Source organism: Trichomycterus rosablanca, chromosome 7 (assembly GCF_030014385.1).
Source record: "Trichomycterus rosablanca isolate fTriRos1 chromosome 7, fTriRos1.hap1, whole genome shotgun sequence".
NCBI classification, from domain to species: Eukaryota; Metazoa; Chordata; class Actinopteri; order Siluriformes; family Trichomycteridae; genus Trichomycterus; species Trichomycterus rosablanca.
This window is the reverse complement of record NC_085994.1, coordinates 1613581-1676643: the sequence shown is the minus strand read 5'-3', so window position 1 is coordinate 1676643 and position 63063 is coordinate 1613581. Positions and strand designations below refer to the sequence as shown.

The 63063-nt window shown below is 42.8% G+C and overlaps 3 protein-coding genes across 3 annotated transcripts in view; all 3 read left to right on the top strand.

Annotated features, from left to right (window-relative positions):
* Nucleotides 1-2392: 2392 nt before the first annotated feature.
* Nucleotides 2393-11515, top strand: LOC134318075 (cysteine-rich motor neuron 1 protein-like). The gene is made up of 5 exons (XM_062998820.1): nt 2393-2727; nt 3706-3936; nt 4142-4300; nt 5399-5581; nt 10503-11515. The coding sequence occupies exons 1-5, from the start codon at nt 2532-2534 to the stop codon at nt 10760-10762; spliced, it is 1029 nt and encodes a 342-aa protein (XP_062854890.1). The 5' UTR covers nt 2393-2531; the 3' UTR covers nt 10763-11515.
* Nucleotides 11516-15197: 3682 nt separating this feature from the next.
* sec22bb (SEC22 homolog B, vesicle trafficking protein b) lies at nt 15198-22954 on the top strand. Its single transcript, XM_062998233.1, has 5 exons — nt 15198-15343; nt 18638-18747; nt 19767-19927; nt 20474-20620; nt 22230-22954. The coding sequence occupies exons 1-5, from the start codon at nt 15269-15271 to the stop codon at nt 22382-22384; spliced, it is 648 nt and encodes a 215-aa protein (XP_062854303.1). The 5' UTR covers nt 15198-15268; the 3' UTR covers nt 22385-22954.
* Nucleotides 22955-50785: 27831 nt separating this feature from the next.
* notch2 (notch receptor 2) overlaps nt 50786-63063 on the top strand; it is a 124704-nt gene continuing 112426 nt past the window's right edge. The window contains exon 1 of the mRNA XM_062998819.1: nt 50786-51086. Coding sequence (XP_062854889.1) covers nt 51014-51086 — 73 coding nt within the window. The 5' untranslated portion in view covers nt 50786-51013. The remainder of the gene's footprint in view (nt 51087-63063) is intronic.

The following is a 63063-nucleotide window of genomic DNA, read 5'->3' as shown; positions in this document are numbered from 1 at the left end:
TTTTTTATTATTATTAGAATATTTTATTTTAATAATTTTATAGTTTTATAATCAAGAGTAAAAAGAGACTGACCAACCACACATCATCCATCCATCCATCCATACATACATACATCCATCCATACATCCATACACTATATTGGCAAAAGTATTCGCTCGTCTGCCAGTGACGTCCCATTCTTAATCCATAGGGTTTAATATGATGTCGGCCAGCATTTGCAGCTATAACAGCTTCAACTCTTCTGGGAAGGCTTTTCACAAGGTTTAGGAGTGTGTTTATGGGAATTTTTGACCATTCTCCCAGAAGCGCATTTGTGAGGTCAGACACTGATGTTGAACGAGAAGCCCTGTTCTATCGGTCAAGTTCTAGTCAAGTTCTTCCACACCAAACTGGCTCATCCTGTTATAAGGAGAGAAATAGAACCCAAGGATGCAGAGAAAAATTATAATTTTATTTAACAAAAAATTAGTAAACAAAAGACAACACAAAAAGGGAAAAATAACGGGAACGGAGCAAACAAAGCCACTGGCGCCGCAGGCAACTGAAAAGAAAAAAAACACACACCAGCGAAAAGGGGCAGCGTGGGAAAAAAAACACATCGAACTTAAAACCCGGGTAACGTAATCAAAGAAAAGCTAAAAGTCGGCTTATAAAAAGTCGACCTACACACCCTGACGCTCTAGTAGCGCCAGGGGTGACCAGAGTGTCCCTAATTAGAAGCTGGTGTAGTGCCACCATGCCAAACAAAAGAAAAGGAAAAGAAACAAAAGGTGCGACGCCTGCAGCCTGGCGACGCCCCCTTAAATAGGGAGACCGCAGCTGCAGGTCGTTCGCCCTAATGAGCTGGCCGGCTATTTGAGGCCACGCTCTTAATTGCTCTGTAAAGCCTGAGACGTCAGAAATGAGTGGTAGGTTCCACTGACGCCGCAGACACCTTACACATCCACGTCTTTATGGAGCTTGTGCTTTGTGCACTGGTGCGCAGTCATGTTGGAACAGGAAGGGGCCATCCCCAAACTATTCCTACAAAGTTGGGAGCACCACTGACAGTCGACTGTGGAATATTTAGTAGTGAGGAAATGTCACGACTGGACTTGTTGCACAGGTGGCATCACGGTACCACGCTGGAATTCACTGAGCTCCTGAGAGCGACCCGTTCGTTCACTAATGTGTGTAGAAGCAGTCTGCATGCCGAGGTGCTTGGTTTTATACACCTGTGGCCATGAAGTGATTGGAACACCTGAATTCAATCATTTGGATGGAGTGAATTCTTTTGGCAATATAGTGTACATCCAGTAAGGGGCCACACCCACTCAGCAGCTTTAGGTTCCTTTCCGGGGGCCTCGAGAGCTGCCTTATGAGAGTACACACGCTCACCCTTAAGCTACAGCATTAGTGCTGCCATCACTTTGGTGCTGTTTGCAATATTCTACCTTATGCCAAGTTCACACTACACGACTTTCCCAGTCGTCAGGTCGCTGTACAGTTCACACTACACGACTGAATCTCTTGCACTCGGGAGTCTTTCAGTCAGTGTATATTTCACACTACACGACTGATCGGCGATCGGGGGTTTCACACTACACGATTCATCACCAACTGGAATCGCAGGTGAGCTTCTCTACGTTTAGTCACGAGAACAAACACGAGAAGTGACCAATGGTTTAATGACACCACGTCCAAAAATGCACGTCAACAAGTAGCGAGTGATCAAAGTTTGTGAGCTGATGTGCAGCGTAAAATCAAAGAGGAAAATAAATGAATCTGAGTGGATTTGGCAACACAAACAGTATAGATGGTTCTGTAGTAAGTTGGAGGTTAATTAATAATTTTGTAATGCAGCGTGGGTGTTATGTTTTGTAGAGGACCAAATCAGAAATACTGTAAAACGCGTGTGTGTGCCGGTGTATCCTGATATAAACTATATCCTCTCCTGCATTTCCCCTCACGCTGTATCCTGCGTTCTCATTGGCTGTTCGACATGTCACTCATTTCCAGTCGTACATCTGAGATCAGATATCTGGCTTGCTAGAAAACTCGATCCAGTCGCCGAGCGGTTGGCGAGCCGGTCGGGTCGAGTTGTTGGATAGTTCACACTTAGCGACTGAGAGCCGAGTTTTGATCGCCGAGCGAACGCTGAGTTGCTCCCGACCCGGAAAATCAATCGCCGACCAGTCGCCGAGCGAAATCTGGCCAAAAATCGTGTAGTGTGAACTAGGCATTACAGCTCAATGATTTTGTCCGACTGTTAGATAAAATGTGTTTTCCGTTCCTTCTCACAAAGACAAACGTGTAGAAACAAAATAATAATAAAACCCTCCCACATTGTTAAAGCTCCTGTGTGTTGCATAACAGAGACCGCTCTGGTTTTGGTATTGTGCAAGCGTCGTTAATCTTGTCCCATCTGTTTTCATCATTTACACAAACTAAGTGACTCAGTTTTTTGAAAGCAGGACAGGAGAAAGTTGGTCCAAAAAATTCTGACGCAGTTGGTTCGAGTCCTTGGATCAGTCCTGGTTTGGTAAGCACTATGGCGTCGAAAGCTTTGTGGATCTCAGTTTGGATGGTGGCGCTCTCATGCCTGGTGATGTCCGACTCTGGGATCGTGTGGCTGAGCGAAGGGCAACAATGTGGACGATATATCACCGGGAAATGTGTGTCCGGTCTTAAATGTCTGCCCGACAGTTCGGTGGATGAAGACAGCTATGCAGGAGGGATCTGTGTCAGTGAGTAGATCTTTTATTTTTGTTACTGTATAATAGATCCCACTACTGACTTAATCACAGTGTGTTTCATGTTTTATCTGCTCAACTTCAGTTCATTTATTAATAAACATCCATTCCTGCATTTTAGGCCTGCAACACATTCCAAAAAAAGTTGGGACGGTAAAGCATTTACCACTTTGTAATGTTGCCGTTCCTTTTTACCACTTAAAAGAGGTTTTGGCACCGAGGAGACCAAGTGATTTAGTGTTTCAACTTTTATTTTGTCTCGTTCTTCCTGCAAACACGTCTTAAGATGTGCAGCAGTACGGGGGGTCGTCGTCGTTTCAAAATCCTCCACACGTTCTCTATTGGGGGCAGGTCAGCACTGCAGGCAGGCCGGTCCAGTACCCGTACCCTCTTCTTCCACAGCCACGCCTGTAATGTGTGCAGCAGGTGGATTTGCATCGTCTTGTTGAAAAATGCTGAACGTCTTGAAGGCAGCACAGGTTGCTCTAAGATCTCAACGTACTTTTTTGCATTAATGCTGCATCACAGAAGAGTTAATGACCTCATCTGACCACAATACATGTTTCCACTGTGTGATGGTCCATCCTAGATGCCTCAGAGCCCAGAGAAGTGGACACCGCTTCTGGACATGGTTACCATAAGGCTTCTTTTTTGCACAGTAAAGTGTTAAGTATGATTAGTGCAGTAACTCTGTATTGTAGAGTTTGATAAAGGTCTGATAAACTAATCCCTCACCCATGTGGTTATATCAGCTAGTGTTGAGTGGAGGATCTTGATGCGGCGCCGTCTGAGGGATGGAAGATCACGAGCGTTTAGATTAAGCTCACACTCTTGGCCTTTACACACTGAAATTCCTCCTGATTCCTTGAATGGTTTAATAATATTATGCACTGTAGAGGGAGAAATTATATTTGACCTCACATTTAAATAAATATTTTCCTCTCATTAATCTACACCTTCTCTGTTCCGCAGAGCCTCCAGGCTGTAACTGCTCCGAGGTCCAGTGCCCACCGCATCGCCGGGGTGATTGTAGCCACGGCAGAGTGACCGACCCTTGTGGGTGCTGTTCACACTGTGCCAGGCAGAAGGGGCAGGTGTGCGGCGGGCCGAGCTGGCGGTGGGGTTACTGCGATGACGGACTGCCCTGCGTCCACATCGCTGGACATGAACTGGCCCTGCCTCCACAGATGGGAGTTTGTAAAGGTACAACTGTCACTACTATCATTAATAATCTCATATTAATGCCCACAGTATTACAGCAAGGTCAGTAACAGGAGTCTACACCCGTTTAGCCATATAAGGCACCATATTACTACAAGCAGGCTGAAGTTTTTCCACAAGAGGGAGCCATTGTCACTAGACTATTTGTGTATTTTTTATCTTTTTGTTTTTCTTTCCTTTTCTCCAGAGTTGCCGGGTCACAAATCTGATCGGTACAACGATCCACTGTGTCCGTGGGAGTGGGGCTGCAGCATCCGCGTCGGAAACTGCGACTGTTATTCGGAACAGAGCTGCCATTTAATGTTCTCCTACGGCAGCTACGAGGCCTGCCGCAAAGTTTGGGAAGGTGACGTGTCATGTGGATTATTACAAATAGCACATCAGATTTACACACGTTTTGTCTTCGGTCATGCGCGGGTGGCGCGGCGGTATGTTGCACTATTAATGTGAGCTTTTTGAAGCACCATGGTTTAATTTTGACTCATTTCTCTTGTTAAATTCTCTAGAATCCCCCAATCTTGTGAGGGTTCCTCTAATGAAATCCTAGTTTCCACATTCCCCACAAATCTTTAATAGGATTTAAATCAGGTCACACCATCACCCGACCAGCCTGGAGTTATTTCAGCTTTACGTTTACACCAAGTAACTGTTGTTCCTGCTCCATTCGGGTCACCCTGCAGCTACCGCTGGCTTTCTTATCGTTATTCTGAGAGCTTGTTGTGAACCCCGTGTGCCACACCTACCCGGGGACGAGTTGTGGTTCCTGATTTCTTCTCTTGATTTTACTTTACATTTACATCAACCTATCGACCAGGCTAGGTGTCCAACAGACACAGCTGGCTGTGCCTGAGGGAGAGCTCTTGAAAAGGGTTTCAATGCCGCTGTGTAACTGCGCCCTCTGCTGTCTGGTTTAGGCGTCTGCGCCAGTGCTGGATGAATTGTGTTTCACTGTCAGGTGAAAAAGACATGACCCGCCTTTGCACGTGATAGTTTTAGCTCTCCTCAGCCTGTGCAGGGAGTGGAGATTGCAGGAATGGGCAAAAATATGAGAACTGGTCAAAATGTGTTAAAAACAACTGGCATTATGGGTAAATTTTGAGTGAATATGTGCACTGGAATTGTCAGGGTGTATCATTTGTTTGTTTCATTTGCTTTATACTAGTTAGGGTGGCGGTCGGTCCGGTTCTATCGGGAAACACTGGATGCCCAGGACAGGGTGCCAATCCATCACAGGGCATTGACCACCCCCCTCGCCCCTCAGACATATCAAATCATGTCTGTGTGGACTCCCGGACGACGGATAGCACCGAGATTCGCACCCGGATATATTAAATGTATTTTAAAAGTGGTTGACTACTTTTCCCCTGTTCCACTCTTTATTTAATCATAACTAACATTAAAACTATGTCCTAATAAAAGTACAAATCCTTTTATCCACATGAAGCTGATATGATGTACTTCTCGAGCAAAGATCTGCCAGATAAAGACGCTGAAGAAGAACCTCAGCCCCGGTACACTTGTAAGGAGTGGAGATGTGAGGTCCAGGACTGCCAGTGCGTGTGCCAGATGAGTCCGTGCGAGTACCAACGGCCGCTGATGCAGGAGAAGGAATGCTGCAGTGTCCTGAGTAAGAATTCAATCATTCATTTATTGTCTGTGGGTCCGATTCATTAAGGAAAAGGTAGTAAACACCCCAGACAGGTCACCAGTCCATCACAGGGAACACACACACACACACTTGGAATAAGTGTAGTATCTTCAATTAACCTTGCAAACTGCAAACTCCACACTCTCAAAAAAACATCTTTTCACACCCAAAATCCTTTAAAAACCTTACATCAAGGTTCCAGCTTAACCATCCATCACCAATTCTCACACCATCAAACCAGCACCACCACTTTGCTCCAGAGATGGGGACTCGAGTCACCCAAACAGCGACTTCAGACTTTGGACTCATTTCAAATGACTTGTGGACAACCAAAGTCAGCAACATTAGTTACGTGTGACAATTATATATATACAGTGTATCACAAAAGTGAGTACACCCCTCACATTTCTGCAAATATTTCATTATATCTTTTCATGGGACAACACTATAGACATGAAACTTGGATATAACTTAGAGTAGTCAGTGTACAGCTTGTATAGCAGTGTAGATTTACTGTCTTCTGAAAATAACTCAACACACAGCCATTAATGTCTAAATAGCTGCAACATAAGTGAGTACACCCCACAGTGAACATGTCCAAATTGTGCCCAAATGTGTCGTTGTCCCTCCCTGGTGTCATGTGTCAAGGTCCCAGGTGTAAATGGGGAGCAGGGCTGTTAAATTTGGTGTTTTGGGTACAATTCTCTCATACTGGCCACTGGATATTCAACATGGCACCTCATGGCAAAGAACTCTCTGAGGATGTGAGAAATAGAATTGTTGCTCTCCACAAAGATGGCCTGGGCTATAAGAAGATTGCTATCACCCTGAAACTGAGCTACAGCATGGTGGCCAAGGTCATACAGCGGTTTTCCAGGACAGGTTCCACTCGGAACAGGCTGTGCCAAGGTCGACCAAAGAAGTTGAGTCCACGTGTTCGGCGTCATATCCAGAGGTTGGCTTTAAAAAATAGACACATGAGTGCTGCCAGCATTGCTGCAGAGGTTGAAGACGTGGGAGGTCAGCCTGTCAGTGCTCAGACCATACGCCGCACACTGCATCAACTCAGTCTGCATGGTCGTCATCCCAGAAGGAAGCTGACGCACAAGAAAGCCCGCAAACAGTTTGCTGAAGACAAGCAGTCCAAGAACATGGATTACTGGAATGCCCTGTGGTCTGACGAGACCAAGATAAACTGGTTTGGCTCAGATGGTGTCCAGCATGTGTGGCGGCACCCTGGTGAGAAGTACCAAGACAACTGTATCTTGCCTACAGTCAAGCGTGGTGGTGGTAGCATCATGGTCTTGGGCTGCATGAGTGTATATATATATATATATATATATATATATATATACAGTGTATCACAAAAGTGAGTACACTCCTCACATTTCTGCAAATATTTTATTATATCTTTTCATGGGACAACACTATAGACATGAAACTTGGATATAAGTTAGAGTAGTCAGTGTACAACTTGTATAGCAGTGTAGATTTACTGTCTTCTGAAAATAACTCAACACACAGCCATTAATGTCTAAATGGCTGGCAACATAAGTGAGTACACCCCACAGTGAACATGTCCAAATTGTGCCCAAAGTGTCAATATTTTGTGTGACCACCATTATTATCCAGCACTGCCTTAACCCTCCTGGGCATGGAATTCACCAGAGCTGCACAGGTTGCTACTGGAATCCTCTTCCACTCCTCCATGATGACATCACGGAGCTGGTGGATGTTAGACACCTTGAACTCCTCCACCTTCCACTTGAGGATGCGCCACAGGTGCTCAATTGGGTTTAGTCCATCACCTTTACCTTCAGCTTCCTCAGCAAGGCAGTTGTCATCTTGGAGGTTGTGTTTGGGGTCGTTATCCTGTTGGAAAACTGCCATGAGGCCCAGTTTTCGAAGGGAGGGGATCATGCTCTGTTTCAGAATGTCACAGTACATGTTGGAATTCATGTTTCCCTCAATGAACTGCAGCTCCCCAGTGCCAGCAACACTCATGCAGCCCAGGACCATGATGCTACCACCACCATGCTTGACTGTAGGCAAGATACAGTTGTCTTGGTACTTCTCACCAGGGCGCCGCCACACATGCTGGACACCATCTGAGCCAAACAAGTTTATCTTGGTCTCGTCAGACCACAGGGCATTCCAGTAATCCATGTTCTTGGACTGCTTGTCTTCAGCAAACTGTTTGCGGGCTTTCTTGTGCGTCAGCTTCCTTCTGGGATGACGACCATGCAGACCGAGTTGATGCAGTGTGCGGCGTATGGTCTGAGCACTGACAGGCTGACCTCCTACGTCTTCAACCTCTGCAGCAATGCTGGCAGCACTCATGTGTCTATTTTTTAAAGCCAACCTCTGGATATGACACCGAACACGTGGACTCAACTTCTTTGGTCGACCCTGGCGAAGCCTGTTCCGAGTGGAACCTGTCCTGGAAAACCGCTGTATGACCTTGGCCACCATGCTGTAGCTCAGTTTCAGGGTGTTAGCAATCTTCTTATAGCCCAGGCCATCTTTGTGGAGAGCAACAATTCTATTTCTCACATCCTCAGAGAGTTCTTTGCCATGTTGAATATCCAGTGGCCAGTATGAGAGAATTGTACCCAAAACACCAAATTTAACAGCCCTGCTCCCCATTTACACCTGGGACCTTGACACATGACACCAGGGAGGGACAACGACACATTTGGGCACAATTTGGACATGTTCACTGTGGGGTGTACTCACTTATGTTGCCAGCTATTTAGACATTAATGGCTGTGTGTTGAGTTATTTTCAGAAGACAGTAAATCTACACTGCTATACAAGCTGTACACTGACTACTCTAAGTTATATCCAAGTTTCATGTCTATAGTGTTGTCCCATGAAAAGATATAATGAAATAATTGCAGAAATGTGAGGGGTGTACTCACTTTTGTGATACACTGTATATATATATATGATCTGACATCATTCTGATTGTGTAATTTTCTGCTCTCTAATAATAATAATAATAATAATAATAATAATAATAACGCTCCGGCCATCTTAACCCACAACACACACAATGTGTAAATGTTCCAGCCAGCTTCCGGTGTAGTGATGAAGCGTCGCTCCCTACTCCCTACACAGTTTGAAGTTCACTTCATTTGAACATTTTCGTTACCTTTGGATCTGAATCTCACTTGAAATGGTGGAATACCCTACGTAGTGCACTTCACAAGAACAACCTGGGTGAATGGAACGCTCCTACAGAATCGGTGCTGATGGTTGAAAGACGCTTTCTGAACCAATCAGAGCTTCTGATTGTAATTGTTAGTAAGAAATGCTGTTATTTGCATTTATTCAGTTTGCGTCACACAGATGACGTGGTAATGAAACGCTCGATCGGCTTTCTAACGACTTCCTGTTTTACTTCACGACCGGGAAAAGTTTGGAGGTTTTTAATTATAAGCACATTTACAAAATAACGGATTCCGTTCCTAATGGGACACACGCTTATAAATGTAATAGCATCTGCAAGAACAGAAGCTCAGGTAAGCAGCGGTTATGATTGTTTTTGCTGTGTTTGGGATTTTGGCCGCTGTGCCGTGATTTATCGAGCGCTTTTGTTCTGTAATGAAAACAAAACGTATCAGTTGAAGCTTTTAACTGGAACCTTCTTGTTACAGAAATTACATTCATTTACACAATGAGGAGGAAAGTAAAGACACGAAGTAAAACGGCTAAATACACTCGCTAATCTGTTGTTGTTTTTATCTGAACTTACAGATTATTTCTTTATTTCTACGCTACATTTATAATATATGTTTTGTGTGGATTATATTGACTCGTGACTTGACTTGGACTCGTATTTTGGGACTTGTGAACATCTCTGCTTTGATCTTCTGACACAAGGCAGGTTGGGTTCATGGATTCATTGAGTTCCTGTCAAAATGCGACTCCACCATCTTCCAGTTGTTTAATTTTAGTGAACCTGTGTCCACTGTATTTGGATTTCGATTGCTTCTTTGAGCTGACAGGAACCGAATCTTCTGCTGTTGTAGCCCATCCACCTTAAGACTTGGGGGTAAACGTCCTCTGTTTTGGACCTAAAAAAGCATCCCGTCAGGGTTTTTAAGTCACAAAAACGTCAGGGATTCGGCTTTTGTAGTCTGCGTGCGCTATTCTTTGTGTGTTTTTGTCCTGCCTTTCCGCACTTCTCTTAAAAAGAAAATTCACAGATGAGTTACAGAAAAAAAAAAAAAAAAAAAAAAAAAGGCAGGAAGGCAGAATGCACGATCTGCAAAGGTGTCAGTGTTAAATAAAGGTTCCAGTTCAGCAAAACACAAAAGTGCAGCTAAAGGAGAGAGAGAGAGAGAGAGAGAGAGAGAGAGAGAGAGAGAGAGAGAGAGAGAGAGAGAGAGAGAGAGAGAGAGAGAGAGAGAGAGAGAGAGAGAGAGAGAGAGAGAGAGAGAGAGAGAGAGAGAGAGAGAGAGAGAGAGAGAGAGAGAGAGAGAGAGAGATTCTGTTCTTCCAGATGCTATTAAATTTAAGTGTGTGTCCCATTAGGAATAACATCATGTTATTAACAATAACATGTTAATGTGCTTATAATTAAAAACCTGTAATAGCACCACATTCTGGTGAAATAGCTCCACTGACGAACTATTTAATACATGCATTTGTTAGTTGTCTTGTTAAATAGTAGCTGCTTATTTATTAAAGTTCAGTAACATAGTTGAAGGGTATTGATGCATTTGTCAACTATTTAAACCCCGACTTTATATATGAGATTACTTTGCCAGTCCATCCTGCCCCACATGCCCATGCTAAAATCCTTTCATATAAACCCAAATATGGTCACCACAGGTAAACAATCATGTCTGAGAGGCATTTACGACTTTTCTGAATTCTCTTTCCTTCTGTCCAGAGGAAGCCGGCTGCCCTAACATGATCTGTTTCGACAATCCCGCTCCGCCGTGCCCGCCGGACTCCTTCACTACGGAGCCCTACACCGAACCCAGCCAGTGCTGCCCCACCGTGCCCCCCATGTGCACCTGCGACTTCAAGAGCTGCCCCCGCAAACACAAGATCTGCTCCGAGGGGGAGCAGCCCAAACTCGTGGCGAAGGCCGAGGGTCGTCCGGGCTCCTGCTGCGATTGTTATGAGTGTGTCAAAAATGAGATTTGATCCAGACCCCCTTAATTACATCTGGCACTCATGCATGTTGCATTTAGTCTAACAGATAAGGCAAAAAATTAGAGAGTGAGAGCAGCATGTGATATGGAAGCTTTGCATTTATACCTTATCACATTTATTCATTCATTCATTCATTGTCTGTTTTACCACCATTTTATCCTTTTAAGAGTCGTAGTGGGTCTGATTTTTTGGGCAAAGGTAGGAAACACCTTCCGGAGAGGTCACCAGTCCATCAGAGAACAAATACACACACACACACAAACACACAGTGTGTGTTTTCTGGTAGCTCCAATTGAATTCGACCTCAAGGTCATTGCATGCACGTCTTTGTACTGTGGGAGGAGGGAGCCCCACACAGACACAGGGAGAACATGCAAACTCCACACATGCTGAGGAATCAAACCCAGGCACCCACCACATTACCGTGCCAAGCCTTATGTTATAACAAGCGGTTCTCAAATCTGAAGGTGTGGGCTCACCTGAGATTCGAATTCTGGACAGATACTAACTTCTATTTTTGTTCTAATATGAGTTTTTTAATTGTTTTATTAGCTTGGATTATTAATTCAATTTTAAAAGCACCCCCTACATTAATACTGGCTCCATGCTTTAACCCTTCATCCATTTTTTGACTAAAAATACACAATATCGGTCTGCATATGCTGGAATACAATATGAAATAATCACACTGTTTTGTTATGATAATTACTTTTAATCTTCAAATAAATCACATTATTTGGCTAACTGTGTGAATTCTGTTTGACGTCTTGACAGTAAGCACTGGAACAAAAAGGTCTTAGGAAGGTAGTGAGCTGGTGGTAAGGTCATGAAACTTTCATGAAAAGCATCTAAAATAGGGTCACTGGTTAAAAAAAGGTTAATAGATTAACTACCTTCACACTCTACAAATATACAGTGTATTAAATAAAACATTACAGTGAATTAAATAAAAAATCCAGTAAATACAGTAGAGAAACACAAGAGCTTTTAATGCAAATGGTTTGTATTCGGGTGCTCCCATATTTAGGGATTGTCACAGATGATTATCTGAGATGAGACCTGGTACAGTTTTTACGCCGAATGCCCTACCTGACGCAATCTACCAGTTTTTACCTGGGCTAGGGACCAGCACTGGAAGCGTACTCCCTCCCAAACCCACCCCCTATCGACATAGCCAATCATGTCTGTGTCAATGCCCAGCTCGGTTGATAGCACCACTGGAATTCAAACCCAGTAAACAAGAGTTTAGGCATCACCACGCTTTCTCTCGCGCCTATCTTTCAGACAAACGTTCACAAACATACGTCAGGACATTCTTACCATTTTTATGTAAATTTTTATGTTAACTAAAAAAATCCCTGGGCACTCACTCACTGGACACAATGCAGAAACACACCCTGTATAGGATTCCAATCCATTGCAGGGCATCGGCCAAACAGTCATAGCCAGTCGTGTCTATATGTAGACGCCTGACTGGCTGATATCACCCTGAGGACTCTGGATCTGGATCCCAGCAATAGTAGTGTAGTAGTGTAATTTACCCTTGTGCCACGCAAGTACCCGGATTTCAACACATACTTTGTCTACAGCATAATCTGAGTTATTTCATAAGTTTGATAGTTTTGTAGGTCAGAAATGTACATACACGCCTCATTTAGCTGCTTTTGATGGCCATCAACAAGCTTCTGGCACGTCTCTGGTCGTCTCTCTCACCACTCTACATGCCAGAATTTGACCTTACAGTCCTGTTATAATTATTATTATTATTATTATGACTCCTGGTGACCATATGGATAGAGTTTCTCTGGAATATCCTGCCTACTGTTTGGGTCTTTATCTTGGACGTGGATGTGGTGGCACAGCTTAAAGTGGGTTGAGTAAGGATCCTTTTCTGATCTTTCATGGTTTTAACTACGTATATTGAGACAACTTCAGGCTATCAGAAATGTTTGACATTAAAGGTGAACATCACAGTAGTTGACGTTTATCTAAAATCTTCTGGGAAAAAAACACAATGCTGTTGGATTGCAGCATTAGTTTTTGTCTTATTTCTGGCTTACCAAGAAATGTCTGAATGTTATAACTTATAAACTGGAGGTGCTTTTAGAAGTCAGTAGTCATGTGTTTACAGAGAATAGTTTAGATGAAATAGATTTTTGGCTGCATCTAGGGGAGGGGAAAGTCGAGAAAACATTTTTAATGCTGCAGCCAGAATCTAGTGTTTGTCCTGTGTGATATAGACTTCATCACATCCCTCCTGTATCTTCATGTTTTTAAACTAAATGTAGTAACCAGATCCATGTAGCTGTGTGGACGTATTGCACAATGGTTCGTGGACTTCAAGCTCCAGCACCAGACCAGTCATGTTGTTTCGACTTTCTCAAGATACAAAGATTTCTTATCCTGTGTTGAAATAGCTTTTTTACATTTCTGGTTACGGCACTACTATTACACAGATATTTTTGTTGGACAGCTGAAGCAGCCTACGTTCTAGATTTGATGATAAGGGTATATTCTACGACAGCGTATTAGGGCCACTGTAAAAATAGATTTTAAAGTTTTGATTTCAAGAAAAATTATATGATTTTGAGATTTAAGTCTAAATATTGTAGCCAGAGCGACCTCCTCGTGTTAAAATGACAGTTTGTTATTAGCATAAGGACGCTGAAACGGCTTTGTAATTAATTGTGTTTATTTAGAAGAAAGAACCAGACGGACTTATGGCCTTATGGCATACGGACTTGTACGATAAACTAAAGCCGTACGGCATCGCTATAAATGGTTGCATTGATGGGTTTAGTCGTCATGTCATGTGGATGGAAGCGTAAAATACAAACAACGACCCAAAAGTAATCGTGGGTTACTGGATAAGCACAGTAACGTGCATTGGAGGCTGATCCAGGTACTGAGAGCCGAGCTTCTCTGAACTGACAAGCCCACGACGACTGCACACACTTTGGCCATAATATTTCCACTTTATTCTCTAAATCACTTCGACTTTATCTCAAAATTAGAACCTAAAAATATATATTTGTTTACAGTGGCCCTAATGCACCGTCGTAATCCATCATCATTAAGGTTGCCAACCGTCCTGTAAAATGCGGAATCGTTCCTTATTTGGAAACTAAACGCTTTGTTCTGTATTTTTATCAATGGGAGAGAAATGCTGCAGATTAGACTGAGACAGGCCGATATGTATGAAACAGAAGGAAACTGCTGCTGCCGTCGGGATTAGAAAGCGTTTGGTGATATATCAGGCATATCAGCATAACAACCTGTTTATTACTCCGCTGTCTGAGTAGCGCAGTGGGCCGAGCGCATCGTGCATATCTTTCCTCCCTAGGTTCGAATCCGGCTTAGGGCGCAGCTAAAGTAACACAAGCAGGACCGGCGCTATGGGGGGCGCTGGGGTGGGCATTGCCCCTTCAGATTTTCTCACTGCCCCCCTAAGCAACGCAGTCCAGAACCGGGGCTGCACGTCAGTGTAAAGATAGATTATGTAAATATGTTGTTGCACTATTTTCTTTATGCATGTTGTTTTACCTAAAATATGGTTCTGATTTATTATTATAAAGAATGAAAATAATATATTTTAAACAGCCTAAATAAACATTTTGATAATGTTCCTATGACGGTGTAAGACCCGTTATATTTTTTATAGGTGCAACCCTAACCGCCTACCCCCCGCTCCCGCTCAGGTAAACACCCGCCATACCACCCGCCACCCTACGCCTTCCGCCAACCCGCCAGCCCAGGGTGTTCCTTATTTCCAGTTCTGAAAGTTGGCATGGAATGGATATCCACGCACCAACATGGGTCAAGTAGGACCTGGGTTTGATACTTTTCCTTGAGTTTTGCATGTTCTCTCAGTTTTTTGTGCGTTTATTTCATGTTACTCGATTTGAACTTAGCAAGACATTCAGGTGCCGTAATAGGAGTGTGAGAGAGTTAGTAAGTAATGAAGCCCTTTGATGGATGTTTAGGATTTCTTCTTATCCCACAAAACCTGATCAGGATAAATAAATAATAGATAAGTGAATTAATAATGTAATTGTTAGTTTGTTTATTTGTTTTAAATAATAATAACACTGTTGTAGCAGCGGAACTAAAATATTCCCCTCGCTTATATAGCTTGTACGGAGCAATAATAGTGCAACATGACACGTCACGTAGTTCCGGCCAGCTCATCGAGTACGGTTGTGTTGTCAACCGGTGATCGTAATTTTCCCACCCGTTTTGAGCAACACCTGGATTTGTGTGATGTGATTGGTTTGTAGGAATCTGCCTCTTGCGATTTAATTGGCTAACAGTTCAGACTCAAACACTTTTGACGTATTACATTCTCAAGGAGCCAATCCTAGTGTAGGGGGCGGGGTTTTCCTCAATACGGGTAGGAAAAGAAAAAACAGATGTAGGTAGGCGTCATCGGTTCAGTTCAGTTCAGTACAGTATCAGAGCGGCTTGGTTACAGAGCGATTATACAGAAATTAAACCAGCATGGTGTTATTAACGATGATCGCCCGCTTGGCGGATGGGTTACCGCTTGCTGCGTCCATGCAAGAAGATGAACAGGTTTTACATTTCTTCCTTTTAATCACTTTATTATAAGCTGCCCGGGTTTGGAACAGTCAGGCTAGCTAGAGCTATTAGCATGTGTAAACCTATACAGAGCAGCTGTTATCTTCACTATTAACATCATATAATTATATTAAAGATCATCCAGCTTTAACATGACGCATTATTTTATCTCTGCAAATTATATTGCAAATATTAGATCGTTATTTTATTTTCAGCCAACAAACCCCAATCACTAAGTGAAGTTAACGGTGTTCCGCACACCTTTCCATATACTCTGAATTCTCCTAATTTAATATTGCAGCAGCTGGAACTAAAGTCCTAAATATCTGAGGGGGGGTCTTACTTCAATTTCAAGCCCTGGTTGGTCCAAGAAAGGAAAGTCACATTTAAAAAACAAGGCTTTAAACGTACTGTAGGAAAGATTGTACTAGTAACAGTAATCCGTACGCTAAATCACGCCCTAAATTTATTATTTATTAATTAGTAAAGTCAGTGTTTTATACAGTTAAACGTCCTGATCAAAATAAAACACAGGAAATATTATTATAATATTATATTTTTACACTTCTCAATAGGATACATTTACATTTTCGGTGTTTAGCAGATGCTTTTATCCAGAGCGACTTACAGTACAGACAGTTTACACCGATCAGCCATAACATTAAAACCACCTCCTTGTTTCTACACTCACTGTCCATTTTATCAGCTCCACTTACCATATAGAAGCACTTTGTAGTTCTACAATCACTGACTGTAGTCCATCTGTTTCTCTACATACTTTGTTACCCCCTTTCACCCTGTTCTTCAATGGTCAGGACCCCCACAGTGCAGGTATTATTTAGGTGGTGGATGATTCTCAGCACTGCAGTGATACTGACATGGTGGTGGTGTGTTAGTGTGTGTTGTGCTGGTATGAGTGGATCAGACACAGCAGCGCTGCTGGAGTTTTTAAACACCGTGTCCACTCACTGTCCACTCTATTAGACACTCCTACCTAGTCGGTCCACCTTGTAGATGTAAAGTCAGAGACGATCGCTCATCTATTGCTGCTGTTTGAGTCGCTCGTCTTCTAGACCTTCATCAGTGCTCACAGGACGGCGCGCTGTTGGCTGGATATATTTGGTTGGTGGATTATTCTCAGTCCAGCAGTGACAGTGAGGTGTTTAAAAACTCCAGCAGCGCTGCTGTGTCTGATCCACTCATACCAGCACAGCACACACTAACACGCCACCACCATGTCAGTGTCACTGCAGTCCACCACCTAAATAATACCTGCTCTGTGGGGGTCCTGATCATTGAAGAACAGCATGAAAGGGGGTAACAAAGCAGGTAGAGAAACAGATGGACTACAGTCAGTAATTGTAGAACTACAAAGTGCTCCTATATGGTAAGTGGAGCTGATAAAATGGACAGTGAGTGTAGAAACAAGGAGGTGGTTTTAATGTTATGGCTGATTGGGGTATATTGTCTCAGCAATTGAGGGTTAAGGGCCTTGCTCAAGGGCCCAACAGTGGCAGCTGGCAGTGGTGGGACTCGCAAGTCTACAACTGCCCTATCCTTAATTTTGAGCTACCACTGCACATACTGTATAGGGCAGTTGTAGCCTAGTGGTTAAGGTACAAGACTAATAATCCAAAGGTCGCTGGTTCAAGCCTCACTACTACCAGGCTGCCACTGATGGGCCCTTGAGCAAGGCCCTTAAACCTCAATTGCTTCGACAAAATACTATCACAGTACTGTAAGTCGCTTTGGATAAATTCCACAAATGTAAATATACCCGCATACAGTATCAGTGGTGTTAAAACCTGCACACTAACTTATGTACTATTTGCATTTTAATTAATGGTGCTTGAATATGAAGGTATTAATCCTGCGCTCCAGTCTCTGGTGTGTTTTAGGCTCTGATATGCATCTGTAAATATTTACTATTAGTGGTTTAGTCTCAGCGCCTTCAGAATTCCCCAAAATTAGAACTATTTCTGGTGAAAGTGACTGTTTTGGCAACACAGCAGCTGGACTGATGTTCACAAGCACTGAGGAACAGTCCAAGCAAATTGTACAACATACAAGAAAGGCTGTGGTCCGTAATTTACTTGGTCAAATTTAACCTAGATACTGTAATTGAAGTACCAAATGAAATGTCCAACAGTGCATAGTAAAATATGTTCCATCTAAGAAGCTCATTTGGTTCTAATCTGTTCGATTTGTCTTTTCTTTTTTCCTTCTTGCGGCCTTGAAGGCGAATGAGAAGGTTTGTTCTGTCTTCGCTTCGTGTCCTCTCTGCTCACCAGACGGCTGCATGTACTGAGGAACGTAAACGTGGCTGTAGGCGTGTGCTGATATCAAAAACGTGATATTTTTAAATCCAGTTCCTTCCCAGGTTATTTGCTGCCCATACGAACCCGATACCACATGACGGCTTGTATTGTTTACGTGCTGGAGAGTTCGACTAACAGAGCACACGTGGCACTTTATTTAATAGATAGGGAAATATTTGGGATATAACCCCATGCACCGCAAAGATCAAGTGCTGAAATACTACATGCACGATCATTTTCTACATTTTTTCCTTTTCATTTTCATTAGTTGCTTTGTCCTGGTCAGGGTTGCTGCGAATCGGGTTCCGGGTGCAAGGCAGGGATACCCTGGACAAGATGTCAAGTCAAGTCAACTTTATTTATATAGCGCTTTTTACAATAGACATTGTCTCAAAGCAACTTTACAAAATCCAGGACCGACAGATACAAAAACCCCTGTTGAGCAAGCCGAGGGCGACTGTGGCAAGGAAACGCTCCCTGAAAATTACAGGAAGAAACCTTGAGAGGAACGAGACTCAGCAGGGCCCCGTCCTTCTTGGGTGGTCTGGAGGAAACTTTAAATCCTCCTTAAATCCTAGATGCCGGTTTGTCACATGGCTTCGGACACCCCCTCCCTCTCAGACATGACCAGTCGTGTCTGTGTAGACGCCTGGCAGGCCGACAGAGATTCGAGATTCGATCTCATTTGTTTGATGAGAGCTTTGAAATTGAGGACGTCTGCTGAATCTCGGTTTCTAGAAATGTCATGTCATGTGGATGGAATCATCTCCACCCAGAAGGAACACACAGTGGTCATTTGGTCAGCAGTAGGGGCAGCGGAAGACTCATTCTGCTCTCTGATTGGATGATAAGCCTATTCCACAAAAATATCAGCACGTGTCTACTCAGCCGTTATTGTGTCGCTGTGTTTGTTCCTCGCCTCTGAGGGTCTAACCACGTCCCGTGTTTGTTTTTTGGGGGGGGGGTCTAGATGGGACGGGACATGCAGCAGTATCAGAGCCAGGCCAAGCAGCTGTTTCGAAAGCTGAACGATCAAAGTCCGACACGCTGCACCCTGGAGGCCGGATCCATGACCTTCCAGTGAGTATCCCCACTTTATCTCTCGATTTAGTCATATCCAATTCCTGATTGTGAATCCAATCTTGCTTGCACAACCACTGATGTGATGAAGGAGCGCCGGATCACCACACGCCTCTCTGACCAATCTGTGGCCGCTTCTTATCACCTGCCAGTTTTGGGTTCTCATGTCCATTTTATCAGCTCCACTTACCATATAAAAGCTTTTTGTAGTTTGACAATTACTGACTGTAGTCTATCTATTTCTCTACATGCTTTGTTACCCCCTTTGACGCTGTTCTTTAATGGTCAGGACCCCCACAGGACCAGGTGGTGGTGTGTTAGTGTGTGTTGAGCTGGTATGAGTGGATCAGACACAGCAGCGCTGCTGGAGTTTTCAAACACCTCACTGTCACTGCTGGACTAAGAATAGTCCACCAACCAAAAATACCCAGCCGGCAGCGTCCTGTGACCACTGATGAAGGTCTAGAAGATGAGCGACTCAACCAGCAGCAATAGATGAGCGATCGTCTCTGACTTTACATCTACAAGGTGGACCGACAAGGTAGGAGCGTCTAACAGAGTGGACAGTGAGTGGACACGGTGTTTAAAAACTCCAGCAGTGCTGCTGTGTCTGATCCACTCATACCAGCACAACACACACTAACACACCACCACCATGTCAGTGTCACTGCAGTGCTGAGAATCATCCACCACCTAAATAATACCTGCTCTGTGGGGGTCCTCTGGGGGTCCTGACCATTGAAGAACAGGGTGAAAGGGGGTAACAAAGCATGCAGAGAAACAGATGGACTACAGTCAGTAATTGTAGAACTACAAAGTGCTTCTATATGGTAAGTGGAGCTGATAAAATGGACAGAGTGTAGAAACAAGGAGGTGGTTTTAATGTTATGGCTGATCAGTGTATATGATCCCGCCCGGTGCAGGTGAAAAGAAGTGGTCATTACTACAGTTTTTATTTGAGATTTCTGTATCCTATAACATCACTCCTTTTATCCTGTTGCTTTTTTGTCTGTTCTAAGTTACCTGATAGAGAAAGGGGTTTGTTACCTGGTCCTGTGTGAAGCCGTGTTCCCCAAAAAGCTCGCCTTCGCCTACCTAGAGGACCTCCAGGCAGAGTTCCACGAACAGCACGGGAAGAAAGTGCCCACCGTATCCAGACCGTATTCCTTCATCGAGTTCGGTAAATATCAGTCCTTCAGGGTTAAGGGTCGTGCCTGGTGCTGTTCAAGTGGTGGGGCTTGAACCAGAGACCTTCTGATTCCTAGTATAGCACTTACCTGCAGCTTTGAGTCAGCCGGCCGCCTGCGCCGACACACGATTGGCTGTGTGCATGCAGGGGGCGGGACGAATGCTGTATAGGGTTCACCGATAACTGCTGCAGTTACGCCCTCTGCTGGCTGATCGATGGCAGATCATGTAGAAATCGACACGTGACTCTCAGTGCGCGATACGGATCTCCATAGGAACCATATGAAAAGAAGCGGTCCGTACTGCACGCGTGTCGGAGGGGGCGTGTGCTAGTCAGAGCTCTCCTCAGCCAGGATTAGAGGAGAAATACGATCAGGGAATTGGATGCGACTAAATTGGGAGAAAATTGGGGGCTCTGATGTGATCATAAAGCCCAGCTATGTAGTTTAATTTAGTTTAGTATTTATTTAGTTTAAAGTGTCATGGCTCGATCAGGACGTGTTTGGTGTTTGATCTTTTGATGTGTGTGTGTTCACAGACACGTACATTCAGAAAACGAAGAAGTCCTACATCGACAGCCGAGCCCGCAGGAACCTGGGCAGCATCAACACGGAGCTGCAGGACGTCCAGAGGATCATGGTGGCCAACATCGAGGAGGTGCTGCAGAGAGGGGAGGCCCTGTCAGGTACATACTGAGCCCAAAACGAGGCCACGCTGCTCACTCTGGTACCTCTGTGACAGCGAAATTGAATCCATTTTATATTTAGTGTTAGTAATGCTGTAAAATGTATTATAAATAATACTAAATATACAGTCGAGTCACATTATTATGAGCACCAGCTAATATCCACAGTAACCACCGGACAGCAGCTGGACGGGCTGGGAGAGACTCAGTAAGGTCCTGGTATGTCGTCACAGGTATCTGTAGCCATGCTGAGGTGTAGTGTAGTGGGGGAGGATCCATGGAGCGAAAGCGACCATCGAGCTGGTTCCCCGAGCTGGGAATTAGGGGGCCAGGGTAGTACTTGGAAGTCTTGGTCACGCTCTTTTAGCCACATCGTCTTGCTGGAAGATCCCATCCGCCTTAGAGACGACAATCAGCATGTATGGGTGTACATGATTGGCAATAATGGATTCATACCCAAATCGGCCTTCCACATGGATGCATGTGGCCAGAGAATGGCACGAAAACATTCCCCAGACCAGAACGCTGCCACCACCAGCTTGTGTTCCTCCAGCAATGGTTGCAGGGTGTTTGTTCTCTGATGTTTCTCGCCGAACGTCTTTCAGTCTCTCAACAGCGAAGGCAAAACTTTACCAATCATCGGGGGTCCAATTCTGATACTTTACGTCCTCATTAGAACCACCTCCTTGTTTCTACACTCACTGTCCATTTTCTTCAATGGTCAGGACCCCCACAGAGCAGGAATTATTTAGGTGGTGGATCATTCCCAGCACTGCAGTGATACTGACATGGTGGTGGTGTGTTAGTGTGTGTTGTGCTGGTATAAGTTTTTAAACACCGTGTCCACTCACTGTCCACTGTTAGACACTCCTACCTAGTCGGTCCACCTTGTAGATGTAAAGTCAGAGACGATCGCTCATCTATTGCTGCTGTTTGAGTCGGTCATCTTCTAGACCTTCATCAGTGGGCACAGGACGCTGCCCACGGGGCGCTGTTGGCTGGATGTTTTTGGTCGGTGGACGATTCTCAGTCCAGCAGTGACAGTGAGGTGTTTAAAAACTCCAGCAGCGATGCTGTGTCTAATCCACTCATACCAGCACAACACACCCTAACACACCACCACCATGTCAGTGTCACTGCAGTGCTGAGAATCATCCACCACCTAAATAATACCTGCTCTGTGGGGGTCCTGACCATTGAAGAACAGCATGAAAGGGGGTAAAAAGGCATGTAGAGAAACAGATGGACTACAGTCAGTAATTGTAGAACTACAAAGTGCTTCTATATGGTAAGTGGAGCTGATAAAATGGACAGTGAGTGTAGAAACAAGGAGTTATGGCTAATCGGTGTAAATAACACTACATATAATTAATACAAAACATAAATAACATTAAATATAAATGTGTAGTGTTATTTATATTTAATCCTTTTATATGTATTTATATTTTAAATTAAATGACTAAATTGGGAGATACGGTTTTAACCACGCCTGTACTTGAGACGGATTTTGTTTAACAGAAATATTTTCTAACATTAGAAGTTAAAACTGTTGTTGTGATGCTGCACCTTTACGATTAAACGTGTTTTTTTCCTCTCACGCCACCTCCAGCTTTGGACTCGAAGGCCAGTAACCTGTCCAGCCTGTCCAAGAAGTACCGCAGCGACGCGAAATACCTGAACACCCGCTCCACCTACGCCAAGCTGGCGGCCGGCGGCGTCTTCTTCATCATGTTCATCGTCTACATCCGCTTCTGGTGGCTGTGAGGAGGAGGAGGAGGAGAAGCAAGGAGACGTGATGAAGGCTTGGAGAACACGCAGAACGTTCAGATGGAGTGAAAACAAGCCGGTTCTCGTTCTTCTCTCTCAGAGACTGATAAATCCGGCACTTTCTCTCCCCGCGGCACGCCGACGGAGCGACGCGACTCTTTATTCATGTTGTATGTTTTATTAACCAGTGCGAGAGGCTGAATGAGTGAGTGTGTGAGTGAATGAATGAATAAATGAGTGAATTAGTGTGTGTGTGTGTGTGTGTGTGTGTGTGTGTGTGTGTGTGTGTGTGTGTGTGTGTGGAGAGATGTTTTCCGGTAGTTTCGGACGTTCAGCACAATCCGTCTAAGAGAAGTTCGGCGAATGTTGTGGCTCCTGGTTCAGCCGCATTCACTCACTCACTCACTCATTCACTCACTCAGTCATGCTTTATAAGGACGGACTGCCATTTCTCTTTGAAGTTTAAGTGTTGGGCATGTAGCATACGCCAGCGTGGGGAGACCAGACGGGTGAGACCTCCATGTACTGTTCCCTTCGGTTGACAATAAAGCGGTTCGCTGTCCGACACCAGCGGTTTGTGTGTCTGTTCTTATAAATATGAGCGGTACAGCAGTATGGGTCGTCTTGAGTCACTGATATTGAGTTTTGCATGTTCTTTACCTTTTCTGGGTCTGTCTGAGAACCTAGCGGACCACCCTGCTCCCCACTAACTACCTGATCAGCTGCCTCAGTAGAGAGGATTCTAATAACACATGGAGCTCATAATCAGGTTATTTAGACGCTCTACTTTCACGTCACCACAGTTTTAGCTTACTAAGCTAACACAGTTAGCATCAGGACGTTTAAACCGACTGGCTGAGGTGGCACAACCCGCTAGCACGCCAGCTACCGTCTCCCTCCATGCCCAAATTAACAAATAAACGACACTCGTGCACCTTTATACAAACTAAACATCGACAAGGGTTACCTGCTTATGAAAACGATTCCTCTGTTGCAGTGTAGTGATCAGAAGGTTGCCGGTTCAAGCCCCACCACCACCACCAAGTCGCCACTGTTGGCGCCCTGAGCAAGGCCCTTAACCCTCAGTCGCTCGAATCGTGTTCAGTCTAAGCATTTAGACATGCCTTCTTCTCAGGAGCGTGAGTGTGTTAAGAGAGCGCAAGGTTTTCAGACCGAGTACACAGGGCACATTGCAACCCTGACCAGGATAAAATGCTAAATTATCATAAACAAGGATTCAATTTAATCAAGTCTGGGTAACGGATCATGTGGAGAATGAACTGCATCTGCTAGCATGGCCTACTAGTGCTCTTCGAATGGTTTAGTTACACACCATGTAGCACAAAGGCTGTGGTTTAGGACACAGCCAGGGAGTGTACACTGTCTGAATCAGTAACAGGCGTCAGATGAAGTGTTACCCCTCCAAACTGAACAAGATGAAGAGTGTAGCGCCCCGGTTTGAAACTCGGTGTTGCCACCGGTCGGCTGGGCGCCATCTAACGGGCGTAATTGGCGGAGCCTGCAGCAGATACTAATAGACCACTGAAGTCGTGTCGTCGTTTGCCGTGTTGTTGTGCCCAAAAAAATTATAAATGAAGAACGGAGATTTCAAAAATTGCCTCTCTCGCATCCTGTAGTCATAAAAATTTTTCCAGAGCTGTTAGGTTTTGTTTTATGGAGATTCTTCTGTCTATTATCACTGGATCCTCTGAATTATGAAGTCGTTAAAGAGTTAAAATATGAATATTGCTGCATGTAAGCTAATGCTACTGCGCACTGAATTGACGTCACTAAACTGGAAGCATCTTAATTTGTATTATTTATTTATTTTTATAAGGCTCTTAAATAACCGCACGAAGCAGCGTGATTCACCAGCGTAACAGTGCAGCGATATTCACAAGTTTTATGTTTTATATTTTTAGTAGCTAGCTACAATAAAGTAGAAAGCGAGGACGGTCGGGTGTTACGCCTTTGGTTGTACTCGACAAAAGCGAGCCGCTCGTTCCGTCAATTCGATTGGTGTAGTTCAGTGACGTCTAATTAATGCGCAGTAGCATTAGCTTTCCTGTAGCATTATTAGTATTATGATCCTTTAACAATCTCGTAATTTATAGGATCCAGTGATGTACAGGAGAAAAACGTACGGGGTTCTGAACATGTTTATTTAGCACAGGATGCGTTAGAGCCGATATTTTGAAAACCACGTTCGTTTTTGCCATCGAAAATCGGGCTTAGACCCGGGTCTCCAAATATGGGCATAAGGAGGACTACAGAATGACGCACGACTTCAGTAGTCTATTGGCCTCTGACTATACAGTGCCTTGCAAAAGTATTCAGCCCCCTTGAACTTTTCAACCTTTTGCCACATTTCAGGCTTTAAACATAAAGATATGAAATTGTAATTTTTTGTGAAGAATCAACAACAAGTGGGACACAATCGTGAAGTGGAACGAAATTTATTGGATATTTTAAACTTTTTTTAGAAATAAAAAACTGAAAAGTGGGGCGTGCAATATTATTCAGCCCCCTTGCGTTAATACTTTGTAGCGCCACCATTTGCTGCGATTACAGCTGCAAGTCGCTTGGGGTATGTCTCTATCAGTTTTGCACATCGAGAGACAGAAATTTTTGCCCATTCTTCCTTGCAAAACAGCTCGAGCTCAGTGAGGTTGGATGGAGAGCGTTTGTGAACAGCAGTTTTCAGCTCTTTCCACAGATTCTCGATGGGATTCAGGTCTGGACTTTGACTTGGCCATTCTAACACCTGGATACGTTTATTTGTGAACCATTCCATTGTAGATTTTGCTTTATGTTTTGGATCATTGTCTTGTTGGAAGATAAATCACCGTCCCAGTCTCAGGTCTTTTGCAGACTGCAACAGGTTTTCTTCCAGAATGGTCCTGTATTTGGCTCCATCCATCTTCCCATCAATTTTAACCATCTTCCCTGTCCCTGCTGAAGAAAAGCAGGCCCAAACCATGATGCTGCCACCACCATGTTTGACAGTGGGGATGGTGTGTTCAGGGTGATGAGCTGTGTTGCTTTTACGCCAAACATAACGTTTTGCGTTGTGGCCAAAAAGTTCGATTTTGGTTTCATCTGACCAGAGCACCTTCTTCCACATGTTTGGTGTGTCTCCCAGGTGACTTTTTATAGATATCTTTGAGAAATGGCTTTCTTCTTGCCACTCTTCCATAAAGGCCAGATTTGTGCAGTGTACGACTGATTGTGTCCTATGGACAGATTCTCCCACCTCAGCTGTAGATCTCTGCAGTTCATTCAGAGTGATCATGGGCCTCTTGGCTGCATCTCTGATCAGTCTTCTCCTTGTTTGAGCTGAAAGTTTAGAGGGACGGCCGGGTCTTGGTAGATTTGCAGTGGTCTGATACTCCCTTCATTTCAATATGATCGCTTGCACAGTGCTCCTTGAGATGTTTAAAGCTTGGGAAATCTTTTTGTATCCAAATTCAGCTTTAAACTTCTCCACAACAGTATCTCGGACCTGCCTGGTGTGTTCCTTGGTCTTCATGATGCTCTCTGCGCTTTAAACAGAACTCTGAGACTATCACAGAGCAGGTGCATTTATACGGAGACTTGATTACACACAGGTGGATTCTATTTATCACCATCAGTCATTTAGGTCAACATTGGATCATTCAGAGATCCTCACTGAACTTCTGGAGTGAGTTTGCTGCACTGAAAGTAAAGGGGCTGAATAATATTGCACGCCCCACTTTTCAGGTTTTTATTTCTAAAAAAAGTTTAAAATATCCAATAAATTTCGTTCCACTTCACAATTGTGTCGCACTTGTTATTGATTCTTCACAAAAAATTACAATTTCATATCGTTATGTTTAAAGCCTGAAATGTGGCAAAAGGTTGAAAAGTTCAAGGGAGCTGAATACTTTTGCAAGGCACTGTATGTGGGTGGGAGGGTCTTCATACGCTGTGTAAGGACCCTGATTGGCGGACGAGACGCCTGTGCAGAATGCAGGGGTGAGAAGAGGAGGACTGTGCACGTGTCGGAGGAGGCGTGTGCAGCGACGTGCTCTCCTCGGATGCAATCAGGTATCCCTCAGCAGCGGAAGACAAAATTGGATGCACTAAATCGGGAGGAAAACGGGGAGAGGAAAAAAGATGAAGAGTGTATTTCTGACAACAAACACATCATGTCAGCTCATTATGACGCACACTACACGGTCAAAAGTATGTGGACGCCTGACCGTGGGCTTGTCAGACTTAAAACAGAGTGCTGCTCTTCTGAGAGGGCTTCTCACAAGACTTTGAAGCATGTCTGTAGGAATTTGTTCCCGGTGAGTCAAAGCAGAACACCTTTAGTCCTCGATTGACGTTCCAGTTAATTCCAAAGCTGTTCAGTGAGGCTGAAACCAGGGCTCTGTGCAGGATGCATGGAAATTCCTTAATATCATTAATTTAGTACACCTGTCAGCAATCGGAAATAATTAGAAGTGGTGTCCCAATATTTTGTCCTTCTAGTGTGTGTGTATAAAAGAAGGGAAACACGTGTTGACCCCTCAGAAACTACATTCCATGTGGATGGTAATTTGGTTAAAGACAGACCTGTGGATTTATTAGTTCAGAATCAGGTGACGCTCCTGATTGGCTGGTATCAAACCCTGATTTAAGGAGATCTTCCAAAGGCTTTGAGGTGAGGTGAGCTGGGATCTGGTGACTGTAAAGGCCGGATTTGTGTGTTGTCATCCTGGAAAAGACCGCTCGAGTCTGGCTGTCCGAAACAGCAAGGGGTGAGAGAGGCAGGCATGGTGAGTACTTGGAGGATTGTGCCACAAGCCAAGATGAAGGCTGTGGGGCATCTGGCGGACTAGTCAATGTAAAAATATTTAAATAAGATACAAGATATTCCTGCCTTGTACCCGGGACCCTCCGCGACACTGAACAGGATGATATTGTAGATAAAAACAAAACATTTCTGTTAAGGATGCAGTACCAGGTTTGGCCACCTATGGGCGCCCTAATACCAACCATCACAGTAAAGCTTTAAAAACAAAACTACAGCGGGCACAAAAGCGATTCTGTGTTTATTCGTTTATTTCCGTTCAAACAACGCGCTTTGTTCTGGTCAGGGTCGCGGCGGGTTCTTATTTGGGTCTCAAGTAGGGATCGGTGTGATGGGTCTGGATTATTCTGATAACGTTTGGTAATATTTTCTGGCTTATGAAGTAACACAAACGCTGAACTCCGTCTGCTGCCTCATGAATAACATTCGTAGTGTGTTTTAGCACCGCTTTATCCTGGTCAGGGTCTCGGTGGGACATGTCGCCAGTCCATCACACTCAGTGTCATTTTAGTAGCTCCAGTTCATTTCACTTGCACGTCTTTGGACTGTGGGAGGAAACTGCAGCACCTGGAGGAAACACACACAGAAAGGACACGGACCACCTTGCTGGGGAATCGAACCCAGGACCTTCTTGCTGTGAGGCAGCAGCGCTACCCACTGTGCCACCTTAATAGTTTTTATGTTTGTTTTTATTTATTTTTTAGCTACTTCACACGTACAACCTGAAATCGTCTTTGTTCTATTTATGCACCCCCCCCCCCCCCCCCCCCCCCCCCCCCCAATCTAGTCATATCCAATTCCCCGATTGTATTTACCCCAATGCTACAGTGCTTACAGCATAGGTGACTTGCATATGTATGCTGCCATCAAGGTTACTATTTTATGGGAAGTCTGTTGTTATTTTAGCAGGATGATGCCAGGCTTCATTCTGCACACACTACCACAGCGAGGCTTCGTAGGCACAGAGTGCATGTGCTTGACTGGCTTGCCTGCAGTCCAGATCTTTTTTTTCCACCTTTATCTCACAATTTACTCATTTTTAGTTTACCGATTGTGAATCCAGTGATCACAGAGAGCCCAGCAGTGCTATCGGCCAGTCAGGCATCTACATACATACTCAATTGGCTATTTTGTCTGAGGATGGATGGCAGAGGCCCCACGATGGTTTGGTGTCCTGTCCAGGTTGTGCACCCAGTGATTACAAGAAAACTCTAAATTAAATAACGTGTATTTTTGGTGTTTACTGGACACGACAACCATAAATATCTGTTTAATATCTGTTCAACAATAAAAATATCAATGTATAAATACAGTAGCATCACCTGTTCACCCAGGTAGCGCTCCAAAACAGACATGTCTGACTGTTCCACAAACCTGTATGTGTTGCAATACCCTGTCCCATCTTTTTTTGGAATATAGGAATTAGAAATACAGTGAATCTGATCAGTTCTGGTGAGTTGATGCAACCCTTTTATTTCTATCCAGGCTTGTGACCTGCATTGAGAGCGCTCTGACAAGTGCACCTTCCAACAGCTAGGCTGTTTTAGCCAATCATGTGCATGCAAACGCCCGACCGGCTGATAGCACAGAGAGATTAGAACCCTGGATCCCCAGATCTCAGCAGTACAGCGGTACCTTGTAACTCCACGTCCCCTAAACTCGAAATACATTTATGTATTTAATTTCAAATGATCAATGAACCGCCGCTTTGTTCAGCGCTCGGCTTGAGCAGTAAAACCTGATCAGCGTGTGAATCTGAGCTGAATCTGCATCAGTGTGGAACAAGCGTCAGATCCAGGGTTCCAGCTCCACTTGTATCTGTGTTTATCTGGATTCTCCTCCCTGTTTCACTTTTAAACTTGTGTTACAGCTCCAGCTTCTGAGAAATGGTGAGAATCAGAATCAGCTTCTCCCAGAGTCTAAAACGCTTCTGGTTCAGAATAAAGCTTAACGTGGTTTAATGTAGTAAAAGAAGGAGACAGGAGCACTAAACTTCTCTTCATTATTACTGCTCATAAGTTCCTCCACTAATCACATTCCTCACTCGCTGTTTTACTACAATTTACAAACTACTACCGTCACACTTCATAGGAAATAACGGCACAGCAGCACAAAAGTGGTTTTGTCACTTCTTATGTAAATGCGCCGGTGCTGAACGGAATCGAGCATCTCCACCATTAAGAAGCGTCAGGAAACAATAAAGAAGTAAAACTAAAGTGCAGCTTTTATTGTATTTTTATTGATGTGTAACTGTTTGTAATTGTATTTCAGTGTGTTTATATTATATTTGTGTTATTTTCAGTGTTTAAGTGTCAAAAACAACCTCATTATTTTACATGAGACTAAAATATCTGCAGCTCCACGGGACCATGGATGCATTAACAGGTTTCCCAAACATCCTTATGAGAAAAAATACCTCAAGGTATCAAGGTACCGCTGTATTTAATGTTTTTACTGTTTTGTGCTTTTAAAGTGACTTGTCGTCGGGCACGTCCGTCCCGCTTTATCGAACCCGAATACAAACAGGATATTCAGGCCTGTGTCTAACAGGACGTACGAAACAGCTCGGCGGCTTCTCGAAACAGAACTCTTCACTTTTTTGCAGCGCGAGCACAGGAAGTGGCACCGCGAAAAAAAGAGAAGCAGCATATCGTGTTAAAACCGCAGGGCACAGGCCGAACTCTTCACCCGCTTCAGATCGGGCTGCTAAAGGGGAAGTGCATCCTGATCAGAGACTCGAGCTGTAGCGTCATGGCTGCAGACGAGCTGTTCGAGTGTGTGTGTGTGTGTGTGTGTGTGTGTGTGGGTGAGTGTGTGTGTGTGTGTGTGTGTGAGTGTGTGTGTTTGTGTGTGTGTATGTGAGTGTGTGTGTGTGTATCGTGCACTGATTTACTGCTCTGTACTTCCCAGCAATAAATTTCAAATTTAATAATGTGTCACATTTTACTGCGTCTCTCCAGGGAAGAAACACCAAACTCCAAAAGTATGTGGACGCCCCTTTGAATGTTTGATTTCAGGTGTTTAGCCACACCCGTCGCTAACCGGGGTATAAAATCGATCCTAGGACATGAGGTTAGGTGAGGTCTCGTCCTGTCTCAGCCTGCACAGAGACTTGATCTCAAACCCCGCTGATCTCGAACCCACTAAGAACCTCGGGGATGAACAGAAGTGTTTGTTTTTTACTGAATGGGCACAAATACACACTCAGCGATTGATGGGTGGTGGGGCTTGAACCAGCAACCTTTCGATTACAAGTCTAGTACCTCTAGTAACATTCCACAACATCTATCCATAGGGTGTGAGAGGGAGGGCAGGTTGGACAGGGTGTCTCCTCACTAGAGTGGCTTTCCATACCCGACACTTTATCCTGGTCAGGGTCACGGTGGGTCTGATTCATTGGGTTCAAAGCAGAAAACACTAGTAGCTCCAGTTAACCTGATTGAAGGTCTTTGGGCTGTAGGAGGAAACCCATAAAGGGAGAACATGCAAACTCCACACAGAAAGGACCGGACCGCCAGGCTCGGGAATTGAACCCAGGACCATCTGGCTATCTGCTGTGCCACCTTACCTACACATACACTGTAGAACCAAACATATAATCATGGGCACGGTAATCATTATTTCCATGCAGCGGATCAATGCGCTGTTTATGGTACTCCTTTCTGCTGAACCGGACCCACCGCGACCCTGACCAGGATAAAGCCACTGATAGTGAGGGACAAAATAACAGAAACCCGTAATAATATACATACATGAATAATCTAATTAGAATTCAGGCCAAGCTCTACTAAGCTCTGTTACCTCACAGCAAGGAGGGACTGGGATTGATTCCCTGACTGGGTGGACAAGGTCCTTTCTGTGTGGAGTTTGCATGTTCTCCCCGTGTCCTGTGGGTTTCCTTTGGGTGCTCTGGCCTCTTAGACATTCAGTCAGATTAACTGGAGATACTAAAATTGCCCTTTGAAGGATTTGCCCAGGTGACCTGTTCAGGGTGTTTCCTGCCCTTCACCCACAGTATCAGACCCACCGTGACCCTGACCAGGATAAAGCGCTGGTAATTCAGACAATGAATGAATTAATGAATAAACTTGCTCCTTCCCAGCTAATTAATCTAGATATCGGAAATCTACTGTAATAAAAGTGGGAACGTTTAGCTGTCGTTTTCCTGCTGCTCAAGGGTCCAGGTGTTGTGTTGCTTACACCAAACTGTCATTGCATGCAGCCCTGAGAAGAAACCTTTATAAAACAACGACTATTATAACCAGTGACTAAATGTGAGAAAGAAGTTCATCAGAGGCTTCGGGTTCAGAGAGAGACAGAGAGAGAGACAGAGAGAGAGAGAGAGAGAGAGAGAGAGACGGCTGTAAAAAACAGCTACAAGAAAATAGGAAATAGGTCGAGGTGCATCAGCAAAAGCAAAAGAGACGGAGCTGTTTTCTCTCTCTCTGCGTCTCTCGCTCTGTTGCTGGCAGCTGAAAGTGCATGACGGTCATGTGAGAGTGAAACTGAATGAATTAAAATACTTTGTGTGATAAGAGTCGAACACAAGAAGAACTTATCGTACACACAGGAGCTACGAGGCTACCAGATCGCTACCTTTTTTATTAATTTAGTTTATTTTGTTTTGTGTCTCGTATTGATGCGTTGTTCGTGTTGCCTGGATCGTGGTAAAAATCACAGACAAAATGTGTGTCGATTGAGGGTCGCTCAGGTGGCGCAGCGGTAAAAACACACGCTGGAACCAGAGCTGGGATCTCGAATACATCATATCGAATCTCAGCTCTGCCTGCCGGCTGAGGATGAGCGGCCACATGAACAACGATTGGCCTGTTGTTCATATAGGGGTGGGACTAAGCCGGATAGGGTCTCTCTCATGACTGGTGCAATTACGACCTCTGCTGGCTGATTGGTGGCGCCTGCACAGAGATGAGAAAAGAGTGCTGTAAGGGTGTGTCTCTCCGTACACAACGCTGAGCTGCACCGCACTCGTCAAAGTGTAGGTGAAAAGACGCATACGGCTGCTGCCCACGTGTCGGAGGGGGCGTGGGTTAGCTTCATTTTCCTCAATCAGAGCGGGGATCGGCATTGGTGGAGAGGAAGCGTGATGCAATCGAGCAGTTGGACACGCTAAAAGGGAGAAAATGCATAAAGAAAATAAAAATAAAAAATGAAAAAGAAATGTGTGTCGATTGAAAAAAAGTTTTAAAACCCCTGAGGTAAAAGATCGCTGCACCACCCAAGTGGCAGAGAATAAATAATAAATGTTGATTTTATGCAAAATAGTTTTTGTAAGAACATACTAGAATCTTTTTCTCCATTTCATTTTAATGTTTTACCACCGCTTCATTCTGGTCAGGGATGTAGTGGGTCCGGTTTGCCACCCAAGAGCCTCATTATGCCTAGTTCACACTACCTGATTTTTGCTCACAGACAGGCTCAAATCTCGGCTCTCGATCGCTATGTGCGAACTGTTCAGCGACTCGATCTTAGCGGCTCACCGAGCGCTCACAGACTCGAGAAAAAAATCTAGCATGTTAAATATCTGGACCTGTCAGCAACTCAAAATCATGTAGTGTGAAAATGTTGCGATCAGGTTGTGACTGGCAGTGAGTGAGTGTGTGGGACAGGGGCGTAATATACTGTAGTTTCTATCAGAATACATCGGCACAGACAAGCTTTACATCCCCTTCTTGTGTGTATTTTCATGACAAAAAAGTAGTTTGGGAGACCGGACAGACTTGCCCGAGATTCCTCCTGGTGTAGTGTGTGACCCCCTATCACCCATCATTCGTGTAGTGTGAAAACCACAACAACATAAAAGACTCCCGATTACAAGAGATCCAGTCATGTAGTGTGAACCGGACAGAGATCTGAACACGGCGAAAGTCGTGTAGTGCAAACTTAGCATGACACAACACAATCGTCTTTAATAGGTTTAATAAAACAGTAGGGATAGAAGAATATAAATGAAGAATTGGAGGTTGAAGGCATCCTTTGGCTTCCTCAAAACATCACTCAGTGGGCACACGGGTGGCGTACCATTGCTGACGTCTCAAACTCATGATTTTGAATCCTGGCTCTGCCACCAGCAGACCCTGGTATGTAAGTAAGTAGTTGGTTTGAACTCAGAACTGTTAACGAATCGCTCGACCCCGTTTACCTGTTCTCACAGACATCACCCCGTCTCACGTTTCCATCTTTACGACTTTGCTTTTCCCAGAAATCAGAAGCACCAGGGATGTGAGGGGTTCCTCTTCGACCCCGCCTGTTCATACAGACACTTCCTCTCTCTCCATCTCTCTCGTACCTGCCTCCTCTCTCACGCTCCCTGGGCCCGGAGCAGCTGGGATGCAGTGGACAGGTCATAAACGTGATGCGCAAATGAGGAAGTTCAGAGGGAGCTTATGAGTTATTACGCCCCCCACCCCCCCAATGCGTACACACACACAGGGGCATGGGAAATCGCCCCGGCTCTGACCCGTCTGCCCTACAGACGGACCGACGTGCAGATGTACAGAATATCTTTCTACCTACCAGGTCAATAGTTTACATACACTAGTACAGGACATGAGTGTCATTTCTGCAACTGTTCTTTTCAGAACTAAGTAATCGTAACACACTTTTATTTATTAAAAAGCATTCCTGAATTTCAGTTCCTTAATAAGTTTATTGTGCTGGTTCTTTTTTTAATATGACAAAATCAACTGGTTCAAAAATATACATACAGGAACTTATATTGTACAGATTTTACGACCACTCAAAGAAAACCATTAAATTACCAAAAGGCAGTAAAAGTAAATTGCTACAGGGAGACAACAACATGCCAAAGTTCACAGAAAATGACCGAAGGCAAGTGTTGAACCCATGTGGTATTTGGCAGATTTGAGTGAGAAATGTAACAAAAATATAAAGCAAATAACAGAAAATAATAATAATGATAATAATAACAACAACAATAATAATAATAATAATAATAATAATAACAATAATAATAATAATAATAATAATAATAATTGGAATAAAAATAATAATAATAATAATTGGAATAAAAATATTATTAATAATAATTGGAATAATAACAATAATAATAATAATAAATGTAATAATTGTAATGATAATAATAATTGTAATAAAAAACAAAATAATAATAATAATAATGATAATATAATTGTATTAAAAAAGTAATAATAATAATAATAATAATAACAATAATGATAATAATAATTGTAATAAAAATAATATTAATAATTGTAATAAAAATAATATTAATAATAATAATGATAATAATAATAATAATGATAATAATAATAATAATAATAATTGAAATAATAGTAATAATGATAATAATAATTGTAATAATAATAATAATAACTGTAATAATAATAATAATAATAATAATGATAATAATAATTGTAATAATAATTGTAATAATAATAATAATAATAATTGTAATAATAATAATAATTGTAATAATAAGTGATCATTTTAGACAGATGTGCTGCATGATCATTATTATTTAAGCGTAGTAAAGACCATTTAGACTCCTGGTGAGCGTCTGGATTGTGTTTCTCAATACTGTCCTGTCTACTGTTTGGGTTTTTAGGCTTCTTAAATTGTCTCTATATCTATCTTCTTGCTGGCCGTCCTCATCCTCTTTTACCCTCTACATTTCCAAGCATGATGAACTGATTTTTCTCATAATGTGTCCAAAATAAAAGAGCTTCAGTTTGGTTCTGTGACCAGTCGTTGGGGCACAGATGGCAGGAGCTTCAGTCACCAAGACTATTGTGGCCTGGAGTATCATGGCCTGTATGACGTACACCAATAAAACAGAACAGATCTGAATGCTCGACCTCTCGGACGTTTGGTGTGGTGACTGCAGGTCAACACAGTTGATATAATAGAACATTGTCGTCCTGATGGGAGTGATCTCCTCCAGGATATCAGCGCCCCTGTCCTCAGGGCACGACGGCTCACTGAACATTTTGAAGACGATGCCAAGCTCGTATTAAAGCTATTCTGGTTGCTTGTGGCCCAAGATGCTTGATGTTTTTTCCTGTAAACTGTCACCAGTCTGTACATGAGGAGTGTGTGTGTGTGTGTGTGTGTGTGTGTGTGTGTGTGTATGGTGTGTATTAATAGTGCAGTGGTAGTGCGAACAGCAGACTGAGGTGTGAATATCAGTCAGAGCTATCTACTGTTTACCCGCAGATATCTAGAACACACACACACACACACATACACATATGCACAACAAACACACACACACACATAAACATAAATGCACACACATACATACACATAAGCACACACACACACATTTACACACCATACACACACAAACACACACATACGCACACACGCACGCATATGCACACCAAACACACACACAGACACACATAAACATACATGCACACACACACACACACACACACACACACATACACACCATACACACACTAAACAAAGAGACGCACACACATAAATACACATAAACATACATGCACACACACACACATACACATAAGGACACACACATAAATACACACAAACATACATGCACACACACATACATACACATAAGCACATACACATAAATACACAAACATACATGCACATAAGCACACACACATAAATACACACAAACATACATGCACACACACATACATACACATAAGCACATACACATAAATACACAAACATACATGCACACACACATACATACACATAAGCACACACAAACACATAAGCACATACACATAAATACACAAACATACATGCACATAAGCACACACACATAAACACACACAAACATACATACACACACATACATACTAACAAACATTCATGCACACACATAAGCACACACACATAAATACACACAAACATACATACACACACATACATACTAACAAACATTCATGCACACACATAAGCACACACACATAAATACACACAAACATACATGCACACACATAAGCACACACACATAAATACACAAACACACACTCACACAATACACACACACTACTCACACAAATACACACACAAACACACACACACTTATACATATGTACACCATACACACACACATAAATACACATAAATATACACACTCAAAACACGCACTCATATGCACACCATACACACACACACACACACACACACAAATACACATAAATATACACACTCACATGCACATAAGCACACACACACACTTGGAGCGTAACGAATTACTTTGACCCCGTTGTGCTCCTCTGCCAAAGGGACTCGCCGCCCAAATTTGAAGAGGTATCAGTCAGTGTGTGTGTGTGTGTGTGTGTGTGTGTGTGTGTGTGTGTGTGTTTATGTGTCTCTTGGGTGATGGGAAATGTGCTGAAACTCTCAATTCACCAAAATGAAATACCAGACATCACACACACACACACACACACACACACATTCCCAGCAGTTTATTGCGCATGCTTTGCCACTGACCCACAGCGTTTCACACATTGTACCGTATGTTCCAACACACACACACACACACACACACACACCGTGACCCCAAACATGTGCTGGTGGGCCCAGATCTCCCACACGCTGGATTAAGGGTGGATCACGTTAATCCTGCTGCTCTGTGTAGTTAATAAGGGTGGAACGGTGCAATAAATCCGTGGGATACGAACCCATCCCACTCAGTATCAGTTCTGATACATCTGTAATCCATTAGTGTTTGAGTCGAGTTTATAGACGCATGGCCAAAAGTATGTAGACACCTGACTACGACATTTACTATTATTTGTATGTTTTTATTCTGACTGAATACAATTCAAGCAATTGAGGGTTAAGGGCCTCGCTCAGGGGCCCAACAGTGGCAACATGGTGGTAGTGAGGCTTGAACCAGCAACCTTCTAGTGAGCTGCTGATCATTCACTGCAAATTGAGAGTCATCAGTTGCTCTATGCGCCTATAACAGCCTCCACTCATATGGGAGAGTGTGTCTGTGGGAATTTGTGCACATTCAGTCAAAAATGCTGATTTCTATGGTTGGCCACTGACTGATCGGTTGATGTTCCGATTCATCCCAGAGCTGTTAAGTGGTGCTGAGGTCAGGTCTCTGTGCAGGACACTGGAGCTTTTCTTTATCTCTTACATCTGATCTTTGCAGTAATCTGATCTAACGTAACTGGAATGGTTCTGACCCCTCTCAGCTCCCGTGTTCATTTTACAGCCCTAGCCGGTGGGTATGAGGTGGCACACGTATCTTTCGGAAGTGTTAAAGAGGTCGTATGAGGAGAGAGCGATACGCTCTGTCCTAAATATACCGGGCTCTTCCTGTGAAGCCCTCTCCACTTTCAGTTTGTTTCCGGATGGCTGTGTGGTTACGTGATGGGACGCCGCAGACAGCAGCTCTCCCTGAGGAGTAAATATAATCATTGACCTCAATAAGTGTTGGGACAGTGGGGTTAAGTGTTAATACCGGGGTTATACCGGGGTTATACCGGGGTTATTGTGCTCGGGCTTGTTTATTTGAAGATAAACAGATGAAGCGGCAGCAGCTACAACGCTTACAGTTTGATATGAAGCATCTGGGTTCAAGTCTCGGCATCGCTATGGGGCTCTACAAGCGATACTGGTCGCTTTTTCAGCGAATTGAGAGAGTCCCTACCTACCCATCTATCTAACTACCAACTGACTATTTCATCCACCATCTACCTATTTACTCATATATCTATCTACCCACCAATCTACCTACCTACCAGTGTGTACAATTAACTAAGAGACTGCCCTACCAACTTACCTACCACCCCACCTACACATCAACCTACACATCTATTTCGGCCAACTGATTAACCTGTACCTACCTGCCCCTTTATCTACATACGTAGTTACCAGTTAATTAACTGATTTACTTGTCTACCTTCCTACCTAAGGAGTCTTATCTACTTCCTTACCAACCAACCAACTGATTGGCCTACACACTTACCTACCAGCCGATCTATCTACCTACACATTTATTTTTTCAGCTGATTAACCTTTCTACCTACCTGCCCCTTTATCTACCTACTTAATTACCAGTTAATTAACTAATCAATTAACCTATCGATCTGCCTACCCACCTTTCTACCTTCTAACCGACCAACTGACTGACTGACTCTCCATCTACCTATTTAACCATATATCTATCTACCCACCAATCTACCTACCTACCAGTGTGTACAACCAACCAAGACACTGCCCTACCAACTTACCTACCACCCCACCTACACATCAACCTACACACCTATTTGGGCCAACTGATTAACCTGTACCTACCTGCCCCTTTATCTACCTGCTGAATTACAATCTAATTAACTAATCAATTAACCTATCGATCTACCTACCCACCTTTCTACCTTCTAACCGACTAACTGACTGACATTCCATTTACCTATTAACTTATACAGTGTATCACAAAAGTGAGTACACCCCTCACATTTCTGCAGATATTTAAGTATATCTTTTCATGGGACAACACTGACAAAATGACACTTTGACACAATGAAAAGTAGTCTGTGTGCAGCTTATATAACAGTGTAAATTTATTCTTCCCTCAAAATAACTCAATATACAGCCATTAATGTCTAAACCACCGGCAACAAAAGTGAGTACACCCCTTAGTGAAAGTTCCTGAAGTGTCAATATTTTGTGTGGCCACCATTATTTCCCAGAACTGCCTTAACTCTCCTGGGCATGGAGTTTACCAGAGCTTCACAGGTTGCCACTGGAATGCTTTTCCACTCCTCCATGACGACATCACGGAGCTGGCGGATATTCGAGACTTTGCGCTCCTCCACCTTCCGCTTGAGGATGCCCCAAAGATGTTCTATTGGGTTTAGGTCTGGAGACATGCTTGGCCAGTCCATCACATTTACCCTCAGCCTCTTCAATAAAGCAGTGGTCGTCTTAGAGGTGTGTTTGGGGTCATTATCATGCTGGAACACTGCACTGCGACCCAGTTTCCGGAGGGAGGGGATCATGCTCTGCTTCAGTATTTCACAGTACATATTGGAGTTCATGTGTCCCTCAATGAAATGTAACTCCCCAACACCTGCTGCACTCATGCAGCCCCAGACCATGGCATTCCCACCACCATGCTTGACTGTAGGCATGACACACTTATCTTTGTACTCCTCACCTGATTGCCGCCACACATGCTTGAGACCATCTGAACCAAACAAATTAATCTTGGTCTCATCAGACCATAGGACATGGTTCCAGTAATCCATGTCCTTTGTTGACATGTCTTCAGCAAACTGTTTGCGGGCTTTCTTTTGTAGAGACTTCAGAAGAGGCTTCCTTCTGGGGTGACAGCCATGCAGACCAATTTGATGTAGTGTGCGGCGTATGGTCTGAGCACTGACAGGCTGACCCCCCACCTTTTCAATCTCTGCAGCAATGCTGACAGCACTCCTGCGCCTATCTTTCAAAGACAGCAGTTGGATGTGACGCTGAGCACGTGCACTCGGCTTCTTTGGACGACCAACGCGAGGTCTGTTCTGAGTGGACCCTGCTCTTTTAAAACGCTGGATGATCTTGGCCACTGTGCTGCAGCTCAGTTTCAGGGTGTTGGCAATCTTCTTGTAGCCTTGGCCATCTTCATGTAGCGCAACAATTCGTCTTTTAAGATCCTCAGAGAGTTCTTTGCCATGAGGTGCCATGTTGGAACTTTCAGTGACCAGTATGAGAGAGTGTGAGAGCTGTACTACTAAATTGAACACACCTGCTCCCTATGCACACCTGAGACCTAGTAACACTAACAAGTCACATGACATTTTGGATGGAAAATGACAAGCAGTGCTCAATTTGGACATTTAGGGGTGTAGTCTCTTAGGGGTGTACTCACTTTTGTTGCCGGTGGTTTAGACATTAATGGCTGTATATTGAGTTATTTTGAGGGAAGAATAAATTTACACTGTTATATAAGTTGCACACAGACTACTTTTCATTGTGTCAAAGTATCATTTTGTCAGTGTTGTCCCATGAAAAGATATACTTAAATATCTGCAGAAATGTGAGGGGTGTACTCACTTTTGTGATACACTGTATATCTATCTACCCACCATCTACCTACCTACCAGTGTGTCTACTTATCTACTAACTTACTCATCAACCAACCTGCCTGTCCACGTACCAGTCTACCTACAAATTCACCATTTAATTAACAGGTTTACCCAACAATCTGCCTACCCACCTTTCTTCCTTCTAACCAATCAACCAACTGACCTATCTACCTGTATACCCATACATCTACATACCCACCTATCTACACACCTATATAATAATCTTATTTACTTCCTTACCAACCAACCAACTGACCTTCTATCTACCAACCTACCAGTGTGTCTACTTATCTACTAACTTACCAGCCAACCAACCAACCAACCAAGTGACTGGCCTACCAACTTCCTACCAGATGATCTATCTACCTACACATCATATGCCTACTAACCAACTTATTAACCTATCCATCTGCCTATCTATTTACCAGTTAATTGACCAGTTATCTGTTTAATCCATCTATCTTCCTACCCACTTGTCTACCTTCTAACCGACCACTTGCCTGACCTTTCATCTACCTATATACCCATATATCTACCTACCTACCTAAGTAGTCTTATCTACTTCCCTACCAACCAACCCTGTGACTGGCCTACCAACTTACCTACAAGCCTACCTATCTACCTACACATTTATTTTGGCCAATTGATCACCCTGCCCGTCTACCTACTTAATTACCTGTTAATTAACTGATTTACCTATCTGTTTATCTACCCACCTTTCTACCCTCTAACCGACCAACTGACTGACCTTCCATCTACCTATATGCCCACTTATGTACCTACCTACTTCCTTACCAACCAACTGACTGACCTACCTTCGACCAGTCAACTGATTGTGCAGTTGAAAACACTTGTGTGCATGTTTAATGTGATTTTGATAATAAACTGTGTGGCACAGTCACGTTGGCCTCATGCTGAGAGCAGCCAGTAAAAAACGTGATGTTTAGTAAACAAGTTCATCTGTCTCTCTCTACATGTGTGTCTCTCTCTCTCTCTGAGCTAACAGCATTCTGTAAAACTATGCAGCGTTTTGGTGCGTCCTCTTTCCCACGCTGCCGGTGGTTTGGTGGGTAACTGATGCCGGTGGGAGGGGTGATCGCTCTCCTAATGCCATCCAGCTGCTGTATATCACAGCTTTATCTGGCCCACGACACCTCTGTACAGCGTGATAAATCTCACAGTCGCTGACCTTGTCAGAGCAGCACATTTACGGCATCACAGCATCACAGCGGGATGTATTTTACACACGCTCATACACACTTTCCCTTTACAGGCTTTACTGCTGCACACACGCCGGTTTTAATCAAGCTGATTTAGCAAAATACGACAGACATAAAAGTATTTATGCGACACATTTAGGCTCAGACCAAGTCGTGCATCCAGCACTAGCGGTAACTTAAGGACACGTCTCATCTACAGACACGTCTCAACCGATTTAAGTTTCATCGTTATTTATTATTTCCTGGACCAGAGGCCAAGTTTGATCTGAATCTTCCCCTCGAGTCTTGGCATCATGACTCTTAGTACCTCGATCACTCTGCTGAACGCCACACTACACTGATAACACCACTAACACCCTGGAGTACACACTGGACCTATTATTTATTATCATTTATTATCATCTGCACCTGCACTTTACATAAACTATAAATTATTATGATTATTATTATACATACCTGGCTTTTTCATTCTTATGGTTATTATTAATGTTAATATTAATAATATTATTATTATACATACCTAGCTATTACCATTCTTATTATTATTCTTATTATTATTATGTATACAGTATATTACTATGCATATAGTCTGTCTGTCTGTCTATCTATCTATCTATCTATCTATCTGTCTGTCTGTCTGTCTGTCTGTCTGTCTGTCTGTCTGTCTGTCTGTCTGTCTGTCTGACTGACTGTCTGTCTGTCTGTCTGTATGCCTGTCTGTCTGTCTGTCTGTCTGTCATTCTATTTATCTATCTATCTGTCTGTTTATCTATCTATCTGTCTGTTTATCTATCTATCTATCTGTCTGTCCGTCTATCCGTCCGTCCGTCCGTCCGTCTGTCTGTCTGTCTGCCTGTCTGTCTGTCTGTCTGTCTGTCTGTCTATCTATCTATCTATCTATCTATCTATCTATCTATCTATCTATCTATCTATCTGTCTAACTGTCTGCCTGGCTATCTATCTATTGATCTATTTGTCTGTCTATCTGTCTGTCTATCTGTATATATATATTTATATATCTATCTGGCTGTCTGTCTGTCTATCTATTTATCTATCTGTCTGTCTGTCTGTCTGTCTGTCTGTCTGTCTGTCTGTCTGTCTGTCTAGTATCTATCTATCTATCTATCTATCTATCTATCTATCTATCTATCTATCTATCTATCTATCTATCTATCTATCCATCTATCCATCTATCTGTCGGTCTGTCTGTCTGTCTGTCTGTCTGTCTGGTCTTTTCTAGTATGAAATATCTGCATTTAGGAACTTAGGTGCTCACTAGATGATTTGTTGAGTATAAAATATGTACGTCCTATTTCTTCATCACCATGATGACCAACTGATGGAATTAAATGACCATATTCATGCCCAATGATTTTGGAATGGGAAGTCCAACAGGTACAGATTTGTGTCCAGACAGGTGTCCAAATACTTTAGGCAACACATTATCCAATACAAGTCTATCCGATACAAGTCTATCCGATACAAGTCTATCCGATACAAGTCTATCTGATACAAGTCTATCCGATACAAGTCTATCCAATACAAGTCTATCCGATACAAGTCTATTCGATAATTGCGAGTTACGACAGGCTAAAATTTGTTCATTACTGCCTGGGGTCTCAGACTCAGCTCAGGCTCGTACATCTAATACTGCCACGTCTTAAAATACCCCAGCAGCACGTGTGTAAGTATGAAACTGTAAGCGACTGCACTGTTTGGAAAAGTCTCACTTCACTATTGTGTTTGTACTGCTGTGTTTGCATTTAGTAATATCATGTGTACCTTGCTTAGGTCACCTTTAAGTGTGTAAGCTGATTGTTTTGCTGTACGAGCGACCGGTTGGCACCGTGCATTTGTTTTCCCAGTTCATTTGCCTGCCAGATAGTGAAGCATGATTCTACAATCCAGAGAACGTGTTTCCACTGTTCCAAAGTCCAATGGTGGGTAGAGCTTTGGACTACTAATCAAAAGGTTGCCGATTCGAATCCCGGCTCTGCCATTCATCCACTTTTGGGCCCTTGAGTAAGGCCTCTAATCCTGTCAGCTCCAAGGGCGCTGTAGGATCACTGAGCCCAGCTTCCAATCAGTACTGTGACAGTACACACCGATCAGCCATAACATTAAAACCACCTCCTTGATTCTACACTCACTGTCCAGTTTATCAGCTCCACTTACCATATAGAAGCACTTTGTAGTTCTACAATTACTGACTGTAGCCCATCTGTCTCTCTACATGCTTTGTTATCTTCTTTCATGCTGCTCTTCAATGGTCAGGACCCCCACAGGACCACCACAGAGCAGGTATTATTTAGGTGCTGGATGATTCTCAGCACTGCAGTGACACTGACATGGTGGTGGTGTGTTAGTGTGTGTTGTGCTGGTATGAGTGGATCAGACACAGCAGCGCTGCTGGAGTTTTTAAACACCTCACTGTCACTGCTGATGACCGACTCAAACAGCAGCAATAGATGAGCGATCGTCTCTGACTTTACATCTACAAGGTGGACCGACTAGGTAGGAGTGTCTAATAGAGTGGACAGTGAGTGGACACGGTATTTAAAAACTCCAGCAGCGCTGCTGTGTCTGATCCACTCATACCAGCACAACACACACTAACACACCACCACCATGTCAGTGTCACTGCAGTGCTGAGAATGATCCACCACCTAAATAATACCTGCTCTGTGGTGGTCCTGACTATTGAAGAACAGGGTGAAAGGGGGCTAACGAAGCATGTAGAGAAACAGATGGACTACAGTCAGTAATTGTAGAACTACAAAGTGCTTCTATATGGTAAGTGGAGCTGATAAAATGGACAGTGAGTGTAGAAACAAGGTGGTGGTTTTAATGTTATGGCTGATCGGTGTATATTATATTGTCTAAGCAATTAAGGGTTGCCAACAGTGGCAACCTGGCAGTGGTGAGGGCTTGAACCAGCGATCTTGTGATTACTAATTCAGTACCTTATCCGCTAGGCTACAACTGCCCTTTCAAAATAATGGAATGCCTTTATTTGTCATATATACATATACAGGTGTACAGTACAATGAAATTCTTTTTTAATCTGGGGTCAGTGTCAGCCACTGTACGACACCCCTGGAGCTGAGAGGGTTAAGGGCCTTGCTCAGGGGCCCAACAGTGGCTGTGTGGCAAAGCTAAGAGTTAAACCCTCAACCTTTTGAGTAATAGCCCAAAGCTCTACCCACTAGGTTATTCTAATAGCCTATAGGACTAATATAACTTCATAATTAACATAAGCAGTGTGTTACTTTCTCAGGCACACAGTATAACCTGCTATTACCTGCCTAACGTTCCTTACTCTTTTTTCCTAGATGGAATATTGGGGATTTTCCTTGTCATTACGGGAGCTGCATATACTGACACGGATCACTGGAAAATACCTAGAAAATTAATTCAGAAATACAGCGCTGTGCATTCACACACTAACCTGTGCACACACACACTAACCCGTGCACACACACACTAACCCGTGCACACACACACTAACCCGTTCACATATAATGTATTTGTTAGTTTATTTTTGTTTATTAGGATTTGAAGGTGGTTTTCCACTTTGGTTCCATGCATGACAGGACAGGTAGTTACAGGTTACCCATGATTCTAGTTCAGGTTCAATGCTGCTTCAATCTCCATCTCATCTTCCATTACTTAAATATATTATATTATACTACATTACACTTACTACACATGTAAACACAAAGAAAATCACTCATCATGGTCACAAACATACACCGATCAGGCATAACATTATGACCACCTTCCTAATATTGTGTTGGTCCCCCTTTTGCTGCCAAAACAGCCCTGACCCGTTGAGGCATGGACTCCACTAGACCCCTGAAGGTGTGCTGTGGTATCTAGCACCAAGATGTCAGCAGCAGATCCTTTAACTCCTGTAAGTTGTGAGGTGGGGCCTCCATGGATCGAACTTGTTTGTCCAGCACGTCCCACAGATGCTGGATCGGATTGAGATCTGGGGAAATCGGAGGCCAAGTCAACACCACAAACTGGTTGTTCTGCTCCTGAAGCATTTTAGCTTTGTGACAAAAAGAGGAAAGAGGCCACAGCCATCAGGGAACCGTCTCCAGGTAGGTGGTACGTGTCAAAGTAACATCCTCATGGATGGCAGGACCCAAGGTTTCCCAGCAGAACATTGCCCAAAGCATCACACTGCCTTCTTCCCATAGTGCATCCTGGTGCCACGTGTTCCCCAGGTAAGCGACGCACATGCCCCCAGCCATCCACGTGATGTAAAAGACAACCTGATTCATCAGACCAGGCCAACTTCTTCCATTGCTCCGTGGCCCAGTTCCCATGCTCACGTGCCCATTGTTGGCTCTTTCGGTGGTGGACAGGGGTCAGCATGGGCACCCTGACTGGGCAGGTGCCGTGGTGAAGAGATTATCAGTGTTATTCACTTCAGCTGTCAGTAATCATAATGTTATTCCTGGTCGATGTATAATGTATATACAAGGCATTAAATGCTTTTAGTTTTAATAAATACATGCTAAAATAAACATTTATTTGATGAGTAGTTTTTACAATTAACATTTAATTCACTTTAATACATATTAAATATTTAATCACTACAATTTTACCAAAAGTGGGTAAACAAAAATTATGATAAATATTTTATACATTTAATTGGTAAAGAATGATGTATGCATACATGATAAGTTTATTAAAAGCATAATTTTTTATTTTTATGAACTTGTAATGATTCACCCCAACTCATCTTATTCATCATGTAAAGGTAAGTGTAAAAATAATAAGCCTGTGTTAACTTGATTAATTAATATTGGCATTTGTGGATATAAATAAAGCTGGGTTTATTAAGCCACTTTTGGACAAAGAGCAATTATGAGGATTAAATCAATCACAAGTTCTCAAGTTGCATCAGTCAGTAGAATCTGGAAACTTCTGCTGGTCAGATTTGGAAAAATGTGGTGAAGCAACCTGCTAGTTCAGCATTACTCACTAGTTCATGATAAATGAGGACGTAAGCAGGGTGCTGAACCCTGGGAGAGATCTGCAGTGTTTATATACCAGAATGATGTTGGATATGTTTACATATTAAAGACATGTCTATTATAAACGATGTGTGTGCTGATATGAAGTAGATGCAAATGGATTTGATCATTGATTTTAAAGTGTACATTTAATCTGGTCTTACAGCTAACACATTGTATGAATTACTTATTTACTTTTACAATATAATATTGCATTAACTATTAAACTCTATTTATGTATGCAGAATATCAAAAAAATTTCTAGCATACATTTGGGCCTCGTTTCTAATTCAGTTAAGACGTGTTTAAAATAACACCAAAAACACCCCCAAATACCTGTGATTGGCCACTATAAAAAATATAAAGGTTACATAAAAAGTTCTAGACTTTTATGCTGCAGATTAAAAAAATTTTCATTCTCATGCATCATGTTGTCATTGGTTGTGAAGGTTTTCCATATTGATTAGCAATAACAATGAATGTGATGAAGTTTTCAAAGGCAAAATTATTAAACAAGACTAAACGAAAAATGCTACAGCTGTCAGTACAAGCGGTTATAAACAATACAACAATTGCTTCTTCTATTATTTAATTAGATGTATATACATTGATACCCGCACCAAGAAAAATTCCTTGTACATCTGGTACTAATAATAAAGAAAGGCGAATAATAAAGATTCTGATTCTGACATTTGGTTTAATATTCTGACAGTGGAAAGTTAATAGAAGCGTAAATAATTGTCCCTGGACAGTTTTACTCCACAAAGTAAATAAAACTTGTTTAACGACGAATGATAAGAAAGGTGAGATATTGCAGGAAGATATGAAAACATCAGCAACAAAAGTTGCAGAGTAGAAAACAAAAAATCAGAAAAATCAGAACAATAGCCAGACAGAAGTTACTCTTTAGCAGTTTAGTTTAAAAAAACTTTAGTTTTTCATGTTTGAAGAAAGTTGGAATTGTGTGTATGATCACAAGACCACCAAACCCACAGTAGAACATGCTATGGAACTGCTTTTTTTCCTAAACAGAATTGCGACATTATCAACGTAATATTGAGATCATGACCTCCTATCCTCCTACCCAGGTACCTGGGTGTTCACCTTAACAATAAACTGGACTGGTCTAGCAACACACAGGCCTTGTACAAGAAGGTCCAGAGCAGGCTTCATTTGTTGAAGAGGCTCCGGCCTTTTGGGATACAGGGGATCCTTCTAAACTCTTTCTATGACTCAGTGGTGGCATCAGCCATTTGACTGCTATCAGAGTTGTCTGCTAAGGTAGCAGCAATACGATAGCAGACAGGAAGAAACTGAATAAACTGATCAGGGAGGCGAGTTCTGTCCTGGGCTGCACCCTGGACTCAGTGGAGGCAGTTGAGGAGAGAAGGATGAAGGCCATGCTTTAATGCTTTATTGGAGAACACCGCTCACCCACTGCATGAGACTGTGGCTGCACTGGGCAGCTCCTTCAGCGACAGGCTTATTCACCTGCGGTGCTCGAAGGAGAGATACCGCAGCTCCTTTTTACCTTCTGCTACATAACCAGCACCGCCCCAAACGCAGACAATCACCATCACAATAACTCATATGGTTTTTATATTTGCACTAATTTTAAGTAAATCTAAACGATGTGGGTGATGTGCTATACATTTTTGAATCCTTTGTAATACTTGTCATAATTTTTTATCCTATTTTATCTTATGAATGGAACCAATGTGCATAGACATCATCCAAGAATCTAAATCATGATGTTTAAACAAGACAGCATATTTACACAAGACAAAGGTATAGTTTTAAAATTGCAATCAGTCAGATTTTAAGGAGATTTTAAGTCAGTTTGACTAAAGAAATTGAGCAAAACTGAACCACAATGCTGCACAAATTTAGCATTTCTCATCATATTCAAACTGTTATTACTGATAAATAGCATTAAAAAGCATTTAGCATGCACTTGAGGACAGAGAAAGCCAAGCATTCTGTAGTATCACAAGAATATTGTACAGTCATGCTGGGAGAACATGGATTAAAATATTTTACACAAACTTGAATAGTCCATGCCAGCTTGAGTGCATTACAGCAATAGAAATACTAAATGTTATTATATATACAGTGGTAGCCTAGTGGGTAGAGCTTTGGGCTATCAACTGGAAGATTGACGGTTCAAATCCAGGCCCTGCTATGCAGCCACTGTTGGGTCCTTGAGCAAGGCCCCTAACCCTGTCTGCTCCAGGGGCGCCGTACGATGGAAGCTCGGATATGCGAAGAAAGAATTTCATTGTACTGTACAACTGTATATGTATATATGACGAATAAAGTATATCTTCTATCTATATAAGTCTGTTTATTTAGTTTTTTAAATACCATTTTACAAGAATAAAACCAGACATAAATATGTGAACTTAAAACACAGCCAGTATATAATAAATCCAAACAGAAAATACCATCACAGTAAAGTTACATATATTAATTATACCGTCCTGCTGTTAGCCCCCATCTCCCCAATATGTGCCAGAAAGGGCTGCCAAATATTGTTAAACTTCTCAGTGGACCCCTGGCCAGTATATCTAACCTTCTCTAGTTTGAGATGACTAGTGATTTCTGTAAACCACTGGCAATATGTAGGTGGAGCAGAGTCCTTCCATTTCAACAGTATTAGTCTCCTAGCCAGGAGAGAGCTGAAGGCCATAATGCTATTTTTTTTCCTGCTGACAGTGCCACTCTCTGGTGCCACACCAAACAGGGCAATAAATGGGCACTGGTCAATTACTCTCCCAAATATTTTAGAGAAAGTTTCAAAGATTGTACGCCAGAATACATGGAGCTTTAGACATGTCCAAAACATGTATATAGGATCTATCTCTGCCCTAATCTTAGAGAGTCTGACCTTAGTCCAGTGTAGCCGATGCACAATCTTAAATTAAATGATTGCATGTCTTAGACAAATGGATGAGGAGAAAATTCCCTGTACTATTTTGTGCCAAACTTCTTCTTATATAGTTTCTTATTATATAATTTAATATAAAACTTTTGATTAAATTTGATTTGAGAAAAATGCAAAAGAGAATCATTTTCACTGGTGGTCTCAGACTTTGGGTCCCTACTGTATCTCTATTTCCTCGGCTGCTCCCGGATCGTGATCCGCATTATTGATTCGGCACAGTTTTTACGCCGGATGCCCTTCCTGACACGACCCTCCCTATTTATCCGGGCTTGGGACCGGCACTTCAATGCACTGGTTTATGCATCCTAGCGGCTGGTATCTATAGGACAATTCTGTGTCTCCAATTAGCCTGGCTGCATGTTTTTGGACTGTGGGAGGAAACTGGAGCACCTGGAGGAAACCCACACGGACACGGGGAGAACATGCAAACTTCACACAGAAAGGACCCGGACCACCCGGCCTGGGGATCGAACCCAGGACCTTCTTGCTGTGAGGCGACAGTGCTACCCACTAGTAATCAGAAGGTTGCTGGTTCAAGCCTCACAACTGCCAGGTTGCTGCTGTTGGGCCCTTGAGCAAGGCCCTTAACCCTCAATTGCTCAGACTGTATACTGTAACGGTAATGTAGGTCTGCTAAATGCCAAACATGTAATGTAAGATGTAATGTAAATGCAGCCACCGTGCCGCCCGGGCCCCTACTGTATACGCCGTATTAAATTGGCACCTCAGTAGTAACTTTACTTTGCTGAACTTCATCTTTTTCGATACACCATTTATGAATATTCAGACTGAATTAAATCAATCAAAGAGCATTTTTAAGAGAAACAGTGGGAGGCTTTCTTTAAAAGAGTGAAAATTTCACGTTGTATTTGAGTCATACCTCCCAGTACGCATACTACCCTACTAAGCAGTATGTCAAACAAGTACGCGTCGCATAACAAACCGAGAATCTGTGTTTTGACAAAGCGTACTGTTTAGTATGCTAGTATGTGAGTAATGAGTAAAAAAATTCCTCCGCGGCTGTGCGGCGTGATGTAAAAAAGATGTGTGAGGTGAGACGGTTAAACCAGTGAGGGCAAACCCGGACTGACTGTAACCGCTGGGGAATTTTGTTTTTAAGAATATATTAACAATATTTGTTTCGCTCTAGTACTAATTTTTGTTAAAGTAGGTGTATGTTCGAAAAGTGGTGATTTACCGCAAATAGTAGTTCCTGTGTACACTTCAAGCGGAAGGATACTAGCCGTCTAGGACCTGAGTGACACGGCAGGCTCGAGGGAAGAGAGCGAGAAGTTTAGTTTTACTTCAGTGATTTTAGGAGCGGAAAAAAAGTTCTAAAACTCTCGATTTACATGGATTTATACGCCCGGAACAAGAATTCCAAGAGCAAACGAGTGATTTGAAGATATAAAAGAAAGATTTTTTAGGTTTTATGAGTCGGAATTTTAAAGGTAGTCTGAAGACCGAACGTTAGTTGAGGTGAAGCTCGCGCTGCGCTCGCGACGCTTATGAGGATTCTTAACCGAAAAATATGGGCCGATTTCCCGGTGTCTCCGCGCACAAAGTCGTTTTATTCGTCTTTTCTTGGATTCAGATCTCATATGGTAAGTTTATTTAAATTAAAACAAATGTTAATGTGTGGGAAAAGCGTGTGAGTTATTTAGTTTTGCCGGTGTTGATCGCGAGTGAGCATCTTCAGAGCGAACACCTACAGTTCAAGTCGACAGTTTACATGCACTCATATGGGACGTGTTATTTATAAGCAAATTTTGCTAATAAATAAATATAATTATGGTTATTCTTGCTATATAACATGATTTAAGTAAAAATATATACACATATACAATTTAGAGGCTTCATTTGGTAAAATAAACATACTATAATGTCATTTGTATTTGTTAGATCTGTGTGTCAATTGAATCCCCATTCTATTTATATGCTTTTTTTTTTGGTCTAATGTAATGATAGACATCACAAAGAGTTGGGCCACTTATCCATGTGAAGTTCTTTACTCCAGCCAGTTTCTGATTCCCACAGAGAGCGTAAACATGGACAGAGGAACACACTAGTCTCTATGTATTTCTCCACTGCTAGTTCTGGTGCCTTAACTTGGCATTTAAGCGATTTGTGCAACAAAATAAATATAATTATGGTTATTTTTGCTATATAACATGACTTAAGGAAAATATATATACAAATATACAACTTAGAGGCTTCATTTGGTGAAATAAACATACTAAAATATCATTTTGTATTGGTTAGATCTGTGTGTGTCATTTGAATCTCCAGTGTGTATGCTTTCTCGTCTAATGTAATGCTAGACATCACAAAGAGTTGGGCCACTTATCCATGTGTTGAGCCACTTCCCACCTCTTCTTTACTCCAGCCAGTATCTGATTCCCACAGAGAGCGTAAACATGGACAGAGGAACACACTAGTCTTTATGTATTTCTCCACTGCTAGTGCTGGTGCCTTGACTTGGCATTTGCAACTAAATAAAAAACAATTGTGGTTATTTTTGCTATATAACATGATTTAAGTACAAATATATACACATATACAACTTTAGAGGCTTCACTTGGTAAAATACACATACTATAATATAATTTTGTACTTAGATCTGTGTGTGTCAATTGAATCCACAGTCTATGTATATGCTTTTTGGTCTAATTTGGTCTAAAGTACGTATATGGTACACTGATCACCTAGGACAGTGAGTGGTAGCCTAGTGGGTAAAGCTTTGGACTATCAATCAAAAGGTTGAGAGTTTGTATCCCAGCTCTGCCACACAGTCACTGTTGGGCCCTTGAGCAACCCTTAACCTTCTCTCCTCCAGGGGCGCCGTTCAATGACTGACCCTGCGTTCTGACCCCCCAGCTTCCAAACAAGCTGAGAAATGCGACTGTACTGTACACCTGTATATGTATATACGACAAATAAAAGCATTCTGTTCTGTTCTCTTGTAATCCAGGAGCCTAAAAAACACGTCCAGCTTAAATCTTGAGCTACCGGAACACGGGTGATGCTGTCCATGGTCAAGCAAGCTTAGAGGTTAAAGAACCCCACTCACATGTTGTTGTTTTTTAACATCATGTGCTTTATATTTATGTGAACTAACTAGAACATTTGAATCTGACTCTCATTTACTCAAACACCCAATAAATTTAGAATATGAAAATAGATCTACCTAAGACATTTAAAATCTAAAGAAGTCCACTATATATTGAAATAGAATTAGCCAAGTAAGCAATAACCACACTTTACAAACGTCTTTAGGTTGTTATAAGGTTGTTAATGTGTGCTTGGGTGGCGCAGTGGTAAAGTGTGCTAGCCCACTTCAGCTGAGCTTAACCCTTTGATGCACAAGCTAAGCAAACCCCTTCTAATGCACAACATGGGTCACAAATGACCCATATTCATCCATTCAAGAATATTTTCATACGCACATTTGTCAGTTATTCATGTATTTGCTGTCTTAGCTAATAAAAGCTATCTATACTAGAATATGTAAACAGCTAGCAAGCAAATAGTATTGGACATATTCAAGATTCAAGAGTCGAATCTTTGGTTGTCTTTCAAAAGATCAGTAAATATGTTTTTGACTACAAACACTTACAAATGTCAGTAGTTCCTGTCAAATTCCATAGTAAATAAATAAGGGTCATTTTTGACCCATGTTGTGCATTAGGAGGGTAGTGATACAAAAATGATTTTTATTACAAAAGCAAACAATATAAAACTGAAATAAGGATTTGTGATGATCAAAAACAAGTTAATTGAAAAATTCATGGAAGCTTGAATGACGAAATTAATTTATTGCGAAGATGTAGAAAATAAAAACTCAGTTGGGTCACTTTTGACCCAGATTGTGCATCAAAGGGTTAAACATGAACAGAGGAACACTCTATTCTCTCTGTATTCCTCCACTGCTAGTGCGGTGGCTTGACCTGACAGTATGAGGGGCTCTTGCACCAGCAATGGAGTGATTTCCCAATTGGCTTTCCCAAACCAGTGAGTTTGAGTACTGGTGGTAGTGGGCTTGTTTACCACCAGCACCATGTAGTACACAGTGTATAAGGCTGGAATGCCACTTGACAGCAGATATTAAAAGTTAACACATTTATAGGGCAGTTGTAGCCTAGTGGTTAAGGTAACGGAATAGTAATCGAAAGGTTACTGGTTCAAGCCCCACCACTGCCAGGTTGCTGCTGTTGGGCCCTTGAGCAAGGCCCTTAACCCTCAATTGCTCAGACTGTGTACTGTCATAGTACTGTAAGTCGCTTTGGATAAAAGCGTCTGCTAAATGCCAAAAATGTAAATATTAAATTATTAATTAGTTCGCATGTTCTCCCCGTGTCTGTTTCCTCCGGGAGCTCCGGTTTCCTCCCACGGTCCAAAAACATGCGGTCAGGTTATTTGGAGACACCGATGGACTGGCGCCCCATCCAGGGTGTTACTGTGTGCCTTGCGCCCATTGTGAAGCCCTGATTGACCCTGATTGGTTGAGCGGTTAAGAAAGCGAGTGAGTGTATTTCACTGACACTTTACACACACAACTGGTCGTGTCTGATGACGATGTGTCGGATACGTTTCAACCCATGCTGTCTGGTTAATACACATAAGATATGTGGGAATCCAGTGCCGGTTGGTGTAAAGAAGCAGACAGGGACTGTACACATGTCCGAGGAAGCTTGTGCTAGTCTGCACCCCTGCTCATGTGTGTTGGGGCGTGGAAGGTGGCAGAGGAATCGTAATAGGGAATTGAGAATGACTACATCAGATGGAAAACCCTTATATTTAAGTCTCTATATTTCAATGTAATTTGACGTATGATTGAACTTTGTAAGAATTATTCAGACTTGATCACTGTGGGAAAAATGACACCTCTGCATTGTGACCGTAATTATTAATGTGACCTTAAAACTTAAATCTTTATGATCAGCATCAACCCACTAAAGTATTTCAAACTTGCATTGACCTTAAGCACTGCACTTAATGCCTTAGAGTCAAATCTAGGGCCAGGTAAATAGTTTTCCAAATAATGCAGCACAAAACATCTCAAACTGAGCCAATATAATGCTAAATAATACTAGATAGCGTGATGGATGTACTGTTTTTGCTTTGCGCGGTTTGTTTTGCTGGATTTACACACTTTCATGTGCATAATGGAGACTTTAGGAGTTAAATCTGATGTTATGTGTGAATAGATCTCGTGTGTGATCTTAGATTGCTGTTTCCACCCCCCTGCTGCCCCCCCCGGAGCATTACTGCATTCACTTTACCCCACATTTCAGTAGTATGGTTTTTATTAGGCGTGTCGCATGTGTTTCCCATGCATTCGCATTAGCTTTTACAGACGTAACCAAGGTAATGCAGCAGCGGCTGGAATGCTGCTGTTGCCGTTTCACATTCCTTTGCAGACACACACACACACACACACACACACACACACACACACACACACACACACACCCACCCTACCCATTATACCCTGCACACTTTGTTGCTCTTTGCTGCGCTGTATTGGATTTCCTCCCCAGAGGTAAATGTCAAAAGCGGCTCGCTGCCCCCGGATCTGTAGCTTTTCTTCGGCGGCACACGGCGGCGCTCGGTGTGGGCCGTCGCAGCTCGTGTTCGGAGTCACTCCTTTGTCCCGGCTGGGAAATGCAGATCTGCGGAGTGTGAAACGCGATTGCCCCCACCGCGTCAAACACAATCGGGTCACTGTGGAGTGGCCTACGTGGCCGAATATCTGAGATGGCACTTTTTAGCCCACTGGTGCATAATCGCCGCCCTGAGATCAGCTGTAGCAATAGCTGCTATTCGTGTCTCTCATTTTCAGGATAGCAATTTTATCAGGGGTGCAGTCAAGTTTGAGTTTTGTCTAACTGTAAGATAGATCAGTTTTGTTTAGGCATGTAAACCATGCAACTGTGCTGGACTCCAGACGGACTCAGCACTAATCTGAATGCATGAAGGTCTAAAAGACTGTTGCGGATTACTTTATGTGATAGTTCCCTTGGAAGAAATGACAGCAGTCGACACCAGTATCAGTTCACACAGTTTGTGTTGCTTCTCCAACACCCAAAGCAGAAGTAATTTGGTTGTTAAGAGCAATGTGTGTGAGGATTCTGGGTTAGGACACGTGTTCGAGTGTGTGAGGGCGGAAATGGCATTTGTTTTATTGTACTGTATTACACGGCACTTTCAGCAGAAGAAACAAAATGTCTATCTGTTTTTGGTGGAATAATAAACTTTATTTGAGGTGGCGTAAAAAGATATAGCGGCATATAGTAGGGATGCACCGATCCAACTTTTTCAGTTCCGATACCGATCCGATACATATATTCTGCATATCGACCGATACCCGATACCGATCCGATACCATTGTTGAATTAATAAAATGTATACTTTATTATGTGGGAAAGACTTAAGGCATCAGGATCGACTTAAACATTACTAAGTTTGCAAAACAAAATATAATTAACACAGATATAAATGTACTGAACTGCTATTTATTTGTCAATAAAATAATAAACAATATCCTCACTACTGAGGCATCTTAATATTTCAGTGTAATTTTCACTCAACGAGTGAGCATCCGACGTTGCCATGGTGACCAAATCAATCCCAGCATTCATTGTAGGTTGGGTGCGCTTCCCACAATAAACATAGCTTGACGGGGCGGAGAAACGAATGGAGTTATTATCAAACGTAAATAAAATATTACTGATTTTTAACTTGTATAAACTTGTACCGAGTGTTTTTATTTGCAAGTTCGAGCTTGTCAGGAAATATAACCGTTATCGGTACATGAAAGGAAAAGTTATATTGACGTTAGCGCTGTGCTACCTCAGTTCATTGTTTTTAATGGCAAGATGCTAAATGCTAAACCCGATGGAATCGCTATGTAGCGCGTTCGAATAACCTGATTTATGAGTTGATGACTTATTAGAATCCTCTCTACTGAGGCAGCCGCTTATGCAGGCAGTAAGGCAGCGAGGCAGCTCCTTAGGTTTTCTAACACACCCAGAATGTAGCTGCTGACAATGAGAAAAACAGTAGTAGCTTAAATAACTTTTTCAAACAAACTTATCTGTAAATATTAAGTGCAAACAGTAATTCAAAATAAAATATAGCAGCTAAACCTAAACATGTTGCCATCGAACTTGTTAGCATAGCAAGCAAGTGAAATACCTCCATGCAGCTGACTCTATGGCTCGCTCCATGTTGCTGTTTTTGTTTGTGTTATACGCCATACGTCAGCAGCGCGTCCTGTATGGGCTTAGCACGCGTCGCAAACGAACCAAAGTGAAAATATCGGACCCATGGATCGGCGTGATTATCCCATATCCGATCCATCTCATTTTGGTAATATCGGGACCGATATCCGATCTTGATATCGGATCGGTGCATCCCTAGCATATAGTGGGCAGGTTCATATGGAGATCCGTATAGCGTATGGAGAATCATGCACCAATCTCCATTATCCCCCGTCTTACTGTCCGGCAGCAGTTATTAGGAATCCTGTTCAGCACTCCCACCCGATAATGGTCCATATAGGCGCCCAGCCTGCTGGTAGCAGAGCTGAGATACGAGCTTGCAAGGGCGAGAGTTGTTTTTCTGGGTTGGTTTACGCCCCCTTAGTTCTGTTGAAGAAAAATCGTACTGCTTCAGCATATCAAGACATTCTGGACAGTTGTGTGCTTCTAACATGGTGGGAACAGTTTGGGGAAGGCCTTTTCTCTGTTCCAGCAGGACCGTGCCCCAGTGCACAAAGCAAGGTCTGTAAATGCGTGATTGGGTGAATTTGGTGCGAACTAGAACAGGGATTGCGAGCCAAGCCATCTCGTCCAACATGAATGGGCAAAAGTTCCTACAGACACAGTCCAAGATATGTAGAAAGCCTTTCCAGAAGAGGGGGATCAACTGCACGAGTGCATATGGATTTAGTATGAGATGTTTAGGTGTCCCTGTGTGTGTTAAATCTGCAGCTTAACTTTCATATTAAGAGGAGCCATGTTATAAAGCACGTGTCTTGTAGTCGGCATTTCCCGAATAAAAGGCTGTGGTTCCATTTCTTCAGGCGAGAAAGCTCCAAGGCTTGTGCTAAACGACTAAAGCGAGAGGAAGTGAGAGCCGTTTGGGCTTGTTAAAGCCGGGGATTAAGAAAGCATTAAATCTGCCCCGCTGAGCAGGTTAGCCAATTACCACAGAATTAAAAAAGTTTAGCATTCTTGCCTTGGAGTCGTGTGTGCAATTTCTAGCACCACAAAAACGTTTACAATGGGGATCTTGAATAGAGGAAGAGTCTGTCGGCCCCAGGATGAGGATCTTAAACAGAGGAAGGGTATCCAGGCCCCAGACGTCTGTTAAAACATTTGAAGTGTGTTGAGACCTGCTGTGTTTAGTGTAATCCTCACTGATTCCTCTTCTTTAGCCTAAACATCAAACCCGAGCAATAGATCAGTGTGAAAAGTTGTGGAACTACATTGTTCTCCTCATTCACACGGGCTTATCTGGCCTTTGGTTGCTTTGCTAAAATGTTTAAACCAAATATAACTACAGAATTTTAATTCTACTGTTTGATGGGATGTAATATACTGTTAGAATCTGATTTAAAGATGTGCCTGACAGCTTTACACATGTTGGAGGACGTGCTAGCCTGCAGACTTCTGACACTTTGCTTTCTGTATTCTTTCAGCACTCCTGCCAGCACATAATGTTGCCTTCCCTCCCTCAGACACAGCCAGTTGTTTTTCGATAAGCATCCGAGCAGACCTAATTAAGGTCTCTGCAGTGGTGGGCCGGCACGTTAGATCGCTGCTTCCCTTGAGCAACATAGGAATTTTTACTCTTAGGTTTATTGCCAAGTGTGTAAAATCTGCTGCAGGATACGTTAAAGCCTGTGTGAGATCGATTATTGCTAGAAACACCAAAATATACAACAAACTTTACATTAAAATTAACGAGCGACGTCTTAATTCCTTCCTGAAGCAAGTAAACATGCTTGTGCTCCCTTTACTAAATAGTCACCAAAATGATATAATGGAAAGGACTTTGAGGCAAAGTTTTTACTGCTGTATAATATGCTTTAGGGTATAATGCACAAGACTGATATCATTTGTAATTAGAGATGGGACGATCGATCGGCTACGAATCGGTATCGGCCGATTTTTAATCAAAATATGCTATCGGCATATCGGCAGTAGCCGATCCGATCGTGTGATATATAAAGATCATGTTAAGTTAACAGCTCAGTGGATCGATCCAGACTTTGAGCTACGAAGCACCAACCATCACATCACCATTCATCAACCATCGTACAGAAACCATCGTGGAAGCTCTTACGATGTAATTTTGCTGATTGTAATATTTACTTTAAAAAGATAATTCAACCCGGTCACATCTGAGTGGATTCTATCAGCACGTTATATAAACTCCTGGTTCACTTTGGTAAATCGTAAGCGGTTCTTACTTGTGATGTAGATGAGAACAGAAGACGTTACAGAGCCAATCAGGCAAAAGTTTATTCGTTACCAAATTCGTTAGTTCAGGATCATCTGCTGAACTTTTAGAAAACTTTTAGGATCAGAAAACTTTTAGCTGCTTAGACGGAACGAGTCTGAGTCGGTTACAGATCTGTGCTAATAACGGTGTAATGAAGCTTTTTAATGTAAGAGAGTCACACAGAATGTTGTGTAGTAGCTGGTGTTTATTTTAAATCACGACATTTAATTAATAACAGTAAACACGGAGAGATAACCGAGAAGAGAAACTTACGCTTCACATAAAACCGAATCAACTCATGAATCAATGAATCACTTATAGCGATACTGTGAACAAAGCGTCTCTTCTAAAGGCACAAACACACACACACACACACGCTGCTCTGGTTTATCTTTACTGTGAGGCTCTTTTTAAGTTTATTTACTGCTAACCCCCCCCGATCGGAATCGGCTATCGGCCGATGTCCCTGAAAGGAGATCGGAGATCGGAATCTGTGCCAAAAACCCCGATCGGTCCATCTCTTATTTGTAATAAACTTTTACATTATATATTCTTTTTATTTACAGTTGGGTTAACCAAGAAACAAAGTTTTTTGCACAGTAATGCCTTCTTTATTTGTTTATGTCACTTGCTAATACATCATAGTTTGTTCATGCCACCTTCTAATAGCTCATAGGTTTACTGATGTACCATTTAAAAGTAAAAATGCTTTTTAAATGCATGAAACGTACTAGATTACCAGCTGACTTTGTGTATTGTTGGTGTATATGGTTTAGGAGGAGGTGTGCAGTGATTACTCCTTAGTGGTAGCTCGGTGGTTTAAGGAACTTAACTAGGGATCTGAAGGTTGGGCCCCTGAGCAAGGCTCTTAACCTAAGTCACTTTGGATAAAAGCATCTGCTAATTTCTGTGAGTGGATATGATCAGGCTGCTTTTTGTAACAGCCTCTGTACATACACTGATCTCTACTTACCATATAGAAGCACTTTGTAGTTCTACAATTACTGACTGTAGTCCATCTCTTTCTCTACATGCTTTGTTACCCCCCATTCATGCTGTTCCTCAATAGGGACCACCACAGTGCAGGTATTATTTAGGTGGTGGATGATTCTCAGCACTGCAGTGACACTGACATGGTGGTGGTGTGTTAGTGTGTGTTGTGCCGGTATGAGTGGGTCAGACACAGCAGCGCTGCTGGAGTTTCTAAACACCGTGTCCACTCACTGTCCACTCTATTAGACGCTCCTACCTAGTCGGTCCACCTTGTAGATGTAAAGTCAGAGACGATCGCTCATCTATTGCTGCTGTTTGAGTCGGTCATCTTCTAGACCTTCATCGGCGGTCACAGGACGCCGCCCACGGGGCGCTGTCGGCTGGATGTTTTTGGTCGGTGGACTATTCTCAGTCCAGCAGTGACAGTGAGGTGTTTAAAACACAACACACACTAACACACCACCATTATGTCAGTGTCACTGCAGTGCTGAGAATCATCCACCACCTAAATAATACCTGCTCTGTGGGGGTCCTGACCATTGAAGAACAGGGTGAAAGGGGGTAACAAAGCATGCAGAGAAACAGATGTACTACAGTCAGTCATTGTAGAACTACAAAGTGCTTCTATATGGTAAGTGGAGCTGATAACATGGACAGTGAGTGTAGAAACAAGGAGGTGGTTTTAATGTTATGGCTGATCAGTGTGTGTATGTAAGTGTGTGGTTAATATTTATGTTATCTGTATCATGACTACTGTTCAGTGAAAGTACGCTGAGGACTGATCCTGCATCCAATAACTTCATGGGATTGACTTTAGCCAATTAGTGAAGCTTTCTTCCTAACGACACACGCGGCCTGTCGTAAACAGATCACGCTCTGAGCTCCGGCGCGTGCTGCGCGTCGTGTCTGTGGTCAGTGTGTGATTAAGGGTCGTATCAGGTTAAAGAATGTCAGAAGGGAACAGGGTCAGGGCTTTCATGTGCTGTATTTTCCTAATGTAATGGTGTACTAGAGGAAGGCGGCTGTAGAGTAGAGCTACTTCAGGAAATAGAGTGACTTCCTGTTCCAGCACGAACAACTTCCTCTTTCCTGTTCGGCATGGACTCGGGCCATATCCCCTTTTTTTACTCCGCTTGTGTGATTGCTTACAGCTTTTTCTCTCAGTGGCCTTTACTGCTGCCATTAGGCCACATGTATTGAGCCACAGCTCGAGAAGGCGAGACGGGTCCTTTGCCATCTAAGTATAGATATTAAAATCTAGAATCTAAATAAAATTGACATTTATAAACACTGTTTTTGTGTGGATGAAGGATATTTAACAAGTGACCTCGATTTGAACAGGGCAGCGGCGAGAATGTTTACTCGCGTGTGAGCCGAGCCGTCTCTTGAGGGAATTGCACTGGGATTACACGGTGGTTTCAGGCTGACGGCACGAACTGCAGCTGTGTTCCAACTGGGATCTGTGTGTGTGTGTGTGTGTGCGTGTGTTTTTACAAGCTTTAATGCTGCTAGTTTGTATCAAACTTTTAGTCTTTTAACCCAATTTAGTCATATCCACTTGCAAACCCCTCTTCGACACGTGGGCTGCCCCCGACCGCTCCTTCGTATCGTATACAGAGAGCCACACACGATCGACCGCCCCTTGTGCAGGCGCCTCGACCGGCCGCAATGATAGCGCAGACGAGACTCGTGAGCCAGTAATCAGCAGGATGACGGTTCAAACCCCACCACCAGTCATAATCGTAAATCGTTTTGGATAAAAATTGTCTTCTAAACCAGTGTTGCCACCGGTTGGCTGGGCGCCATCTAGCGGGCATAATTGGCCGTGCCTGCAGGGAGGGACGACCGGACTATATCTTTAAACGCTGCGTAAGGACCCTGATTGGCGGATAGAGGCGCCTGTGCAGAGCGCATGGGTGGAAAAGGGGTTCCAGAGGAGGCGTGAGCAGCGGTATACCCACCTCGACTTCAAAACAATCGACAGACACTAAATTGGGAGAAAACTGGGAGAAAAACACATCAAATATAATAATAATAATAATAAAAAAATTGTCTTTTAAATGCTGCAAATGTAAATGTAACATTTTACACTTTACTCTGCATGCATTGGACAACTGAAATACAGTCAGGATTTAATTATTCAATCATTACTGGAGCAAAATGGTTTCCTGATGTCAGGTTTCTGCCTGAGTGAAGTTTGCAAGGGTGTAGATTTACACATTATTAGGGACAACAAGTGCTGAATGATTGCCCCACCTTCAAACACACACACACACACACACACACACACACACACACACAGACAATGTGGACACTCCCTACAATTATTACATTCTGATGTTTGAAGTGATGATTGAGTTAAATCATAGAACTACATGAAAACAGAATCTGTTTATGATTGTATTTACTAAAATGTAATTGTGCAGATTGTAGATATTATATATATATATATTGAATAACCCTTATAATGAAATAAGGCATGGTGGTGGTGTGTTAGTGTGTGTTGTGCTGGTATGAGTGGATCAGACACAGCAGCGCTGCTGGAGTTTTTAAACACCTCACGGTCACTGCTGGACTGAGAATCGTCCACCAACCAAAAATATCCATCCAACAGCGCCCCGTGACCACTGATGAAGGTCTAGAAGATGACCGACTCGAACAGCAGCAATAGACGAGCGATCGACTCCGACTTTACATCTACGAGGTGGACCGACTAGGTAGGAGCGTCTAATAGAGTGGACAGTGAGTGGACACGGTGTTTAAAAACTCCAGCAGCGCTGCCGTGTCTGATCCACTCGTACCGGCACAACACACACTAACACACCACCACCATGTCAGTGTCACTGCAGCGCTGAGAATCATCCACCACCTAAATAATACCTGCTCCGTGGGTGAAAAGCAGGTTAAAATAGTATGTAGAGAAACAGATGGACTACAGTCAGTAATTGTAGAACTACAGAGTGCTTCTATGTGGTAAGTGGAGCTGATAACATGGACAGTGAGTGTAGAAACAAGGAGGTGATCGGTGATGTATATATGACAAATAAAGGCATTCTGTTCTATTTGAGTATTATCTTG

Coding starts and splice junctions, on each gene's coding strand:
- LOC134318075 (XM_062998820.1), top strand. CDS start 2,532: ATGGCGTCGAAAGCTTTGTGGATCTCAGTTTGGATGGTGGCGCTCTCA. Junction 3,937..4,141: donor ACAGATGGGAGTTTGTAAAG/GTACAACTGTCA, acceptor CCTTTTCTCCAG/AGTTGCCGGGTCACAAATCT. Junction 4,301..5,398: donor CTGCCGCAAAGTTTGGGAAG/GTGACGTGTCAT, acceptor ATCCACATGAAG/CTGATATGATGTACTTCTCG.
- sec22bb (XM_062998233.1), top strand. CDS start 15,269: ATGGTGTTATTAACGATGATCGCCCGCTTGGCGGATGGGTTACCGCTT. Junction 15,344..18,637: donor CCATGCAAGAAGATGAACAG/GTTTTACATTTC, acceptor GGGGGGGTCTAG/ATGGGACGGGACATGCAGCA. Junction 20,621..22,229: donor GAGAGGGGAGGCCCTGTCAG/GTACATACTGAG, acceptor CGCCACCTCCAG/CTTTGGACTCGAAGGCCAGT.